General features: G+C 41.5%; 1 protein-coding gene across 1 annotated transcript; it reads right to left on the bottom strand.

Annotated features, from left to right (window-relative positions):
* Positions 1 to 2,031: 2,031 nt before the first annotated feature.
* LOC307083443 (A-type voltage-gated potassium channel KCND3-like) lies at positions 2,032 to 58,169 on the bottom strand (the record flags this gene model as incomplete). The annotated part of the gene is made up of 6 exons (XM_079747330.1): positions 2,032 to 2,266; positions 2,735 to 3,021; positions 5,096 to 5,188; positions 13,306 to 13,407; positions 16,350 to 16,518; positions 57,070 to 58,169. 6 exons carry the CDS (start codon positions 58,167 to 58,169, stop codon positions 2,032 to 2,034), a joined length of 1,986 nt encoding a protein of 661 aa, XP_079603456.1.
* Positions 58,170 to 65,133: the final 6,964 nt, after the last annotated feature.

Raw genomic sequence — 65,133 nt, forward strand, 5'->3', positions numbered from 1 at the left:
AAAAGATCACATGGTATATTTTTCAGAAAACCTACAAAAGATAATTATTACTGTGATTAACAAAATAAGACAAATAAACATTGGGAATACCCATAGTCCATTGGACAACTATTTCAAAAAGACTAAGTCCATAGATTACGACAACCTAAAGGTTCTAGATTGGGCCACTCTAAAATGATGAGTGGGTTTTAGGCTAAAACCCACCCATCATTATAACGTTCAATTCAAATGATCGAATTTAACGTTCAATTATTTGATTCAGAGACCATTTTCAATGTTATATTCCTCACTCATATTCCTTAAAGGGGAAAGCATCTAGCAAAATACTTTGGATGTATTCAGCCTTAGATAAACATAACCGATAGACCACAAAACATTCTGAGCTTTAACAGCAGCTGATGGAATAATATTTTGACATTTTTAAAATGAATATACTGTAAGACAACATGAAAACAACTCAAATGACTAAATCAACCGAAGGAAATAAATGACCTACTCCTAGAGCTAGATCATTTGTGACAAGCCACTGCTGGCCGAGGTTCCACAACGTTCCATATAGTACACACTGAGATCATCAACATATCTCATATATAGCTTACTTAATATGTAAAAGTAAAAAATTTGCATCACAGGTCAAAAATGAACTCATTATGCTTCCACTGTATTCATGGTGAACCGATGTTTTCTGTCTGGATGGCTGGAACCATAAAAAATACCTTTGTGCAATTTCAAAGATACTGCAAGTGGCACAAATTTCCGTATACTTCTGAAGAAATATCTAGTCCACCAATGGGTTACAACCCAACCTTTGAAAACCACTACAGAGATCAGATGTGATTCAGATAATCTGTAACCAGTCAAATAATCACATCTTTTCTCTTTAGTTACAAGTTACAAACAATTTTCTTATTGGACTGCATGGAAACTGAATTCCATGTTCGTTGCTTTGTCATATCCAAAAAAAGGCAAAAAAGTTAACAAAAAAACAAAATGCAACATCACTGAATACACAAGAAAGAAAGAAATACAAATTAAATTCATATTTCACTTTAACGGCCTTAAACACAAGGCCATTCGAGACGGCATAATTACTCACTACTCCGCACACGACAAAAAGCAGTTATAACAAATACTAATAATTGTACTTCATGAAATGGTTTGTGTTTTCACATTTCTTGAATCTTCACAGATTAGTCTCTTTAAAGTTGTCTTGCAGTGAGCCAGGGAAGGTCACAAACTGTCCTGTCTTCCTAATCGTAAAAGACAACTAACGAAACAAGTCATCCTTATTACTTCACAGTCATTTCAAAGGTGGACTGTTGCCTTATTATGTTTGGTTTTTTTTACTGCAGTCTATACTTCTAAAAAGTCTAGTTAAGTCAAGTTTAGTTTGCACTCGCATACAAAAATTGTGCGTACACACACCCACACCCACACACACACACACACACACACACACACACACACACGCACACACACACACAGTTTACGTATTTGTGCATATGATACTGAAAATAAATGTACACTTACATTATGCATTTTTTTTCAAGTTGTTGAGTTGAGACAAAGAAGACATTAAAAAACAACACATATGAAGTCAATCCTTTGTGTCTATCCATCCTCAAAGGAATACACAGTCTAGAGTGTATTATGCCCACTCCCTCTACTTCAGCATAATTTATGGCACAGCATGTGTCTCTCTGTCACATTTTAAAGGAATACCATGATTGCACCGGCACTGGCAAATTCTCAAGATCTCCCTTTTCAACTGAAGAAGAAAATGTGGAAAAATCCAGATATTCCTTCTACATCTACCTGTGGCTTACAGAATATGACAAGTTCACACCCCTAATGCTTTCTTTCTCTGTGCCGCTTCCTCTTCCACCGCCGCAGCGACCGGCTGGTGGCTGACGGCACACAGAGACACAGGACCCTGTTGGGCCAATGCTAATGATATCTTAGGCTTCACCCTCACTCCCACCCCACCCTGGTCTCTGCCTCCCCCTGGGTGAGAGTGATCGAGTGGGGGAGTCACAGGGCGGAGACCTTCACTATGTGGGAGCTGCTCATGGTCTGGATGCTGGGTGGGGCCTGAGGGGGGATGGGAGGAGGGGGTGGCCGGCGCTGGTGGGGGGCCCCGTGGAGGCCGTCTCCCTCCGGGGTCAGAGCCGGAGGCGCCTGGAGGCTGATGATCGCCGTGGTGACCTGGCCCCGCCGGCAGTTGACCCGGCCGCCGTCCTCGGCCTTCTGGTTCAGACTGCTGCGGCTAGAGGGAGGGACGGATGGACAGACAGAAGGAGGGAGGGAGGGAGGGATGGAAGACGGAGGGAGGGATGGATGGACAGACACCAAGGGTCCTCAGTTCCAAGGTCAAACTAAATATGTCGGGGCTGCCCCACAACTAAAGATTTTCTCCTCACATTTTAAATGTAATTATTTCAATATCTTTTTTCTGATTGGCCAAATGATGGCCAGACCGTGACTGCTGGTATGAGCAGACTCAAGACGCCCTACAACTTCCTGAAAAGACTCTTCATAACGAAAAATTAATTAATAAATAGTTGAATTCAAAATGTAGCTTTTCAGAATAGACAGGTACCAAAACAGTGCCCTCAAGTGGCAATGTTTGGTACTGTTAAAGCTATCTCGAATAGTGACTTGGGGAAAACACTTTGTCACAGCGACGTTAACAGTAAAGCAACCCCGAGCCAGGCTGATGTTCCCCACGTCCCACCTGGTCTTGTGTGACGCGGGGTCCACACACTGTATATGAATGGCACTGAGCTCCTGTAGGGGCCCGCGCTGTGGGTGGTGGGGGCGGAAGGGTGACTGGGAGCCCGGGCTGGGGCCCGGCTCTGGCTCCGGGAGGGCGGTGTTCTTCCTCCGGGCCCTGCAGCCGCAGCAGGTGGAGGTGGACTCTCCGTGGCTGGAGGAAGGGGAGGGGCTTGGCGAGGTGTAGCTCTGCAGCGCCGTCTCCAGGTTGTTCTGCTCGAACGCCTGCTCATCCACAAACTCATGGGCCTGGGGGGAGGGAGGTTAAGAGAGAGAGAGAGAGAGAGAGAGAGAGAGAGGACTATATGAGGATGATGTAGAGACAGACCAGATGCAGTAACCAAGAGGAGAAGCCCTCTTATAGGACGTATGTGAGCTGTTCCGGAGAAAAAAAGGTCAACATGCTCATGCTGAATGTCCTCCAGGTCGAAGCCTTTCACATGTGACACTTAGGAACAATTATTGAGTGCACGATTACTATAAACCAGTTTTCTCCAAATCCTATTTAAATACTTCAAAGTGATTGTTTTATTTCAATATGTTTTTGGCCTTAACTATCTAGAATTGTTGGAGAGAGGGAGAGAGAGAGAGAGAGAGAGAGAGAGAGAGAGAGAGAGAGAGAGAAAGAGAGAGAGAATAGAATATGAAACAAACAAAGTAATTGGTCATTTTGCTGTGCAGAAGTTGTAATAGGATCAGTGGGGTTAGTAGCCAGTTGCTTTGCCCACATCATACACAGACTGCTTTTCCACACAGGGCAATATGTCCACCTAGGGATGTGGTCTGGATCACTGGATCACAACGGGAGCTAAATCTGATCTTGGACTGCCCAAAGCTGACTGTGCGGAAGACAGCAGAAGCATCTGACCTGGGATCAGTTTGTACTTATAGAGCTCTAGTCATAGAGAATACACCTGCAAACATATCACATCCTTTCAGAAGATGAAAGTAAAAAGTTAAACAGTAGATTTATAATGTTCCCAATTCACTAACTCTGCAGAATTCCATGAGGAAAGAATATGAAATGAGGGAAATACTATTTTTGGTTGTCGCTGGGACAAATCCTTGAAATGCATTTTCAAGTCAAAATTATTATAAATAGGGGTGCACATAAGTGGTAGACAAGTAGGCATGCTCGCCCATAATCAGGGATGAGTAACGTCACTTTTGTCACTAACACGCCTTTGCATAACTAACCGTCAGGTCATCAAAACACAACTACACTTGTATCTTGGCACCACTTAATGGAGAGGACTGCTCTGGAAGATGTCCAAAAATCTAAATACATTGAACAGCTACTTTGGTGTTTTGCCACCTGCAAAGAAAAGGCAATAGGAGCTGGAGCAGAAGAAAATATTTTTTTTCCGAAAAGCGGCTCCAAGATGTGCCGTGGACCGAAACGAATGACGAGCGCACTGGAATGTGGTGCAAAATATGCCGCTCGCATCCACATCTAGTAAACAAAACAGGTGTGTTTCTTTACAGGTTCAAAGAATTGCAACCACCCACGGTTCGACAAACATGAAGAGAGCAAGGAGCACGTGAATGTGGCACAAGCGCTTGCTAATAAACAACGCTACGTGTTGGGTGAGTACCAAACACCTTCTCTTGGTACTCACCTGAGTAACTCACAAAAAAAGTTGTTTGCACAACTGATCATAAACATGGCAGAGAATGATGACCATGTACGGTTTTAAAGCATGAAGAAAAATCAGCATAAGTCAAGCAAATAAAGATATCCAGGACACCAGAAACACATAAACCCTGATCATTTCTGTTAGAAGAGGGGACAGAATGGTCAACTAATTTAAACTTTGAAGCCCACAGCACACAGAGTGCAAATATCATCTCATACTTGTAATGCAACCCAAAAGAGAAATATTATCTAAGTGGCTTGAACAGAGTGCGATAGTGTGACTCTATTTTGTAGCTCACTCTGTTGAGGACTCAAGTCTATTTTGGACACGGAAATTTTAAAAACATTATTTTGCGTTTGTCCTGACAAGCTTGTGTGCTTGAAGGACAAACGTTACATATGCAAAACAAAGTAGTTGTCACAATGACTTGATAACACGGGAAAGTCCCTGGTACACCATCGTGTCATCTTCTTATTTCTATATTCATGCAAAATACATATTTCTTCATCTGTTGAAAATGTAACAATTTTTTATGGTTTCATCCTCCTCTAAACTGTGTCTGAATCCATAATTCTCATTTAGGGATGGATTCACATTTGTGCTCCACACACATATGCGTGTGGAGCAGCATGTGTGGCATAAGGGATGGGGATATGAGCTGAACGATGGTGTGGGCATGTACTCACTGTGGTTTTCTCCAGACAGTACAGCAGGTGGTAGTGTTGACTCTCCAACAGAGACACGCTTTTACTCAGCTTCTGCTCATCCGCCTCTGTGCCCTGGGCGGCCACACACACACACACACACACACACACACACACACACACACACACACACACACACACACACACACACACACAGACACACACACACACACGCACACGCACACGCACACGCACACGCACACGCACACACGCACACACACACACACACACACACACACGTTTAGCTAAGAAGCAGATCAGCATGGCCATAGGGTAACTTTTACTCCGGCCTTTGCTTTGAAGGTCACTCTTATTATATTTGACCTCCCACAGAGAGAGATCTGGATCGAGTCTTACTGGATCCATCAGAACTACTTTACTGCAGGACTCCTGAGCAGAGAGCGACAGCATGACGCCTCCTCCCAGGTTGTTACCATGAAATACTGGGTCATGTTTGTTGTTGACTTCCCTTTCATGGTTCACTCTTCTTGTTTGTTTGTTTGCATGTAAATGAAATACAGGCCAATAAGTCATTGCTTTTTGCAAATATGAATTCAGCTCAACTGAACGCTCATTCCCTCTATCTTGCCTGCAGTGCTAATGACTACACTTCACCGAGACCAACAGCATGTATAGTGACTGTCTGCCTTAACATGGCAGCCACACAATGAGTGTGGCTCTGCTTTTGACAGATACAAGTGAACTAGGCAACCTTACACACAGTAATGCTTCTGTTGTTATCTGTTGTTGGGTGGCTGTTCTGGAATGCCCAATCATCTCTGCTGTTATTTATCAAAGTGTGGAAGTACACTTTTATCATTTCTCCTTTCAAGGAAGAAAAGGACTTGTTCAAAAATGTTGATATTGAATTAGATAAATAATGGTGATATTTAATGACTCAGATAAGGGAAACAAATGAATGCTGCAATTTCATGCTCAAATAAAGAGAATGATAAGTGGTGTAGACCAGCAAGAGAAATTGTTACAATTTCTTATTTATTTATCTGACTGCCAAGCATCTCTTTGAGGTCCTTTTTTGCCAATGTGACAATTGTCCCTGGTCGACAACAGCTCCAAAAATATCACCATCGTCGGACAGACCTTAGTGCCCCAACCCATCCCCCCCCCCCCCCCAAACGCCACATGGCAGGTTGACCGGCCCCTGGGACACGTTGTTTGAATTCCAGACACACCATTTCCCACACAAAACCCCCAAAAGTAAAAAGCCACAGGCTTGTTATGGCTCTATGTCTCCATTCACGATGACAGGCTGCCCCCTCAGAGCGCTTCTGATGCAGCAGTGATGTTTGCTTGGAGACCAGGGGACGGGTGTCTCTCGATGTCAGAGGCTGATTTGCTGGTCTCATTTGACGCCTGACCCTGACATTTCTGTGTTGACCATCAGCCCCGGCGGCAGCTATCAGGTCACTGTTTGGAGTCAAAACTATCTTCTTTCTTTTGATTCTCCGGGAGGGCTACATGAAACTATAGGATCGGCTAGCCTGGAAGCCCAACATAGACAGGCATCACACCTAATGTTGATGTAGCTGTACTTTATGCATAATTGGCCGCCATGCTGTCTGATTGTTTGTCGTTTTATTATTGGCCACCATGATAACTGATTGTCTGTCTTTATGTCTATCTGCCAGTATCTGCGTAGCTATCAAAATTTAGTAGCCCCGCTCCATAAACGCACTCATCCATCCGAGGCAGAGGATACCTGTCAAGTTTTGTTACTGAACTCAGTCTACCATAACCCTTACAGAAATTAAAGGAACGGTCTGGTCTATCATCCAAAAACAGTGACTCTACAGAATTGAACTGGGCTAACATGTACTCAACCTCAGCACACAAAACTTCACGGTAATCTGGGTTGACGCGATCTACAATTTGTTTAATTGGCGTGACATCAACCTCAATGCCTTGCTCAATTTGGTAGGTTTAGCTCTCAGAGAACAGGGTGCGATACGAATCAATGAGACATATGATCTCAGCCTTTTCCGCTTCTTTCAGTTGTGAAAGATGCATGAAGGCGGGCCGGCATTTCAGAATGTACGTATGAAGAATGAAGGAGAGACAACAGCTGACTTCTCCATCACATGGAGGAGAGGAGCAAGACAGCACTGGCCTTCAGAATATCTAAAAGGCACATCCTCATTTTCTTTTTGTGATCCAGTTGATTCAGGTGATAAGAAGGTCAAAATAACCACACCAATTCTTTATGGTATAAGGGCCTGAGAAGCGAGCATACAATGGTGACCCCTCAACAAGGAGCAGAACCAAGACTTTAACACCCACATCGCATGTGTGTCTCATTCACAGGCACAGTGTAGCCTGTGTTAAAAAATGCTAATATATTCCAACAGGTTCAGTGTAAAGGAGGAGGTGTCGGTCTGTAACATTTGTTTCCTAGGCAAACTCAAAGGGCCTCTCGCATGATGTCCAAACACACGATTTTTGGGGTTAAAACCGTGAGATTCCTGAACCAGCTCTCGGACTCATATAGCACGAGAGGGACCTTTTCATCCCCATCCCTTTTAAACTCAAGGTAGTAAGCTCACAAAATATACTTCAGAGTCTGGTTAAATCTCTCGACAGCACCTTGAGACTCAGGGGGACATGCACCACAGGGGCAATGAGTGATGCCCAACTGTTGTAGCACTTGCTTTAAGGCTTTTGACATACAGTTAGAGTCCTGATCTGTTGTAATTGTTTGAGCGAGTCCAAAAGTCAAGAATTGCACAAAACCCTTCACAATACTGGGAACTATTACTATTCCCCTAAGTGGGAGGGCTTCAGGGAAATGAGTGAGACCACAAACGATGGTTAAAACGGTTACCAACACAATCCACTAAAACCATGCTGAAAGGTTGCAGGGGAGCAAGCGGCAAGCTTTGGTTAGGCTGTACTGTCAGCTGGCAAACAGGACACCTTGTGGCCAGTAGACTATTTGAAATATACTGTGAAGTGTCTTACCAATCCTGACAAGAGCTAGTATCTCTTGTCACAGTGCGACAGTAAGGACCATTTTAGTTACACTAGGACCCTTATCCTGGCCAGAAGTGGCATGAGTTGCCCATCTTGCCCTAAAGCACCACCTTTGACAAAGTAACACCTTTCTTTCATCAAACTCCTCCTCTGGCACCTTTTGGTAAAGGGAGGGTGTCATGGTTATATTAAATTGTAATTTTAATATAAAATGATATACAAATGACATAACTCTTGTTTATATTATCACTAATCATTTGAAAATGCATTTGTATCCACTCTCCTTGCACCTAGAGCAATTTTCTTAGACATGGCTCGTGCAACAGCCATGCTGGGAACACATTAAAGTAACTCTCTAAAAACCTCTTATGTTCACCTATTGCTTAACAGCATCACTATCATGCAAGGACACAAAACTGTTTGAAATAATCTTGTCTAGGAGGTCCTTCCAATAGAGCCAAGGCGTGAACTGGCACTCGTAAACACTCGTGAAACCAACAAGTTCCCTGTCTCTCATTTTCTTCAACGTCGGACACTGAAAAAGGCCCTCGAACTGAAAAATACACTTCAAACTACGTTAGCGACAAACTAGGTGAGTCATAGGATCAGCTTTCTGTTCGATTTTATCGTTGGGCCCAGGGAAGAGTGATGGTGACCACTTCTAACCACCTTGTGAATGTGGTCTATGGGTCAGCAAGAGCTTATCAGCAAGAATGGCCACTTTCTCCAGAGGGAGATCTTGATTTTCAATAATGTAAATCGCCACTCTTTCTGGCATACATTCTTTGACAGCTTGACAAAGAACCAAGGTCAAACACATACCTGTTCCCTTGCAAATTCACATGGTTTGAAACTCAACCCAACACTTTAAACAGAATGGCATTCCTTTTACTTGAAAGGCCTCCCTCTGTATGTAGATTATCCCCCGGTCCAGCTCTTATTTCTTCTTTTCTTCTTTATGCATCTCCACATTTTTTTTCACCCAAGATCACTTATAGGTGATTTGGGCGGGGTGGGAGGGGAGGCTGTTACAGACGGTGTTGTGGTTCTGGCAGCGTCTACGGCGGAGGTGACCAGATTGCTGTAATTCTCTGCAGTGGTGATCAGATCCACCTTTATACATTTTCCAAGATGGTCCATGAATTCTTGTACATCTAACACATATTTCGCCACCATGACTTTGTCTTTCAGCTAGTAATAGAAATAACGTTACTTGGTGTTGTTTTGTGAGGTGAATTCTAATGTATTTTGTTTTTCCCTTTTCCCGTTTAGTCAATTTTTTCAGGGTGTGATGTAGTTTAAACACCCTACTAATTAAAGTAATCAGTTGTTTACGAGACACTTTTTTTTTATTTAAACCAAAGCTCTGTTTGATTTAAAGTTGTTAATTTTCTTTTCGGAATGGTCGAAGATTTCTTTTGCGCTGTTGGTTACTAGATGTGAAAAGGTATGGTAGGTATATGAAAAGAGTGCAATTACCTCTCGGAGAGGACCAATTGTGAACAACCCTAATTGGCCTGACTCGCACAGGGAAACACATTTATCTTTTTTTCTCATGGGTAACGAAACAACACACACATTCTTCTTCTTCAAGTTTAAACTCCGTCCTCCTCCCACACCAACTCAATAGCAATAGCACGGGGCGGACTGACGCAAACGACAGGAACATAATTTAATGGTAGGGCTCTGGCAGCCGATTCAACAACGAGGAGAGAGAGAGAGAGAGAGAGAGAGAGAGAGAGAGAGAGGGAGAGAGAGAGAGAGAGAGAGGGAGAGAGAGAGACAGGGACAGAGAGGGAGAGAGAGAGACAGGGACAGAGAGTGAGACGGAGAGGCAAGACAAAAAGAGAGAGCGAGAGAGAAAGTGAGTAAAAACAAGGAGAGAGAGAGAGCGAGAGAGAGAGAGAGAGAGATAGAGGGACAGAGAAAGAAAGAGAGGGACAGAGAGAGGTTGAGAGAAAGAGAGAGTGAGAGAGAGAGAGAGAGAGAGCGAGAGAGAGAGTGAGAGTGAGACAGAGAGGGAGCAAGACAGAGAGACAGAGAAAAAGTGAGAGACAGAGAGAGAGTGAGACAGAGAGGGAGCAAGACAGAGACAGGGCGCGAGAGAGAGCAAAAGTGAAAGCGAGAGAGCATGCGGCTTTCTTTGCACCGATAGATATTTATATGATAATTCTAAAACCACTCAACCCCCTCACACATGAGATTTCCCACTGTACTCCATCACATTTGGGATGGAGTTACTGGAAGCAGGCCCACTGACGCACGAGGTCCATGCATGTTTATTTATATATGGATCAAGAATGGATATATCACCTTATACAAACCACACAAGGTTGTATAAACAGTATGGAACCAGGACATGTTTTCAAAACATATAGTATATGAACAACGTAGGGGTGGGAGCAAAGTGGTTTACCATTTGCTACACTTGGTATTACTAAACATGATTTATTCATTCATCCTAATAATAATAACAAAGTGAGACATGATGACAAGCTACCAAAGTATGACCAGATTAAAACTTTATTTGCCGCAAAATTGTATGACTAAATGAATGAAAGTGTTAGCACGACCCAAGCCTCATCTATTACAGAAAAGTAAAATAATGGCATACCCTTAAATAATGAAGTAGCCCAAAACACTTTGAGATCATTATAAATCCTCTATTGATGACAACGCACCCCAGGGGCTATTTTCAGATTTGTCCTTTATCGTTATTTATAATTTGTCACTGGCTGTCGTGTCAGGCTTCCCACGGTCAGCATTTATCTTCCAGGATTGAAGTTAAAGCTGTGTTTAAAGTATTAAAGTTAGCTAGACATTGGGCAGTATGATATTCTACACAAGCCACATGGGCGATCAAACGGCCACAATATTAAACAGCTTGTGACTCGGCTGGGAGAGCTAGCCTGGCAACGCTAACTCTAGCTTAGCTAGAAGTGCATTCTAACACCCAACTGCAGTTCTTTCAGTGCTGTTCCACTACGCCATGCTTTCAGGCGAAAAACTGCAAGTCCCAAATGCCTCGGCCATGTCTGGGCACCCGGCTGCCAGAACAGACCAATCAGCTTGGAAAACACTGACCGGCAGGCCCATTCCTCTTCGAACAAGGCCGTACTTCAACAACATTATGCAGTCTAATGGGCCTGCAATAAAATGTGTGTCCTCTTACTAAATTATGGATTTCTCATAAGCAGTGATTGAGACACAACCCTTGGGTTTTTGTGATATGGGAATGAAATTAATATCTTATACTAATGTTTGATGCTCCAGTGATTTTAAGACACACTCTTCTATTAAACCCCATTATAACTACTGCAGCAATGTCTTAGCTTGATGTAGTGTCCTCTAGAGAAATTCAGCTTAGCCACTGCAAGGTGAAATAAAACGGGGAATTAGGACCGTTGTACATCACTAATTGAAGTTTTTAACGATGTGAAAGTGTTTTAGCTGGATTATAACTTCAAGAGAAATACTTTCCTTGCCCGTTCTTCATTATGCATTTTATTTTATTTTTTTTTTTTTACAGTTTTTGCAAACAGGATCCCAAAATCCTAAAGCAAAGCTGAACACTTCCAGTAGGAATGACAGTGAGGGCCAAAGGTCAGTCCCTAGATGAGCTATCAGCATGGTGAAAGGCCGGGCATCTTTAGACAAGTCTTTAAATGGAGGCCAAAAAAGAAAAGCATTCCAAGGGTTAGAGCAATCTGTGCTGATAAAGCACAGAATAAGGTTTACTCTAGCCCCTCCACCATTACCTGTCGGTCCAGCCTAATACGGGGGGTAAGATTGACCGCCTCTCTTGACCTTCTAGAACGTAACAACTTTTACCCTTGCTGGTCAGAACATATTTAACACCACTATCGTACAAACTCTGATTTACCGACCCCCAAAATATATTCGATGGCTATATCATCCATTGTGAATATTAACATTCCAACCATTGACTGGGTGAACACTAAATTCTGATTGCCTAGAGGGGTGTTGATGCACTTTCAATAACTGCATTGCTTTGACGTAGTTGTAATATAACAGAGCGGCTAGAGGGTCATCACCGCTCTATAAACTAATGTGAAACATTTCCTCAACCTCACATCAGCATCCTGTGAGCTTTATAACCCTGTTAACTCTCAACATTAGTGTTCTAACCGTGTGGGTATTTTCACACCGGTGGATGATATTCTGAAAACTCTGCGGTTATCAGTAACACTGTATAATAAAATATATACAGTATATCATTTTAAAAAGGAATTTCACAGTGCATATCTTTACCTGTCTGACTCTGAGCTAACGGAGACCACTGCTGTAGGATCACATCAACTGAAAGTTCTTTCCTCATAATTTCTAAAGCACATGACTTTGTTAACATAAATGTGTTATTTTAAAAACACAAAAAGCGAAACTACAATATCACTTATGAGTTATGCATGGACGTCAGTGCATTTGGATCCAACCATCAATGATCCTACAATCTGTTGCAATCCTACTGTGTTACGCCAGAGACTGAATGTAGCCTTAGAGTTTACAAAGACACACATCTTCCATAGAATGGAATACAAGGAAGGAGGATTGGATATTACAGAAAGTGTGGATTCAATTGCACGGCAAAAAATTGCCATGCAATCCTGGAAGTTATGTCTCCCATCAAAAAGTAGTCTGGCTGGCGGGACTCAGACGGGACTAAGTTTAGAGTTTTTTTCCGTTGATTAGTCCTTAAAAAGATACCTGAGCAGCAAGTTGACATTTTCTTTCTATAAGATTTCATGTTTGAACTGATTGTGTTCCAGGTCATTAGTCAGACTAATTGTGTTTCGAAGAAGCCAGCAAATAGTGCAAGCTAAAAGTTAACATCTTGGGACAGAATGGCCACAAAATGGGCATCAACACCCTTATAATGAAATAGTGGACATGTTCTAAGCAGGATAATGGGCTGTGCGGCCGGTCACTGATGAAGAATGCACTCTATGGTAGCTTACCCTCCTCCACTCCACCTCCAGGGATTCATAGCCAATGCGTCACGCATTATTCTTCGATTACCCTACATCTTGTTGTGGACCATCGATTTTGATATATATATAAACATAGATTTTTCTTCTGTCTTATATCATTGTCTGTATTATGATGTTGCCTTTGTTTTCCCTTGTGTGTAGTTGTAATCCTGAAAACACCAGAGTCCCATGAAAGAGGAGCGGGGGTTCTCTCACCGTGAGCTCCAGCAGCTCGTCCAGCAACCCGCTGCGCTTGCTCTGCAGGAAGGCGTTGGTGCTGCCCGTCTTGGCGATGCGTATCCTGGCCAGCCGGGCTTTCTGTTAGCAGAGCAGGGGGGGAGAAGACCGGGTTCAGTGGGGGAGGGAGTGCGCGGTGGCAGGAGACAGACACGCAGACGTTGAGACGTACGGACAAGAGGTAGAACGACAGAGGTAGGTGGTTATTAATAGTAATTAATACTTCATCGTACAGTGTTCACATATGGGAGTGCAGGTAGATAGATAGAGAGATGGGTGGATAGCTGGATTGATAGATAATATTGGTAAAAGTAATAGTCAAATACATTCATTCATTCATTTCAAAAACAACGTTGTAATAATCAATATATTGTAAATGAATGAATGAATGTATTTGACTATTGGCTGATTACAGTAAAACATTTAAATGTCGGAGTAAAGAATGTGAGATGAAGTGAGGAACCACAAACATGCAATCTAAGGCTAAGAGGCTAATGCAAAGAATGGCTGATTATGCATCTAATAATCCTGAAGTTTGTATGTAATGAGGACTACAACTTCAAATACTACTACCACCACAGTGACATAAAATAATAATTTGAATAATATTTAATCATAAATATAAAAACGACCTAATCTGAAAAGCACTTTGAATTGACTGTGGTATTATCTCTCCCTCTAAATATGTAGACTCAGGAAATTGCTGTGTCAATTCACAAAATCCAAACCCCAGAAAAGGATTTCACTGTGGATTGGATACTTTAAGGACACCCGCAATTGTAGCCTCTACTGTTTCCAAAACAGAAACCATTCCTCAGGACAAATAGAGGGCATCTTTGTAATTCATTGCCCTAAAGGTACATTAGAGTTTTACTAGTTTCTCAACCCAGTGTTCCTCCCACACAAACAGCCCTTTTGTATCATTCCACATTACTCCGGCTCGCCGTCCACCCGGCCGCTGACGGCTTTGGAGACCGCGACACCACGCAGACACCGAGCCAACCCCAGATCGCTTTCCTCTTCTCGACCTGCCTTTTCATTTCCTTCACCTCAATTTCAATTTCTTTGTCTCCCTCCCCCCCGCCCCCCTATCCGTCAGCGTCCACTATGCCTCCCCCTCTTTCATTCTCCCCCATATTTTAGCCAATGCCCGTCCCTCTCCCTTTCAATATGTTCCCCATGATCTCGCTCTCTTTCCTCCCCTCTCTCGTCTCTCATCCCTTTCTCTTCCCCCCGTGCCTTCAGTTTTCCCCCGGTCCATTCCCCCGTCTCTCTCCGTGTTTCTCCACTTGACCTGGCCCCATTACCGGCGTGACCTTATCCTGTCCAGGGCCTCAGCACCACTCTCCACCGCGCCGACAAATAGACTGCACATCAGCGTCGCTGAAATAGCATCGGAAACAGCCACCGGTTTCTTTGGCTTTCCTGGAAGGATGCTTTTCTCTTTCCACAAGTCACCAAGCGGAGCCAACCGTGGTCTACACACTCACGCGCACACACACACACGCGCGCACACACACACACACACACACACACACACACACACACACACACACACACACAAACACATATATACTTACACACACACACACACACACACACACACACACACACACACACACACACGTAAACACAAACACACATGCACACACACACACGGATGTGCTATTTTTGTGAGGCGTTAATCTACAGGCACTTGCATGGAGGTGTCGGGATATTGGAGATGAGACGTGAAGTAAAAGGGGGCGCATGAACAGGGCCAACCTGAAACCACTAAAACATACCATTTGTACATTTTCATGCTTACGTTCAGATTGTTTTAATCAGGTCGAATTGCATCATTCCCTTCCAAATAGAGAGTACGAGCCACTATAAATATATATATAAATAACAATTTGAGATAGATATTTGAGTACACTGTCACCCTAATTGGACTACGTCTTTAGGGAAGTTTACTCTGGATGCTGAATTTGAACACATCAAAAACTTGCCATGTAAACAAGTAAACAGGCCTGCCTTTGAAATTAAACAAGTTTTACACCGCTTTAAAACTTGAGGGCAACGTCAGGACTAAGCCAGCCACATATCTCCTCCACCAATCAGCAGCTCTGTCTAATGGCTGCTCTCAGCGCTCAGGAGAAAGGTCAAGCACTAGCACGTCCAAGTTAACTACCGCAGGTGTGTGTTTGTCTGTGTGTAAATACGTTTAGGAAGTGGACACGGTATAATGAGGGTTTCAAGGGTAATGATGCTCTATGCCGAGGTGACACACGACTACTTTTCCTTTGGGGGTCAGGTGCATCCATTCATCCTGTCCTGCTCCTTTTTTTTACCGCTCATGAATAGGAAGTGGGGGAGCACACCATTAAGTACTCTTTTAAACCTGCCGTCATTAGTCTAATAATGTCAGAATATATAAAGCGGGCCAGTCTCTGGGTGCTGACCCCTGACCAAGCGCCTCGCTCTAACAACTTCCACCTCCCGTTTAGTCTCCTCAGACGGCAGGCCGCCTCAGGTCATGTGAGGCTATGCTGGTGATCTTACTGCAAGAGCAAGCAGGCAGAAACTGATGGGTTTGTAAAGAAATATATAAGTTTAACACATGCCCAATTCACAGTCACTACTCAGAGAGTTGAGTAGACACAAACACACACACGCACACATACACACAAACACACACACACAAATACATGCACTGGCCTGCATTACACACACACAGACACACACACATCCATTGGCCTACATAACACACACACACACCCACACGCACGCACACACACACACACACACACACACACACACACACACACACACACACACACACACACACACACACACACACACACAAACACAAACACACACACACACACACACACACACACACACACACACACACATATCTCACATACACGTCCAGTCTGTTAGCAAATATGCTCAGACGCTGTGGCTGCACCGTGAAACAAACGGGCACAGAGAGAAGTCTTCCTTTTTCTCCGCGGCGTCGGATGACTAAAGGTGTTCACCTGTACCTTCTGAGCACGGCGCTTGTCTGCTCTCTGGTTCTGGTGATAGATGCGACTAAAGTTGGAGACGATGACAGGAACAGGCAGGGCGATTACCAGCACCCCACTCAGCGAACAGATGGAGCCAAATATCTTCCCTGCGATTGTCTTCGGAACCATGTCTCCATAACTACCGGGAAAGAGAGAGGGAGAAAGGGGGAAGAGACAGAGAGAGAGAAAGCAGTAAATCAGTGTGTGGAAATTGACAAAAAAAGATGTGCATGCCAGTGAAAAGAGGCAAGTGACGAAAGGGAAGAAAACAGGGACGATTAGATAGAGAAAGAAATTGTGAGGACCAGATGCTGCACTGTTTTACATATATACAATGCCAGCAGAGCTGTGCATGTGCACCCCTAAATCAAACAATCAGGAATGTAACACACTGCCCCCCCTGTCCTTCTCCCAGCACTATATCCAGAACCATCTCTGACACTCTATTTTCTTCACATCCAGCTTCTCTCCTCAAGAGACTCCCTTTGAGTCCTCCAAGGCTATGGACTTTCCACCAGGAAAGCTACAATAGCCCTTCCAAAAAAGGGATGTGAATGTTGTGGGTTTTAACATGTGGCAGAGAGAGAGAGGGTCACCCCTATCTTTCTCTGCACAATGGGGAGAACAAAGCCGTGCTCGCAGGAATAACGCCAAGAAGAGCTGACTCTTGGCCCAGGGGTGATTCTCGACTCCCGGGCATAAATGATTGGTTTTAAGGCATACTGGTTTGGCGTGAGCACCTAACCATGGTGCAATCCCTTAACGGTGGTAAAAGAGGTGTCATGGGCAGCTAGTTGCCTTTCTGTATTGATTTGAACATTTGTATGGATGGAAAGTTTGAGGTGCTGTAGTTAAGAGAGCAGAAAAGAGTGGAAGAGAGCAAGAATTTGCCGATTTGTTTTCATGCCATTTCTCAGATAATAGCTCTTTAATCTTACCTTCAGCACCACTCATTTTCTAAGGTAGGATCATCAACTGTGTTTGACCTCCTGCGTGTATTAGTGGTGCAGGTTTGAAAGGGTTGCATATTTGTCGAAAATAATCAGAAAGATAATAGAAAAAAATCCCATGACTTAACTTTCGTCCTTCATAACTTCATAACTATACAAATCTGACTTATTATGTGAATGTCAAAAATGTTGACAAGATTTTCCGGGTGCCTCTAAAGACACAATGCTTTCACAATGCGACAAAGGAAATACTTTGCTACATTTTTATTAGAATTGTTAGGAAATTGCAATTAATTAAATCAATTTTTGCCCTTGACAGGTTGGATCAGGTTTACTTTTTATCACACTTTACTCTGGGGTCCCGAGGACAAGGAATTCTTCCATGAGAGGATGTTGGTGGTCGACTGTTGGCCCAGAAGAGGCGTTGATGTGCTGCTGAGCTGGCACTGATGATGGGCTCCTATATGGGGTCCTGATGGTGATGTGGAGTGTGAAGCTACAGCCGGTGCCCAGAGGATGGGCTCCTATATGGGGTCCTGATGGTGATGTGGAGTGTGAAGCTACAGCCGGTGCCCAGAGGATGGGCTCCTATATGGGGTCCTGATGTTGATTTGGAGTGTGAAGCGACAGCCGGTTCCCAGAGGATGACGGCGGACAGGATGCCCTTCGTCTCCATCTAACACTCCAAAGAAATGGAGGTACACTCCAAAGAGAGGAAGATATACTGTGATCACAATAATTGGTTTTAGATGATGGTCATTTAGATAATAGCATGCGATCTGGTTTGATTGAGAGGAGCAAATCAGACTGGAAATGCAGCTTTCTGCCTTCTCACGTTCGATTTTTTATGAAGACATCACACCATCAATCCATCTCACAAGGGTAAACATATTTGACGTACAGCAGTAGCACCAAAGAAAATGTAATGGCAATTACGTTTTTGATCTTGTATATCTTTTGTATTGAGCAGAAAATGCAGGCAGTTTGCAGCCACAATTACAACTGAATGAATCGTGGATCATCAAGGGATCCTCTGCCCCTCCATTAACTTGTCACATACGCTAGAGTTTGTCAATATGTAAATTGACATATAAAGCATTATTTTGTTTCAGTTTAGAAATGGAATGAAAGGCCACTCCAGTAAAGTACAGATGCTTATCTAATACGATACAGATGATATCGTCAGAGATACAACGTATCAAAATACTGTGTTGCTGTGAGTAACACCCATAAACTTTAAAGTCGCCAAGCAGGGTGTCGATGAGAACGAACTCAGCAGCGGAACAGAGACAAGCGTGGAGAGGTAACTAATCAGTGAGGACGGATCTAGAGTTTAATCTTTTCACCCAAAAGGTGTGGTGCCTTGAGGGTTGTAGCTAGAATCCCAAACACTACACAAGCAGACGAGAGTTCACCGCTGATTGGCTACACGGTCTTGCTTCCAATCCGACATTCACTTCCTCTCTGCTAAGTCTCCACTCTCAAGAGAGTCTCGGCCCCCCGTTGATCGTTAGACCCCGTGCCTCACGCTGCTTCGACATCGGAGCCTACGGGCTTTCCGGAATGATACATAATAATAATAAATGAATAAATATGCTCATACATGCAGAGGTATATTATGCATTTCTTTCTTTCTTTATTCATTCATTTATTCCAATGATAGTCACCTGTTCCCTCTACTTTGAACTGACAGGTGTACCTCCTTCTCTCGTATTAAGTACAGGAGCTGCAGGATTTGGTGGCCCTTCTGCTCACCCTGAATACACGTCTGTGTGGTAGGGACGTCAAAGTGATGTGTTAAATATTTTCCTCCTTAGGGCAAGAGATTCCAGCATGAGGAACAAATTAAAAAATCAAAAAGTTGGAAACTAAAACACCCTCATCAATGGAGAAGAACAAAATTATGAAGTGCCTCATTTACTAAGATCAGAATTAACATTTAGGCTCTCAGGTGAGAATGCCCTAAAGACAAGTAATACAGTCCTATTAGGAAAAGCCTGTTATGTTTTTGAATGGGTGAATTATTGCTTGAAAATGAAATTAAACTAATTTACAGGTGTATTCTGCTCAGAGATCTTCTACATGAAAGGCACCATTGAAGTAACACAGCTAGGAAATGAAAGGCTTGAGTGGCGAATCAGAAGGAGGGCTTCTTGTTACTTGTTTTGTCTGTGACTGCCAGACCAGAAACGTAGAAGGATGATTTCACAGTTCGCCGTCTACTCTTTTTGTCAGACAATAGGGGTGACATGCTCTGAGCAGAGCCTCTCTGACCGATTCTGCTGAACCAAACCTCATTATACATAGATGAGTACTGCCGCCCAGACCACAGGACTAGCTGTTAGTCATAAAACTCTAAAGGTTCAGGAATCAAAATCTGCATTCTACTGCCTTCTGAATTTTGAACATCGGACTGAAGTAACTACTGAATGATGGATAATTTAACAGCATGCTTTCATGCTCTTGTGTGTGTGTGTTTAATTTCTATGCGATGACCAATCAGATAATGGTCACATGCCCATCTGTCAGGTAATGAGTAGCAACATGAACAAAACAACAAGCTATACAAATCATGTGGGCAGCATGGCCATCCCATGAGTGTTGGGTGACTGATGCAAACCTCAAGCAGCACAAAGAATATCTAGTTGTTCTGTTTTCCAAGAACTAAATGACAGATATAATGTCCCATTCTGCATCACACAGACATGTAACTATGCACGTGCGCACACACACACTACATTTTTCTGGAATAACAGAATGTACACTGCTTTATGATCTGGTTGACGCACCACAATTACAATTACATTTAGCAGACGCTTTTATCCAAAGCGACTTACATCGGTTAATACACACATTGACACACCGACAGCAGAGTCAACCATGTTCCAGCTCATCGGTTAGGGTTAAGTGTCTTGCTCAGGGACACATCAACACTCAGCTAGTAGGGGCTGGGGATCGAACTAGCACTACCTCTTGAGCTAAGCACTATTGTTCTGAAACTCCCTCCCTAAAGCACAGTTTAGTCTTATCACTTTTACATTTAGGAAAGGCTTTCAACGGGATCGGCAAAGCATGTGCAATGGGAGACAAGCCTTTCAAGCCTTTTAGTGCTTCAATACAAACATGACTGAACAATTAATGAATGACTAATCGCTTCTAAACCAGGTGACCATGAGGGTAAATGGAAAAACTGAGTTTTGAGAGGATCTTAAGAGCTGCTGCCATTGGATATGTATAATTCCTCCAACATGAGCTGTACATATAAGGTGCTTTGGTATCATACTATAGAGATGCTTTGGTATCATACTATAAATTGTTTTTTCTTAACACAAGAATATATAAGGAGAATAATTTGTTGCAAAGCAATATTAATAACAGAAAATAAGCTATGTTTAATTTCGATATTTACTTTGGATTAAGAAACAGACTTTCAATACATAGGTTTCATCGTATTAACCTGTGCATTCCGCACTCTGTTGAAGTGTTGTTTAAAACACTTGGAAGAAGCAGCCAGCCAAACAACACAGCTGATGGAGTATTTAAACTGTTAATTGGTGTTAAGAGGCTTTAATTACTCACTTACTTTTTCTTTCCCTGTGTGCATCATATTAAGTCCAAATCCTTGGGGGGCTTGGAAGAAATCAATCGGCCAGTTCAATCATTCAGCCTTGTGCTTTATCACTTTTTCCATTTTCTGGTATGTCTTCGTTATTAAAGGGAAAAACTGTGTTGTCTTTCTTTTCATTTTCACAACATGTTCCTTTGTCTGTTTTAAGGAGCTCTCCCTGAATGTGCTCTGATAGGCATCATATGAAAAAGATTGCATTGGACATGGTGCACCAACAAAAACACTGTGAAACCCAAAGCAATCAATTTGGCTCAATAATTCCTCTTCACAAGCACGGGCAGGAACAGATGTGTTCAAAGTTAAATACAATCAACCTCTGTTTCTATCTTGTGGTAGCAGGGAAGTCAAAGAAAAGTGGAGTTTCGCTGTAATTTTGATATCAATACATGAATAGATATGGTCTCATACAACGTATATCGTATATGAGAGAATGTGTTCAATCGACTTTTCTCAAAAGATTCATCAAAATTCATAATTTGTAACAAACATTGTTATACATACATGAATACTTAAAAAAGATTAAGATATTGAGATCATTGATTATAATATCATTTATAATGCACAATTGTATTATTTTCAAACAATTTCACTAGCCTCTTGAGGTCCTGCAGATATTCACGTTTTCTCAATGAAAATCCATCTGACCTCGGCTAGGAAGTTATCAATTTACACATATAGCCGCTGCTTTACGTTGCTAAAAAAACACAGCCAATCAGAGTAGACAGATTGCTAAACATTCTTTGGGCACGGCCATTATGTTTTTAGGTGGGCAGAGGCACTTTGTTCGTCATGTTCTGAAACTCCCTCCCTTGAGCACAGTTTGGTCCTATCACTTTTACATTTAGGAAAGGCTTTCAACGGGTTCGGTAAAGCATGTGCAATGGGAGACAAGCCTTTCACAGCCTTCTACCCATGTATTTTAGTGCTTCAATACAAACATGACTGAATAATTAATGAATGACTAACCGCTTCTAAACCAGGTGACCATGAGGGTAAATGGAAAAACTGAGTTTTGAGAGGATCTAAAGAGCTGCTGCCATTGGATATGTATAATTCCTCCAACATGATCTGTGCACATAAGGTTTACCCAGCCAAAAAGGAGTGACTTGCATTCAAATGCTCAACTATATTGCAATACAACTAAGGAGATGCTTTGGTCCACTCCGATGCATCAAAGAGTGAATACAAGGGCCGGTGAAAACGGAGCGAGTCGGGGTGAGGCTTTGGGCTCTAAGACACATGCAGCGACAGTCCCTGGGGATAGAAAGGAGAAAATTCCACTTTCTTGATAATGTCAGTTGGTTAGCCCTGCTGAGTAAGGCAAGGACACATGTTAATCTGAAGCCGGTCTGCAAAAGGCAAATACATTACACACCCACCCACCAGTGTGAAGCAATGCAGGTTCTAGCTTTGAATAAACCCCGACATCAACAAGGGTATGGAATATGCATGCCACATGACAACGTTGGAATGCTGGGTATTCATCGAACAGTGAGTCGGACAACCTGTGAGCATGTATGGTATTTCTATTCACCGTAATATTCAAGCAGGAGAATTACATTGATTATTTGCCACGTATGGCCACTTAAGTGGTGAGATGTGAAGGGGCTTTTTCAGAGAATAACTAACTCCCAACTCAACACCTTGGAACAAAGCTCGTTCTGTGTGCCATTGTGGAATCCATTGTGGACTCCATGCCGGCTCTTGACTTGTTTCCCAATAGTTCTGAAAAACATTTACCCCAATAGTGTTACGCCGTTCAAAATGCAAGGCTGAAGCCCCATTGTCACACGAGAGGTCTATTGAAAGAAAAACATATTAAAATAAATGTTTTTGTGTTGCTTTTTGAAAGTTGTGACAGTCCAAATGTAGAACATACAACACAGCAGAGTTGGGTGGGGTATTTATGGATGAAAACTGTCTGTGTGCTTTGGTACTTTGTGTGCACTTTGTGGTGTACAGCATCAATTTTGCACTCCCTTGCATATTTTATCTGTCCAAATCGTAACTCATTGTTCTCTGCCTCTGTTCCATTAGTGAGGGCCGCATCGGTTCCTTGAAAGGCTCTCTTTACGTCCCCATCACACTGGTTTCATTGACAATCCTGCATGGCCCATCATCGGGGGTAATGGAGCATGATATGCCAAGGATGTGATGAAAATTTATATTTGTCTTTTTTTCTTTTTCCCTCCTCTGAAGTTTTTCACTCTGCCACCGAAAAGTAGAACAGTCTGTGCCTCGGAGAAGTGCTGGGGCAGCAGAACTATCAGGGACAATGAGTATTGGTGCTGAGCAAGGCATCGAGGATTAAAACTGGCCCTTTCACTGTCATAAAGACGGAGAATAAGATTACATTGAACTGCCGCGAGTATAGTTAATCTTAAAGTGGTTTCAGGCATTACAATTATACATTGTTCCAGTGGATTGCATTCATTTCAGAAGGACACTTTTATATTGTTTGGGAAGGTTAGGGCAGTGTCAGGCAGCCGGCTTTTCCATATTGAAAGCCGGGACGCAGTTTGATTAATTGTATCACATTTATTATGAAAACTGTATTTTTTTAATGGTCTTTTTATATCACCGGTCGATGTGGTCCTTCTATCATAAAGAAGTTATGGATGGATTTTTTTAAGTTTAAGGTGACAGATTATACCACCAGATGTGACTCATCTATCTGTCATACATCTAGGTGGACATGCCCACTTGTGATGTCAGAAGAGGCAGATTTTCAAAACAGCTTGTAACGGCTAATCACACATACACCTGGTGGTATAATATTTGACCTTTAAGTTTATTGCTCAGCTACTAAGTTGAAAAGGGCATCAAATAGTCTGGCTGAATTGGTTTTCTGAATCCCTAAGGCGTGCATCTAACAATGTCGTTCCCAGAGAGAGGAAACTCATCCCTAAAGCCTGCATATATCTGGCAATGTAGTAGAAACCCATCCCTAAAGCCTGAATACATCTGACAATGCACTTCCCAATGGGAGAAAACCTACTTTTAGATGAAACACCTATTGAGGGCTCAGTTTCAGAGGTAGGATTTAAATAAGTGGCACATGGCACTGAAACCAACAAAGACGGTGCATCCTCCAGATTATCCCAATTTATCACAAATTCAAATTTTTAACTTTTTTTTTTTAAAACTTTTAAAATTGCTTTTATCTTTTAGCATCCTAACTGTTATGCCAGTATACTGTCCACAAACCAAAGACAACTACGTGACACATGCTCAACTGTAACCCCTTACCGCAGAAACATGCTTTTACAACCATCCCTTTTGGCCTCTCTGTACTGTACAGTGGCACCATCACCATTCATTACCACAGCTTCCCCTTGCTGTTACTGACATTCACAGTGAACTTTCCGAGGAGAGACCTTTCCTACTTCTTGCGGGACTAATGTTGGACAAGGCCAGCTGTAACGGCTGCATAATCCTGCCAATGATTGAACCCGCAATCCATATGTTTCTAGCTTCTGGGTACAACACCTCTCACAACGCCGGCTCACTATTGCCAAGGATAGGGACTGTATAGTAGCATCTGCAGAGGAGAACGCCCCTTCTGGATCAATGGAGCTTCAGCATCCCCCCTCCCCACCCCCTGTCCCTCGCCCCTGATAAGATGGAGAATTAAATAATTAGCGTTGAATCAGGAGGACCTGCTTTGTAGCTGGGTCAGAGGAACAGGGGGAAAAGGAAATGTTAGCAATTAATAAGCGAGAAGTGTAGCATTGTCGCCCTTAATGGGCAGACATGGCAGCAGCGTGATGGATGGCGGCTTCGCTTCGCCACCGGGGTTATGGTAATGAAGCAAATCCAGAGTGACACAGTGTGGTTGAACTTTGTTTAGGGACCAGGCACCAGCTGAAACTGCTCCTCCTTCAGGATACAGAATGTTTTAATAATCATTACAGGCCTGCTGATCTATCACTTTAATGTAATATTGTTGGGCCTTGTTCAGCTTACCCCATCATTATGAACGTGTTCTTATCAACCACAGCGGTAAGAATTGATTATGCAGAAGTTTCAAGGTGTTTTTAAGCCAACAGATCATATTTACAGTTTTGACTGGAGGACATTTTAAAACAACTCTATTCTATTCATTATCACTAGATGACACTGTGCTAAAATTGTTATTCCGAGTTAACCTCACTCACTCTAGTGAACTGGAAAAGTTACTAGTCACGTCAAAAATACTTATTCTCTAAGGTTAACTGATAAGATTTGGAGTCTTATTAGAATAGGAAATAGATTTTTTACTTGAAATATATCTAATATTAACAAGGTTCTCCGTATCACTAGTAATTGCTTCACAAAATAATTGGTGCCTATAAAAATTATAAGCCAGAGGATGAGGAAAAGGGTTTGTTAACCAAGTAACCTTGATTAAAACATTGTGTTTTTAAAAGGCTTCTCTGCATAAGGAAAACACACTCTTATAGTATTATCTCCGATGAGACCTCAACAACATTAGGTTACTTTCAGGGAGGACGCTCAATTAGGAAAGTAGAATGACAAGACCTCCCAATTTGATGAGTTTAAGAAGTAGAATTGAGAGTGGTGCAGACCAATATATCCTATATATCCGCTACGGAAGATAAAGCAGACGATAGCCAGCAGAGACAAAGGGACCTGAGCACTCCATTGGAGGCATAGGTTGTACTCACCCTGCGGGACACCGCTGTTACGCTCGTAAAGCAGCAGCAGCTCTCCTACAGTTCAGTTATTCTCACCCCTCACACCGGTGCATGTCTGAAGCACCAGAGGATACACCTAATCATCCAAACAAAAAAACAGCACCACTGGCTCAAGAGGTACAGCAGGCGACTCAAGGACTGCCTGGTTGAAGGGACTTTAAGCAAGGCGTTCGACTGTACTTAATCCGCTTTATGTACCGGTCGGCCATGCAGGAGAGAATCAGTGCGAGTGAGTGAATGCAAGGCGGCGGCCAATACATACAGGCAATTGTTATAAGAGACCCACATTTACAATGTAAATGTAGTATCGCAGAGCAAAACACTTTAGCTTTGCGATAAACCTTAGCTTTTTATTCAATCAACTGCTTCAAATAATGAAATATGATTTGACCGCTACATCTCAGCACCGCTGCAGTGAGGGGTCCAGGAGTTCAAGCCCCAGTCGCTCCTTTTACCCGCTGACCATCTAATTACATCTCGGCCCCCTTGGCTCTCTCCTTCCTGTTCCCTCTTTTAAGCCCAACCTCCATTCAGCTTTGTCTTCACGTGGCTCTTCGCTGGGAGAATGAGATGAGACCAGAAATGAAAAGCTTTCTTTGGTATCCCATGCTGGCCCTGCCGACTGCTAAGTAGGTTACCGGAGAAAGTAGGCTGTCGAGGGGGCCCGGGAGACTGGAGGAGCTGCTATTGTATCACTCAAGAGGGGTGCCCATTCCACTTCAGGACAGCACATTAAGTGACAAGGGAAGGGAAGATAGAGAGATGTGGTGTGACATGTGTGTGACGCAGCAGATTTGGCTGGAATAGGCCTCCAATGTCAATGGGTTTATCCCCAGCAGGGCTGTGATAGTAGAAAAGCAACGTCTCGCTATGAGTTTGTCTACATAATGGGGCAGTCTCGGTGCAAAACTAGACACAGCAGATCAGGGACTATCAGGTGCCCCTTATGCCCCTGGGGTTGTTTTGTGCTACTGTTTTCCCAAAATGTGTTTTCATCCGTTTATCAGCCAAGATACTGTGAACAACAGTAAACAACACCATTATGTTGTTTAGAAATGGAACTTTGAAGGAGCATCTTGTCATTGTCATCTTCTCAGTCAAGCAGAAAATGTGCTTGTTTTTGCAAGTTGGCATTAGGGAAAAACACTCCTCAATTCAAACAGAGCAGTGTATAATGTAAAATGGCGATGGCAGAAATATGCATATGAGGCGATAATGCAAGGATTTCCAACACTTTTGGCGGAGAGTGTTGAGCTGTCCTTGGAAAGAACATGCAACACACCATTGATCGTGACTTTTTTGATGAATAATTAAATGCGTTTGTGTGCTCACATTGGCTAGAAAAGTGCTTATTATATATTTATAATTGTGTAGTGTTATTATGTTTTATTGTTGGATCAATCTCAAGAGAAAACATATTAAGTCAAAGAGGCACAAGAGATGGAACCTTAGTGCATGACACAATAACAGCTTTCAGACTTGCACACTCAAGCAGTGGAAAGGAAGACTAATTCAATTCTCCTGGATCCCTCCCACCCCCTCGATGGCTGTTTTGAGCTGCTTCCATCAGGCAGAAGATACAGAGTGCCTCTAGCCAAAAAATTGCTCTATACAAAATCCTTCATACCCAAGGCAATACACACACACAACTAGGGATGGGTCAGAATATCAGATTATTCGATTATTTTTTTTCCGGAGGGTCAAAGTCGATTTTTAACATTTGGGCTGTTAACATTTTTGCCCATTCAAATAAACAAGAATTAACGGACAGAACTAATGTTGGACACTTCGAACGGCATCATCCCGCTTGTACCATGGTCACTTGCCAAAGAAAATAAATTAATACCATTAATTTATATTTTCATGCATTTTACAATCCAAATATAAAGTTTTCCACAAGCCATAACTTTGTTTCCCTGGTAACATCTCCCTGGTTAGTCAAACCCTGAGGGTTTGACTAATTCCTGGAACAATCATTACCCTCCCGTAAGGTTCTTATGCAACGGAAACGTTGTTCACTCTTCCAGTTAATAGGACAGACCTTAGCTAGGACTTGGCAACGGGAGGTAGTCTAGTCCGCTCAGCTATGAGCCAGAGAGCTAACGTTATGCATTGTACATATTTATAATTCGAAATTCGTCCAAGCCTTTATACCACAGATACTATAGGGTCTAGAGCATATAACCGCATTGTCTGATTACAGTTTAATTCATTTTTCACAATTTACCAGCTCTCATTTTGAAGACCGAATCAACGCGCCATTCGTTTCAATGGTAATCGTGATGATCTATACTTTCAAAATAAAGTGTACATATTTATAATTTTAAATTCGTCCCAGCCTTTATACCACAGATACTATAGGGTCTATAGCATATAACCGCGTTTTCTGATTACAGTTTAATGCATTTTTCACAATTTACCAGCTCTCGTTTTGAAGGCTGAACAGACAATTTGACTGGAACTACTTAGTGATGTCTTGCCGATTATCCATGGCTGCCTTTGTGAACGGTGGTACACATCGAATAATCTATTATTCGTTCATACCACCCACTGATTATTCGACCATGAAAAAGTTGAGTTATTCACATCCCTACACACAACATATTTCTTACACAAGCACCACATACACACAATTAGAGAACAGACTGCCTTCAATCAAAGACAATTTTCTAATATGGCAACATGTTGGACAAATAAAGCTTTTGAACCTTTGAACCTTTGAACCATTATAAAACCAATTCATATGGTCACCAAGCCAGTCCTGCCCTAACTGAGAGAGGGGTGTCATAAATACCACAAAATAAATGATATGTGATTTGTTCCTCAAGGTCATTCAAATATTTCACCATGGCATTATTGCGGTAAAGTAAATAAATTAATAATGAATGAATACATTTATAATAACAATACACACATTAGTTATATAATGTTTTGGTCGTTGGCAGAATTGCCCATCATTTTGATGGGCATTTGGGACAGTTTGTGAGATTCAACGAGAACAAAAAGTTACTTTCTTCCTCTCTGTGGGATATTAAAGAGTGTTAAATGGGCAAGGTTTTTCATTTAAGGCAGAAGCCATTATCTCCCAGGCTCCCAATCAAAGAACAAGAGCTGCATTCATTAAAGCCGAAGGTTGCTAATTTATTTATTTTAGGAGAGGAGGTTTTGGAACTTTGTTTACACTCTATGCTTTAGCCTGAAAGCTGAAATAATTCTTCCACAAGGTGAAATACAATTATTTATTTTTTCCATCATTATGCTATGAAATACATATGAGGATTGGGGAATATCTTTTGTAGTTCATTTTCTTTCAAGAAATTTGTCAAAAGGTCTTTATTTGATATGTGCAGTTGCCCATAAAAGTGTTTACGCCCTATTTAATATTGCTCTCAGAATATTGTTCCCACAAAAACCCTGCAACAAACAGAGTACGATATAAAGATTCATGGGTAAAAAGCCACCTGGTGCCTTCATTATGTAAACCAAAGCAGTGCACTGTGAAAACATTTTATCAATCCCAACTTTGCCTAAACCCCGATTAAGGATGAAACTGTTTCCGGTTTAATGATAAACCATTGTATCATAGCAAATGGCAGTTTGCCATTTGCTATGATACAATGGTTTATCATTAAACCGTTTCCGGTTTAACGATAAACCATTACAGTTTCTTATCGGTTTGGGAAGTTAGAAACAACAAAACTCTTACGATACAAATACAACACACGTCATGTAATCAAAAGCAATTTATATTCCCGTAACGCAGTGCAAGTAAACCTTGGCTTGCAGGGCCAACTGCTATAAAGCTGAGCCTCGTGATCAATAGGTCTAAATATAAAGGATAGCGTTAATTATAGCTCTATGATTGTAGTTCATCAATATGGGTGCAATAAGAGGATTTTGTGCTGTGATACGTGAATAGACTGTTAAGTATACCTACCTTTGCAATTCCCTACAACCTGATTGTGATTTATTTAACTGATTCTTTCACAGGCTAGAGCCAAACATATTTAACCTTGGTGCGAATATAATTCATGAAGCTTTTTCAACATTATTTTAATTGATTTAATTGATTGAAAGAAATAGCATCAAACATCACGTTCGATGTAAAAGGAGAATGAGATAGAAGATGCGATGGTTTGGCCACACCACATCCGAGCGCCGTACAGGCCTGCAGTATTTTTTACTTTGTGCGTTCTGTGTGTGGGCCTACAGGTTAATGTGTAGTGTATTTTGTATGGAAGTTATTAAAAATTATATTTTTTCCGTGGTAAGACTAGGGGTCGATGCGCCTCACAAGGAAAGAAAGGTAATAAAGAGTAGGTGGATGGAGGGCAATAGTGTACATCATATAAATATATGTTTTCATTTAACTAAAAAAGAAAAATAAAACACAATGAAGATGACAATAACATACCTAAATATTAAGACGAGTAAACTATTGAGGTAGAGTTAACTGAGGCAGTTCCTCTCAGTCTGAGACAGGAATGCCACTGATGCTCTCACTTGTTGTTTGACATTGTATTCATGCAGGCACTGACAACCTTTTTGAACAAAGACACAGACGCAGTGAAGTTAGGGAGAATGTGCAACACAGATTTAGTTCGCTTTTTAAATTCCTGTTGCCCTAAACACACCTCAGGCTCACACAGTATAGGTATCAAACAAAAAGCACTTTCCAATGAACGTTTTTTTTTTTGTTTGTTCTATATTCTGGCCCATGGCCTAAAAGCCTGGGGTAAAAAATGAGCTTGTGTCTGAACTTGCATGCGGCCACTGGCGTACGGGCTCAGCCCATATCCAGGGGAGCCGAAAGCTACAACCATGAAGACCAGCCGACCAACGAACGTCCCTCCATCTTAAATCTGCGTCGCTTTATGATCGATCCACAACCGGCCGCTCTCCCCACCGACCCCACCATCACCAACATCAGCGTCGTCCCTGCTGTTGTTTCTCGCTTCTGATGATGATGTCGCTCCAAGCCGTTTACGTTAAGGTAATTCCGAAGCCGTTTACCATCTGTTTGCACTTGTCGCTCCGTGTTTTGGTCTTTAAAACAAACATCGTTTACTGTGCTGTTTCCCTGGGCAAACAGCTGCGTGGCAGAGATAGGTTTTAAATATTAGGTGGCAGAGCTTCCCCGGGCTTCACTGCAGTCTCAGAATAAATTAGATTTGACATTTCCCATGAGGTGGTAATATGAGGGGTCTGTGTGCCGAACTTCATTGCCGTTTATTTTCTTATTTTATTAGCACACAGGGTGATTCTTTTTTGTGTTCTGCCCATTTCAAATCTGTGCTGGACAAGTCTTTTTGTGCAGTGTGTTGTAACGACAAGCTCTGGACTGACAGGTAAGGAAGGGTGGTTAAGTGATTGACACACAAGTCTTTTTGTGCAGTGTGTTGTAACGACAAGCTCTGGACTGACAGGTAAGGAAGGGTGGTTAAGTGATTGACACACAAGCATACATCTTGTTTTGGTATTGTTTTCAGATATTTTATTGTTTATTATCGTTCAAACTTATTTTCCTTTTTCTTTTATTCCCAAAATTTTCTATTTACGTTTGAAAACAGCATGTTATAATATGGAAATATGGAATTTTATTTGTTCGCAGATTGATATGTGAATATTATTGCAAAGGGTCAAAAATATATATACTTCTTTCCCTCAAGGGATGTGACCTAAAGATGAGTGTGTGTACTTGGTTTTACTTTAATGCAACTGAATAATGTCCTTTTATTAAAAAAAATGTAGTAGTTTAGGGCTGGTCCATAAAGAAATTAAGTATGAATAAAATGATAATATCTGTATTGTTATGAATATATAGGTGTTTCACGATATGCTTATGATGAGAAAACCCCATTCCTTACATTCAAACAGACCATCAGTACAGTTGCTAATTTAAAGTATGATATGACAAATAAGAAAAATGTTCCTCTTAAACCCATAATACTTCAATCAATATTGGGAAAAATGTGAGGTTGTACCTTCTCCTTGTCTTTATTCGTTCCCCCTTCTATGTAGGCTACAACCATACGCCATATCGCAACACCTTTCACAGTAACACAGCACAAAATTTTGACAATTCTGTTATTATCGTATAAAATTGTCGTTCAGCCTTACGGAAACCACTCTGACATGTGAGGCCGCTACGAGGATGGACGCAAAAATCTCTCCATGTAGTTCCCTCCTTCGCTCTCATCTCTACTGAAGCAGTAATACAACTCTCGTCCCTGCCTTTCACACACATGACGCAAGAGGAAACCAATGTCTTTAAACAAGCCCAGTGCCAGACCTTGTCTGGACACTTTTAACCCCTTCGCAACTTATAAAAACCCTGCATAGGTCCAAAGCAATGGGTACAGCTACACTTTAATACCATTAGCCTCATAGCATATTTGCCAGTAAATTCATATTTTAAGGTTCATCTTGTATTTAGTGTCAAAAATGCCTAAATAGATGCCTAATAGATGACTTAGGCAGATATTGATTATGGAATGAGAAAAGCATTCTGATTGGCTTATGATACAGCCAATGATGCACAGTGAATCAGCAGCGTTAACAGAGTAAAGTTAGGTTAGATATCACATTTTGGGCAAAATATCGCTTCGGCAATTATGCTATGAGGCTAACAAATAATACATATTATGTACATGATTCTATAGAGGCCGATCACGTTATCAACAGGGAGCTCACACCTCCATGGGGATAAATAATGTATCATCTCGGCTGGCTGTAGCTAACATGTTAGAGGCTAAGAGAAGCATTCCGTCCATTCCTTTATGGATTTACCGTCACAGGATGGAAAAGTTTTTCAGCTTGACCCCGACATTGTTGAAAAGTCAAAGGATGTTAATTTTGCAATTTTTTTTAAATGCATGTTGCGAGAGGATATTCCATAGAACTTTAACCGTCTAGTGGTCGACCTTAAACACTTTTCATTTCTTCCACTATGATTTCCCATGGCAGTAAGAAGGAAGCTAGAAAGAGGGCAAACCTGACTTACAAGTTATATTACTTTTGGTCACTCTACAGTAAATGTCACAAACAGTCAGACATCGGGCTACCGCAGGTCATTGGCTATCAAAGCCCCTGAGATCTTTTCCATTGAGTCCAATGATTCAGACTTTGGCTGTAAACAGCCCTTCCATTCTTCTAACTTAGAAAATATGCACAGAATCGGGGAGACGGGAATCATATTAGGCCTGAGAATTCATTGCTTCGGTTTACTGAGAAGAGGTGGACGATCAAAGAGACGATGAAATGGGAATAGGTGATGAAAATGTTTCAAAGATGTTCCGCAGACACTACTTGCAAACTAACAAACTTAAAAACAACAACAAATAAATCAACACAAGAAAATTGCTGTGTTATTCATAAAAAGCTCTTATTGATTCACTAAATTCCCAGGTTGAGGGTTGTTTTGAAGGAAGAGAAACATACAGGATGTCCTAATGTTTTTCCCAGCTCTCTGTGGGAGAAAATGCAGCCAGTCCCCCCTCTATCTCACACCTGCCTTTGAGGACTGACCTTTGGCCCTTTGAAGTGCAACCTCAAACTTTAGCGTAAAGGAAAGATGAACAGAGATAACGTTCCTCTCGTTCTACAACGACATTCTCGTCGGTTCTACAAAGCACCACCACTGCAATACACGCTTATGTCAATCTGTTTATCAAAAAAAAAAACACATTCAAACTTTCGTTCAGTTTGATAGCCAATTATACAGAAGGCCATTTTGTGTGACCTTGGAGCATAGTGCTAACATCTGGAAAGAGAAGAAAGCAGAAGCCTTTTTAATGCTCTAGGCTTTTAGAAAGGTATAATCACTCTCAATTATATTTCCGGAATAAAACCAAAGCAAAGTTCTATTGAGCCCCGGTGGATTGATAAAATGCTAGGGGAAGGCCACTGAGCAATAATCCAGTTAACCTGTCATCCTAGTGCCCTCACTGTGTTTCACCTGGAAGGTCTCTCTGCAAATGTACAAATCAATGGTATTTTTTTGTTTATCTGAGGCTCACTACAGCGTCCACTCGGCTGTTTGTTTGTAAACTGCAATCAGATGGAGTGAGGAGAGGGGCACGGCATACAGTAGAAAGTGTCACCCCCTACAGAGCATGCAGTCTTTCCATTGGTGAGAGGAAAAAACGTAAAACAGCAATCAGCGAGAAGCAAATACTTCAACAACTGAACAGAGTGCAGCAAAGTGTAAAACAAAACGAGTGAGGCGCCATTGAAGTCGGAATATGGAAAGGTTCAGTATCCATGGACCTTGGATCTATGAGCCTATGCACCACTGAGATGAGGAAGACCCCTTTGGGGAAATAATCATTTTCTTGTATTCTGACCTAGCACCAACCCTTCTCCATCTATGCTATTTCTTATTTCTAAGTCAAGCTCCACATAATTGAATAAGTCATTCAGAGGCACCAGGTATAATACAAACATATTCTCAATTGATTGCACTCTAGTACTTTAAGACAATACTTTATTGGGAAATATAAGGTAGTTCATCATAAAACATTGAAATATTGTCCCTAGAGCCGTTGCCATGCTTTTTTAAAAATGACTACCTAGACATAGACCTGTTAAACTGTGAGCCATAGTGCAAAACCATAACCTGGCTGAAAGCAGAGGTAAAGGAGACACATTGTATATATACTACCTAAATCAAATGCTGTTTCTATTTGCTGCATTCAATGCAATACTAAGCCCTTAGTTTGACTAGATAATCTTGGAGTAGCTGGATAGATTCAGCTGCTGATATTTTGAATAAATTAACGTAGGTCAGTTAAATCAATGAAAATATTGTGGGACACACAGCAGAAGGTTAATTGGATACTAATCAGTTATGATTGTAACAAAGCCTTGGCTTAAATATAAATGAACAAATTGAGAGCTTTCATTAGAAAAGAATTACCTCACTTATTCTATTTGAAGTGCCAAGACAGAAGCTTCTAAGAAATCCTTTCACTAATCACAATCTTTGCCCTGACATAATTGTTATCTTAATTAATTAATTCATATCCATAATACATCAACCATTTTGAGAGAAATGTGGTTCAGATGTTGAATTTGAAAGCAAACGGCATTCTAGACGCGTTGGATTATCAAGTAAGGGCATAGATAAAAGCCAAGTCACACCAGGTCCTAATGCAGTTGGACTCTATGGGAAATATTTATAGTCTCTCTGAGGAATGGTGCAATGGGAAAATGTATTTATTTAACCCTGCCACCAACCTCATTGTTCAAACGCAGACGCTGTGAGACTTCTTTTTTTAGCTCTGCAATATAATTAGCATATGATTCCAACCCATGCTGAAAAAAGCAAAGCGCTTATTTGGAAGACTCAGCCCTCCTGAAACGTTATTTATCTTCCATCTGAGAAACAGGTCTTTATTACATTATTGAGTGTTGCATTAAATAGAGCTACAAACACTGACACCAGGTATAATTCCATAAACCTTGTCCTCCGAGCAAACAAAGGAACTCCACCCAACAGCAGAATACTTACATTAAAGCACGAGGCAGCTTATTATTCCAGCAAGTTAATCTTCTGATGTATATCTAGGATTTGTCTTTGCAGATAAAAATCGTACACAGACCGGCTGCCTGCGAGACAAGCCAGTATTGTGCCGAGTGGGCCAAGGAACAGAAGAAACATGCAAAGAAGAAAAAGTATTAATATCCTCCAGTTATATTACTCAAAACATGGTGATGATGTTGACTCTGAGGAGGGTTTCAACAAAACAGTGAACTATCTTTGATTTGAGAAATGTACTGAGAGACTGTATTGGTTTACAGCCATTCTGGTCCTGAACTTCTGAAGTGTTTACATGGCTGGACTGGCTCTATGCTGTGGCCATAAGTCTGTCTCAGACAATGTCCACAAGCAGGTCTGTCCTTCTGCAGGTCTTAATGTCAAGAGGATTTGCTCTGCAACACAACCCGACTAATTCCAACTCTTTTCCAATATAACCCTTGGTAGTAAACTACCAAGGGTTATCTGCCTCTGTTGCCCCTGGGGAAGGTTCCGAAGATAAAAGGGGGAATGATGGACATTGTGGTGGAGATTGTGGTGATCTAGTGGTCGGTGGTTCTGATGGAGAACTTGATGATGGAGAGATGGATCCGGGGTCCAGACACCGTTTGACGTTGATACAGCGTTTTAAAATAAGTCAAGATGCTTGTGATGAAAGCATTGGAAAAAAACCCCACCCATTTACATGGAATGGCTGGCCGGCTGACATACCTATTTTATCTACAGTAACACCGGGCTGTGAAATCGAGGGGGTATTATGTTTCCATACAACTGGTGGGTTATGTTTATTTGCATTATTGCCTTGAAGGCAGTGTCCAATGTCATATAGGTGACTTCAATATGGGTTGTTCACCTGCGATTGCCTGCCCGCTTGTTTTCTATAAGCATTATGTTTCTGGGCCAATGACCCATCAAGTCTTGATTCCTAAGTGATGATATATTTCCATAGCAATTGGATCTATTTTGGCAAGGGCGAATATTTGTAGGATCGTCGGTAAGAAAGAAAAAAAACAAAGACACACACACACACACACACAAAGAGAGAAAGAAAGTCTAAGCCCGATAAATAGAGGAATAAGAGATAATTCCATGTGTGGTATATGTGCAGGTGGAGGGTGATGGTGATGTTGGTGACTGGATTAAACAGGAGACGTTTGGAAGGTCTGGACCATCTGGACCATTGGTTGCCCTTAAATGGTGATCTTGTGTCTTCCTTGTCCAGCATGTCAACAGTTTTAAAGCCCTGACCGATCTTGAGTCTCTGTCGTGTGCAAACACAAGCATTTGTTCTTAAAGCTGCACGAATGGATTTTCTGACTTAAAGGGGGAAAAATGAAATGAATAACACTTCCTCTATCACTAAAGAAGCAATGAGGAGGGTAGATATGATAAAGACAGATTTCTACCACCTGCTTGTTTGAAATCAACACTTTCATAATTATTTGTATGGGATGAGAAAACAAGTGTGTCTTCCTCTCACCCTCTTGCAGGCAAGAGCAGCCTTCTCAAGTTTTAAAGTAATGTTGTCTATCCAGTGCACCGTCATTCCGAAGTAACTTTTGTTGTTGGCGGACCAAATGTCCGCGGTGGTGGACACATGATCCAGGGAGGACTCGAAAATTATTTTGAGCTTCGATTCCATTAACACTTGTTCAGGTAATGGGAAAATGTTTTCCTGTCGGATGTTGGCTTGCGAGTCGCGGGTATTTTATCTAGTATTTTTCTAAATCTGGGCGATTCAATAGTCGACAGGGGAAGCATGTCTTCTACAATGAACCCTGCAACCTGCCGGTCTTTCTGTGTCACCTGCTTCTGCGTTCCAACACTTGAACACTCCTTGCACAAGCAGCTACGTCATTCAAATCGATCGCTATGGCAACATGCCGAGGCAAGCAGGCGCTGCAGACACACAGGCAGCAAGCATGCACGCACCACAACAGAACAGAACTTTACACGCAGGCAAACACGGCTTGGGTAACGCAGGAAAGCGCGTTACTATAGTCTAGTAAAGTAGTGTAGTTACCGATATTTTAAATGTAATGCGTTTTTACTTTACTTCGTTACCCAAAAAGTAATATCGTACTTTGTAACGCGTTACCCCCAACACTGTTTGGGGGGTTGTAGTTTCTTCTGCAGTGTGGCCTCTAGCGCGTTCAGTTCATTTGTTATGGTGTCGTGATTATCGGACGATAAAAAGTGGCTCATATGAAAATACTCTGGGTGGAGATGGAAAGCATAAAAGTGTGTTTGGTTTCCGAAAGAAGCTTTGTTTTGCGCTAGAAGCATTTTCTTTGGTGATAAGGAGGAGTATGTTCTTGACCTTCCCCTCCCTGTTCCTTGGTATAACATACAGTAAAATGGACACCATAGGGGACTCAGAGTGTCTCTAGATTTATTTTAAAACACTCCGCTATTCTCCACTTTTAAAAGAAGACTGAAGACTTTTATGTTTGCCTTAGCCTTCTGCTAAATCTTAAATACATTGCACTCTCTAAAATGCTTTTTTAACTTTGCCTTTATTTTCTATCTATTTTCTATTTTATTACTAAAATGCTTTTTAATTTGCCTTTATTTTACTGTTAGGGTTTGAGATCTGAGTTCAGCCTGGATTAGAGTCTAAGAGTCTGGCTTGGAGTCCCAGAGAAAGGACCAAGTTCGGGTTGGAGTCCCGACGTGGGTATCAGAGAGATATGATCTGATACCAGAGAGACTGTTAATACATTTTCTTTTACTTTGCCAATGTTTTTCTTTTACTTATCTATTATTTTATTTTATTGGATGACAATGTTTCAATGTTTCTACACAACGTTTCACTTTGAGACGTTGTGTATGAAAAGCTATATAAATAAAGTTGCCTTGCCTTGCCTAGATTACTACGAAAATAGTTATTTTCTTCAGTCCCAAAAGCCTGAGTATGAGCACCTCATTGTATCTATCATTGGCAGGCTTGCCAGAAATAACAACTAATTCTCAATTTCACAGAAAGGACAGAAAGCATTGCCTTGTTAACTCTGAATCCAAAATATTTTCCTTATCAAGAAATATTTGCGACAATGTCTAGAGTGGTTACCTTTATATATCTTTGTACTTAAATTGCAGCAACACACATATGCTTGAGTGGGCCTCAAAGACAAACATATGTTGGGTTGTTATGCAAACCTGTGGGCATGAATCAGCCACACGTAAATATGAAATGTCTACTAATTTAAATCCTATACACCCAGCAACATTCTTTCAGAAGGGTTCACTGTGTATCCAAAGGCCCCACCAAAGAACGGATTGTCAATTTTGAAAGTTAACAAGCTTAACCATAAAGGAAAAACTGCTTTACAAGCACCAGACAATAGTCTGGTGCTTGTAATTTTCTGGAAGAAAACAAGACCTTTTGTGACAGCTGAATAGAAGCATGCATTGCATTTTTCTACAGAGGAAAGAAATGATTAGTCACTATGGTAATCATCCTTACTCCCTCAATAACACATTTCACACAAAATAGTTTGTCACTGTCAACAGATAATGTCTCAGATAGACTTGGTAGCATTGTGCTTTTTACCTATGAGGGAAATAGTTGTACCTGCGAGATATCTATATTTTCTTTTATATTTTTCCCGTTCATGATTGTTTCAAATGACCATGATCAGAATGATTTATTGAAACTTAAAAATAACTGGAATTATCCAGAGAAAGAAAAGTTTCAGTTTTTGTTCTCTACTGCAAGACCCCATGTTGCTTGGTGTTCAATCAATGTTCATTGTTTTATTGATAGGATTTAGCCAACAATACAAAATGCTATTTATGTGTCGCAGCAGTGTCTTTCATGAAAGCAGATCTTTCTAAAATCCTTTTAACTGTCTACTCACAAAAAGCCTTATGTTTCTGCCTAAAAACAAGTCGATATATACAAGTAGGAACTTCAATTAATTGAAGTTCTTTCTTCTGGTCTATTTGACCATCAAGCTAAAGCTACTGCTTTCACAATACATAATCCTTTCATTTGAGTAAAAACTATTGAATAAAAGGTCATTTTCAGTGTGAGGGAATAATGATTTATAATGGTGCGACAGAGGAGCTCAGTACCTGACAAAAGTGGCACTGACAGTTTCCTTGCAATAAAAAACCGCAACCTTCAAAGTATCGATTGTATTGAGAGATTCAAGATGCTAGTCATTTTTAATTAATTGTAACTGACAAGAACGGAGGTTTAATTTTTCTTGGGAGAAATCCTAAGGTGATATTTAATTATGAAGGGCAAAACTGATTATGAGGCAGTGTTATTCTCTATATCGAGCCAACAACTAAAACTCTTTGTCGTGCAAACTTGAAATGTTTAAAGGTAAAGTGAAGGCCCAATAGTCAGCATGATTGACGTTATCGAAGCTCAATCAGTAGAATCCTAAGTTAGACTACATATTATCCACACAAGGTAGGCATGAGTTACCCTATCACAGTGTTTGAGTGGAATGGATTATTATTAATTTCTTTAGTTGAATGGAAACTTGCTTCAGAGCAAATTAATAATGAATAAACAATAGAGAGCAATTATAATCTTAAATCAACATAAAAGGGACAAATGTGTGATCCATCTAGCAGCACTGGTATCAAGCATGGACCTATAAAGAAAAGGACAGCAGATTAAAACATGGTGTCCATTCATTCCTATGAAAACTGCTCAATGGCGCAGGGTGACACCAAGGAGAGATTTGCTTTCGCATCATGGGAACCTAGCCACGCTCTAGTGCATGACGTTCCGGATGTAGAAATATTCTCGTTCTCTAGCATTGTAAGCATTGTAGCATCATAAGCGAGAGGTCTGAGTGAGCACAGTGGCATTGTTTACCGACCATGGCAGTATAAGTTACTAACCCCCCCAATGATTCTCCATATGTGATCTTTAAATTACACTCCTCCTGCCATATGGGCAACAATTATTTAATTTTCTAAATTAATTATATTATTATTTTAGATTAGGTTGTCTCTTTTTGACCTGATAAAGAAAAATACCTTGAATTTAAACAACAATCCTAATTACCACTCGTTTTTTACTATCTTTTTCTGTTTCTGAAACGGGAATCAAATGACCAAATATATACGCATAAATGGTGAATCGCAAGCAGAGGAACGTGAGTTATTGAGTGCACGCGTCCAACAGCTGAACCAGTCTACAAATCTCTTGGCAACTTTAACATATAAAAAGTCACCACAGTGCCTAAAAACCTTCAACTTCATTCATGTAAAGCAAAAGGAAAAACCTCGGACACGAGAAGTTAACGGAGCCGTGCACTGATCCCTCTTGGATGCCGCGAAAAAAATAAATAAAATGGCTAATCAAACGCTTGAGATTGCGTTTTGAAAAGAGAAAACGTACATTTTATTAGTACATGGTATAAAGATAATTATGAGCCTTTGATTGATATCCAGACATTTTTGCGGAGACACATTCCTGTTCCCCACTTGTATTGGAGTGAACAGAGATATCTATTTCTGGGCCCCATGAATCGAGGGACCCGTCCACAGCCCGCTAAAACAACTGCAACACCAGGCTTGGCCGCTGAGCACTGGTGGATTGCGGAAGTATGCACTGCTCCTGGGGGAAAATAGCATGCAAAGCACAAGATTTCATGTTGAAGAAAACATTATACTCGTATATCTTTGGCACTTAATGAGGCACTCAGCAAGACTCAGTATACAACACTATGGGAAGAATAACTTTAAGTGAGTTTTTCGTCTAAATTATTTGGAATTGTGATTTCAAGCTATTAAATACAAAAAACTGTTCAAATTGCTAATCTAGTACACCAATTTGTAACATTTGTGATTGGATTATTAGCCATATTTTATTTATGTGCGGTTTGATTGGGGCTGTGAATTAGGTTACGATGGAAATTTAAGAAGGTAATATTCTACAGTACAACAGAAACTCTGGTTGTAGGCTATAAATGATAACAGTTACGTTTGGGGAAGTAATATATATGTAAATATGGATTTTAATGTTCGGAGCCCGCCCAGCTACTGACCTCAGAGCTGCGGCGTGGCGGTAGCATATCCTCTCTCTGCATCGCCGGTACTTTGAGGTCAAAAAATGAACGGGACGTGCGCTTGTTCACAAAGAGCAGAACATTCACAAAAACATAACGAAGAAACATGTTTTTGGGTTCACTCTCACTTTAATGATATCCACCATTATCTCCAGTCAGAGTTGATCGTGCAGTTGAAGAAAGCTCCTCCTGAGATTACAGTTCCACCAAAGACGCTCAGGTTTATGTAATTGAATTCTGCCCGGTCGTACTGATTCATCGTTATGGGATCAGCTAAATTTAGCTGGAGGTTTTGAAGCTCTCACGTAACCTCAAATAAAAAAAAGATGTCAAGGATTTCCAGGATGAAGGAAGAAAATGTTGCTGAGACTGAGGGAAGGACGAGAGATATTTCCAGGCTTCAAAGGAGGAGAGCGCTTACGGGTCACAGATCAGAAGAGGTGAGCCTGATTCGGGACGCGCATGGCACCAATTCAAAGCCATTTTCACACATCCTGTTCTCCATATCATACACCAATTAACTTGCTCAGGTAGTGAGCCCACACAGTGTTATAAAGTTATAAAGTCGCATCATGGTAGAATGTAACATGACATGGACACATTGTTAAATGCTTATATGTTCCTTACTACACTGTAGGCCAATGCCACCTATAAATGTTATGCTGCGAACAGGTCTCCGTAAAGAGGTGCTGAATTTCAATGAAACTGGCTTGGTTAAAGAAATGTTTTTTTACAGGGAATTGTGCTTTTGTTAGACTAGAGAGTGGAATGAACCTAGTAACTTTTGGCTTGGAGTTGGAAAACACCAGGCACTCCAATATCCTCCACCGTTTCAAAAGTTATAATCAATACAATAAATAATACTGGTCTAATATTTAACACATCCGTGGTATAATTCCAACATTGGGAAATTGACAGGGTGAAATTATTCAGGTTATTTATTCCAGTCTCTTGCAGATAATGGCAAGGCCATTCCTTTTGTTGCTGTTGCTGTTCTGCAAGAGCTGGAGAGGCAACAATGATTGCCTCTCCAGCTTATTATTTATCAAAACCCTGATTAAATGTTTTTCCCTAAGTACCTAGAATGCAATGATGATATTTTTTTGAGACATAATTGGCTGATATTTTCATGATAATGTCTTTGTGATATATGTTCTTTTGTATCCAAACAAACCATTTGGATAGTCTAAACCACAGAATGTTTCCGAATTGGTGTGCTTTGATATTCCAGTTCTGAGTTTATTTATTGAACAATTTGTTACTCTATTAATATCTATCTTATAATCAATTAACCAGCTGCAAGGTATTGCTGAAGAAAAAAATAAATATCTCGATTTTCGGTAATCATCACAAACAAAGCTATTGTAGGAACACCTTTTCCTCTATAACAACCCACAGGCCAGAAATCACCTTAACAGGGTCTTGCATAGTAAGCATCACCATCAATTTGTGTATTGATTCCTAAATAAGGCGTTCATGATAAAACTTGAACCGACTTAACGCCGACGATTCACAATTATATCTCCCTCTGAGATCCAGGGAGTGTCCAGGGAGTGCCTTCAGACCCTAGAGTGTCTCAAGGAGATAAATGACTGGATGGGGGATAATTTCCTCCAACTTAACAATAGCAAAACAGAAGTTATCATCTTTAGCCCCTCCAAATTAAAAAAAAACATCTTCACTGACCTAGGTAGTCTAACCCCATTTATAAAACAATCTGCTAGAAATCTTGGCGTCATTTTTGATTCGGAGCTATGCTTTAACAAGCAAATCTCCTTCGTTGTGAAGAACAGCTTCTACCAGCTCAGAACCATCTCTAAAATAAAGCACTCCCTATCATACCACAATCTGGAAATAGTTATCCATGCTTTCATAACATCACGGCTGGATTACTGTAACTCCCTCTACCTTGGTCTCCCTCAGTCCCTCATATCACGCCTCCAAATAGTTCAAAATGCAGCAGCAAGTCTGTTGACTGGGTCAAAAGTGGGAGCATATCACACCCGTTCTTGTTCCCTTCACTGGCTGCCTGTACAACAAAGGATCATTTTCAAAGGATCATCATAAGACTGTTCTTATAGTGTTCAAAGCCCTCAATGGTCAGGCCCCATCTCATATATCAGACCTTTTACACCCCCACTCAGCCCCTAGGTCCCTAAGAGCCTCTAATAAGGGTCTTCTCCACATCCCCCGCTCCAGGTAACCGGGCCTTCGCAGTAGCTGCGCCGCGCTGGTGGAACCAACTGCCACCCGACGTACGTGATGTCCCCTCCATTCATGCCTTTAAATCAAGGCTCAAAACCCATCTGTACAACCTTGCTTTCCCTCCCCATTAGCTATCCGACCTCTGCACTACTGCCTTTGTTTGTGTGTGGATGTCCGGGTTTTATGTCTTTTATTTTTATTTTATTCTAATGTTGTTGTTGTTATTTTGCCTTCATGTTTGCCTACTGAATGCACTATGTACAGCACTTTGGTCAGTGCAAACTGTGCTTTTATAAATACGTTTTACTTACTGACTTTTTACTTTTACTGAACCTATTTATAGTTGCTGTGTTTGAACTGCGTGAGCCTTTGCAGAGCAAAAATGTCATCATGGTCCTGGCACACGGTTTAAACTGCGAAGAAGGCACAAACTGAACATCCAACCAATTTTACAGCCTAACGGCGACTATAAATACAATGCATGGATTGTCTGAAAAAAACATAACTGAAGTACAAACTCAATTTTATAACCATTTCATAAAATGATTGGTTGAAACTATGACATGATTCCTGACAGAAATAACATTACATGTAATATGAAATCAAACTGTGGCCGGTCTGAGTGGAGACAGAGGCCTCCCGTCTGTCTGATTACCAACCTCTTATCTGATCATGACAAATCCGCACTGATAAAGAGAATGCAGAAACGCTTGACTGATGACATATTTTTTATCCATATGAATGATGGGTTATAGGGCACAGAATGAATGCAGAACCATTCAATTGAGCATAACAGCGCACCATTGGAGAGAATCATTTACACAAGCAAGATTGGTATGATGTTTTTGGATCATCTTTAATGGCTTCAAAATGCTGCCAAACTTTAGACGTTTTCTTTCCTGACATTGTGTATTCTTCTAGACTAATGGTCGAGAATGTGCTCTTCTTCGAAAAGAAAATGAATGGAAGGTGCCACTGCTTTTAAACCCAACCAAACAAGCAAACAAACAACAAGGACATGTATCGAAAGCAAAACAAAACACCGGATTTGACCAACCTCCGACCTCAAGAATAAACATTGTGTTACTTGAGGGCATTTTCTTCTGAAAGTTAAGCAATGCTGTGGTATAACTCATTATGCATCCTCATTCAACAATCAAATGTTCTTCTTTTACAGACGCACAATTAACCGACACAACCATCAAAGCATTAAAGACGATGCTGTCTTAATGTCTTACTATCGAAGATTCAAGGTCACCCCTACTCAAAAGAGTCATAAAAAGGGAGTTCAGCTGTATCAGTTTGCATAACCATGGTGGAGCATACATTACATATATCAGGTTTAAATCTAATAAAAGATGTAACAAGCAGAATATGTGCGAGATTTTAAAGCTTATTTTATCAATGCCAAAAATCATGCCTGGAGGCCTCAGTGCAAGAAGAAAGCTTCTAGTGGCTTTTACAGGCTTAGAGGTAAAACAAATGTGGGTTAACTGACAGAAGTCATGGATCAACACGTAGATTCAAATAGGATCTTGGACAGAGGTGCGATTGCACTACTTCAATTCCACAGAGAAGGTAGACATAATTAGACTCAATCAAAAAAGAACATCTTCATCAGTGGCTTATGTCAAAAGTCGCTAAGGAATGCTTAAAAAATGGTGATGCAGTCTCAGTAAGTCTAACGAGATTTCACTATAACCAAACAACACCAGATAAAAGCACTATGCCAGGTGAGCCATTCAGACAACTGGCTACAAAAATCTCAGTTTGAATTTCAATAATTTGATTGCTTATGGTTATCATTGGTCATAAAGGTATGTTTTTTATCATAAAAGCATAACGAACATTGAACAAAACCCTTATTCTCTGTTATATACTAAAGCTATTTAATAGGGCTAGAGCTAAAACTGAACTAAACACATGATATTTTCAGACTGAGTGAGGCTGACTATAGACATGTGAAAGACATGTTCCCCATGTTCATTGTGAGACAGATTGTTGGGTGTCAGATGGTTGGGTGGCTAATTGTGGGAGATTTTTATAGATTTTCTGGTCATGATTACGTGTTTATCCCAGGATAAATAAAATACTCCATCATGTACATCTGCTACTGTTTATTGGCTTCCATTGGTATTCAAATTGATCCGGGGAAATGGGACACCATAGGTGCATTAGTCATCTCCAGGGTAATTAATCAGCCAATCCCCAGCTGTCGCTCTGCGTCCATCACTCTGTTGGTACACTTTGTCATTTAGTTTTAAAAAAACTCTGTCTGTATTACAGGCTTGTTTGGCTGGAAACAGATGGCACAGCTTGAGTTCTACAGTCAATATGCAATTTATACTTCCAGTGGGTTTGCTATTATCTACTATAGTTTCTTTGACTATGCTCAATAACATTTTCATAGATTGCTTTCCATTTTGTGGGCTAATGGCACTAGGGAATTATGTTGAGAGGCGACAATTAGGATTTAACAAAGAAAACCACAAGAGCGTGTGAATGAAAGAGTTTAAGTGCATTTCACAGAGGATTATTTACTTCATTGGTTTAACTTTAGACAATGTATGAGGCAAACAAAGTGTGACAGGAAGAAAAGTGAAACCGGCAGACAGTGAAATTATTTTTTAATTTCATTAACATTATGCAAAAAAGTTTATGGAGAGTCTGTTAAAATAACGTGACCGCTTCTAACGTTGTTTTTTTATGTTGAATTTCAGCCAAATTCAATTCTGAACCTTGGATTTGGCCTTCATGGAAACAATTCCAGCCCAACAAGGAGCGAGTACACACAGACCAACAAAATAAACTGCGCACACACCAGAAGCTAAATCCTAACTTCCCGAGGAGGGCTGTTGAAAAACCTTTGCTCTGGGAGGGCGGTGAGATCCAGCCACTTCACTTTCATCCATGTGGGCAACGTGCATGCAGGGCTGGGAAGCTCTGGCCCCCTTGTTGGAGACACAGCCGTGGGGAACAGACGGACAGGGGGCAGAACTGCCCTCCGGCTAAAATGTCATCAGTCTGCTGCTTTGCACCTTATTCAATCATTTTCATTTGCTATTTTTATTATTCATGTCTTTTTCATTCATTTCAAGAGCCCCTAGCCAGTCACAACAGTTTGTTGTTAGGAAGCCAAAAGGAATTGTGAATGGGAGGCCGGTTTATTGCTAGGTCAAGTGCACGTTTGCACTCATGTACACTAACATACTCCCACACACACACACACACACACACACACACACACACACACACACACACACACACACACACGCGCACACACACACACACACACACACACACACACACACACACACACACACACACACATCAACAATCTCCAATTAGCCTGCAACAGGGGGAAACACCATACCCAGTTGCGTAGATAAGTATCATACCAAGTACCAAGAAGTACCAAACCAATTCCCATTATAAAATACCATAAAGTAGTACCATACCAAATACCATAAAAAAGTACTATACCAAGTACAATAGAGGGTTAATGTGTAAACTTAACACAGAGTGAGCATGGCGGGGACTTAATCCATGTTCTGTGGGGCTGCAAGGGAACTGCCAAGGACCTCTCTTACTTCTTTCCACTTCTCCCATGTTTTCTCAAATTGTTTTATTCATGAAACTGTTTTAATTAATTTGTCACTCTGCCACTAACATAAATGCTAATTCAGGACACCCCTGCTAGCGTGGTAGAATTCACAGTTGGAAAGGAACATTTAGTCATTTTAATCTGTACTTTAACATCCCTTGTTCTGTCAGAACAATGAAAAATAGATTTTGGAAATTGTAAATAAAAGCAAAGGACACTTTGGATGACACATTTCTCATGATTTAAATGGTTTGGCTATTTTGAAAATCATGTTAAGATCACTGAAACAATCCTTAAATTATACAAAATAATGACCTAAATGTTAAATGTCAGTTTAATGTATAATGCTCTGGTCTGACAGGAGATGGAACTAAACGATTATTGATTCAGCAATTTCTCCTTTTTATTAATCCTAGCAAACTAATATTCAGTTTCAGATAAATACCTTTAAAAATAACTATTTCCTCTTCACAATCATTAAAGTAAGGCACTTAAACATTACAGTACGGCACTTTTGACAACTAGACTAGTTCCAACAATATCTTTGAAAGTGTCAAATAAATTTGACCAACTGAGAGCCAAACCTACAACTGGCAAATCAAACTAATGGCAATGAAAATGTTCTTTGAGGAGAACTATGGTAACATAAGTGCCTTATAATTGCACAAGCTTTGGGCAGTTTGGTGGGTGAGGATGGCACATTGTGACACCTCAATTTCTCAGTTCAATAACTCCTCATAAAACACTGTGATATATATATATATAATTTTGTTATATGTGTCTATGTTGGTTCTTTAATATTATTTTGTTAATGTCAACATGTTCAAGAAAAAATAAAATAAATAAAATTGTATATATAAATACGTATACACACATATAAATTAATATATATATATACATATATATAGCATATATAAAATACTTTATGCAGCATACTTATAACATACATAATACACACACACACACACACACACACACACACACACACACACACACACACACACACACACACACCAATACATTATATAATTATATAATAATCACAATAACTATATTACATTAATAATTATATAATAGTAACAATTATATAATTAATAGAAATTCAATATTACTTATATAAAAGTAAGTTATATATGCTCTCCATTAAAGTACTTTTAAAATAAAAGGAACAAAAGACTTAAGGTTAAGACATTGAGTTGTAATGCTGTCACAAGAGCCTTCATCCATGAGAAGCCAGTAATTGGTATCCAGGCTTGCACCGGACTTTAACTAAGACCCTATGATCTCTTGATGATCATTGGGTCTTGGTATCAAGGTTGTCTGAATGAACCTGACGTTAACTAAGACCCTAAGATCTTTTGATGATCATTGGGTCTTGGTATCAAGGCAGTCCGACTGTACCTGACTTTAACTACGACCCAATGATCTCTGGATGATCTTAGAATATGTTATACTAAATGTAGTACTTCATAAGTCTATGCCATAAGTATCCTTATATAATTGTTCTTATAATCCATACCAACAACAAAAACAACTAAAATAGAAGTGGCTACAACTGATCATTAAATGTCACAGTAATATTGTGTTACATACCGTATATATATTATGTTGACATTTACAACATTGGTGTGACAATTGGTGAAACGGTCAATTAAAAGCAATGGAGATCCCAGTGTGGTCCTCTAGCCAGAAAAACAACTATCCAAAATATGGATAGTTACACAAAATATATGTGTGTGACACAAAATATATGTGTGTGACCGTGTGTTGACACACTGCAATGACACCATGATGAGGAACCACAGCTCATCACGCCATGTTTCGCGGCTTGTCATAAAGATTACTTTGGCAAATATCATCAATTCTTAAATTAGACAGAAGAGCACATTCTCCTTAACATATGCTAGAGGAATTCATTATTTATTTATATAAATACACTTTACTTTGTCCATTTGCTTAACTGTGGCTGCATATAAATTGCTATTTAAAGCTGAGTAACAGAAGAAAAGGAGGCTGCTACTGTATCTCAGAGCAGCTTTTAACGCTATAATAGGAACCATAAATAAACAGTCTGGCATTATTTATAATGTCAGGTGGGCGTATATATACCCATGGCAATACTGAAGGTGTTCACACACACGCACGCACGCACACACACACACACACACACACACACACACACACACACACACACACACACACACACACACACACACAACACACACACACACACACACACACATACACACACACACACACACACTCTTCACATCAACACAGACCGGGTGGCAAACACAAGTGCAGGCTGATAAGCAGAAGTGTATACAAACAGAACAAAAGCTCACAAACAAAAACACCTGAATAGTGTGTGGAAGCAAAGAAGCATACACAAATGTGTTCCAAACACACATGCTGGCAAACACAAATGGTTGGTACTGATCATTTAACCCATCTAGAAGCAGGTAGGCAAATAATGAATGGAAACAAAGCAGACCACACACACACACACACACACACACACACACACACACACACACACACACACACACACACAATGAGCCCACACATTGATAATCCAAACACTCTGGCCAGAGTTCACACAGGTTAGGGCTTCATCACGGCTGCGAGCACGAGTTTTGGACTCTGTGCATGTTACTGTGTGCAATGTGTGTTTGTGTTTGTGTGTGTGTTCCTTTTCACATTTAAACCTACCTCCCGTTTTCTCATTCCTAGCATGAGGCTGAGTTTGCAGAAACAGCCAGTTGTTGATTACTCAGTTTTGTGTTTGTGTGTGTCACGCACACACTTAACTGAGTAATTGACAACATAAAAGGTTATTATTATTATTTGTGTACATTTGAGCCCCACCCAGTCAGTAGGGATTTTCAGAATAAAAAAAGATACTGTTTTCTGTTCATGTGTTTGACACAAACTAGCATAGCAGGGCTGGCTGGTCGATGTGAGTGGGCAGGGTCTTGAGAGTGTAGACCACGAGCTAATTGAAGGTTACAACTTAAACAGATTATATGCAAGGAAGCTTGATTATTAAATGGTTACAGTGAATATGTTTTAATTGCGGTAAATAGACATCTCATCACAGCAAATATCAATATGAGGCTGAGTTTGAATTGTACAGCTTAATTGGACAAATCGGGCATGTCAATTGCATAATACATGATACTTAGATGTTGTTTTTACCGTATGCTGTATGCATCCATAATGACTGGCATAAGGACAGGCAGTGTCCGCGAACGACCCCCGGATAAGCAGTTCTGAGGATGAGGATGAGGACAGGTGGTGGTGAGCCCTTCCTCAGCAGTGGGCGGCTCAATCACAGTCAATTGACTTTTCCAAACAATGGACACTAATCTGGTGAAGGGGACAGTATTGGCACTACATTTCCATGAATGTGTCAGCATATAATAATATCCTAATAGCGAGCTATAACTGTAAACCCGAAAGAATAACAGCCAGGATAATCGAGGCAGAACGCCTTCATACCGTCCTATCCCTAATTTTAAGGTATCAAATGAATGTGCGACAAGAAGATGAAAGAAAGCAGGGTTAACTGAGGCGGCGAGAACGTTGAAAGGCTGCTGGCCTGTAACAAGGCAGGGATGAGGCCGCCTCTGACTGCTACCGTGCGCTGCAAAAGTGTGAGCATATCGCTTGCGATTAAGTCAGTATCATGGTTTTTGCACTCCCGGGGACCTGTGTGTGTTCTGCGAGGTAAGCTACTGCATCCCGAGACTTGTACGCAGCCTGGTGTCACCGTTTTTGCAGATACCCCTCCTTTGGCACAGACACTACACGGCCGGTTATTAGTACATGTATTTTACCTTGCCGTGTCTAGCGGAGCAAAGCCTTTTGCGGACTGTATAGCGAGATAAGGGCAGGGCTTCTAAAAATAGCCCTCTCGATCAGAGGAGGACAGCACGCCACACGCTGCATCCTTCAAGGTGCTTTGTTCTTTTTTGTTGAGCGTTGATACACTTAGTTTTTTCCCAGATAAAGGGATGGAAGTGCGCCTGTCATGCGCCATTACCAGATAACTCAAATTCTGGGTCAGAATTATATGATAATCTCACTTATGTTGTTAGAAATAGGAGAATATATAATTATGCAGCTCAAAAGAGGATGTGAATGGAAGGTTGTGAATAAATTGTCAACTGTATTGAATTTTGGTTTTAGGACCTTGCTTGTATCTGATTTTGAGGTCAGTGAGATTCTTGTTGAAACTTTCCCAAAAACCAATCACTTAAGACCACACCATCCGACCACATCCATAAAAACACAAAATCTAATCCAATTTAAGCCCAAATGTCAGACTCAAGACTTTCATAAGTGGGTATGAATCCCCTACTATCTGACTACATCCTGTGTCAGGTGAAATCAGGCCAAAGAACGATACATCAAGGTTGATGTCGCCTACGATTGATTGCCGTGGCTTGAGATACAACTTTGAAGCCTATGAGCTAATTTAAGGGAATCTGGAGATAGAAAGCGTAAAGAAAGGATAAATGATGCAGCAAAAAATATATGTTATGTTGAATAGTATATCGGAATGCAATTGCTGCAGTAAAGAGTGTGTGCGTTTGTATGTGTGTTTGTGTGTGTGTCTGTGTGTATGTGTGTTGAGAACAGTTGTCAATGTATTTGCATATATGCACACAATAAGGACATTAATTAGTCTTCTCATTTAACTTGAGAGACAGAGACAGACAGCGAGCGAGTGCAAAAGTGAGAGAGAGAGAGAGAGAGAGAGAGTGAGAGAGAGAGAGAGAGAGAGAGAGAGAGAGAGAGAGAGAGTGAGCAAAGAGTGAGCGAGTGCCAATATAGACGGGGTCATTAGGCTTTCTCGACACTGCAATCCTCCTTAAGTATAATTCTTCCTAAATGAGTTTAGGTGTTAAATGAACCTCGGTTGGAGCTAAATTAAATTCCACAGCTATCATTAGAAAGGTTCCATTAAAAAGGCCTGTGTTGGGAAATTAGCTCGCTCCTTGGCCAGATAACAGAAGGAATATTACTAATTTTCTACAAAGTGAGGCTGGCTCTGACCCTTGGGGTCCCGTGAGCAACAAAATGTCCCATTAATTCTCTCTGAAAGCAGGTTGCCATTGAAGAATGTTTGGGCTGCACCACCACCACCAGGTCTGGGGTGGATGGAAACTTCCCGCTGCTTATAAAACATGCAGCACTGCATCCAAATTCTTATTCAAGGTGTTGCTGAATTATTAACCAAATTATGCGCTGTACTCCGCTCACAAATTGACACACAGCCCGTAACATCATCTGCGTCACTCAAGCCTCTCGCATTCAGAACAAAATAAAGTAATTAAGAAACAGTATGATTTATCATGACATTTGAAAATAGGAAGATAAGCCATATATCAAAACACATATACAGTATGTGCATATATTGAATCACAATAAATACACACAAAATACTTAATAAATGAGTCTTCAGAATAACATTTATAATGTATAAAATATAAATCATGTTAATGAGCCCTCCCTGAATTACTCAGGTTGGGAGGGTGTCTGTTCTTCTGCGTACATGGAATCAAGGAATGATAATCGCTTTCCGACAGTTTGAAATTTGAATGGTGGATGATAGGCATTTGACCTATAGATCATTTATTCTTAAATGGATTTGAGGAACACACACACCACAAATTGGCCTAGTCTCTGGGTATGACCTTCTGTAATAATATGATGGTGTGTGTACGCATGCGTGCATACATGTGTGCATGCATGTGCGTGTGTGTGTGTATTTATAAATGACTGTTGCATGTTGCATGTAAAACATAGAGAAAATCATAGAACATATTATATGATATATTGTGAAACAACATTAGGAAGTAGTGAGGTTTGGGACAGATTTCACTTCCTCCCTCTCCCACATTCATTCTCAAGGCCTATAAGCATATTCAAACAAGTGGCCAATGACACACTCATACAGCAATGATACCGCCAATGATACTCACTCTCAGTCCCTAAAAGTGCCTGAGAGACATGGAAAACACAGAAGCACGCCAAGCCAAGAATCTGCTAACTGAATGTCTCTCTAAAGGAGGAGCAGTTTATATATATATATAGCCACTGATTAAGGCAGAGACGGGAACATGACCTACATCCATAACAGCATTTCCTCTCACTTTCTGCCAAGCAGGACAATGTCCAGGATCAGGACTCCACAACTGGGAGGGTGACTGCCTCTAGTTATAGCACAGTCAGCACTCTTTGTTAATACTCCCCCCCCCCCCCCTATTGGTTTGATCATTTCTTAAAGAGGGGATGATTGGGAAAAGCTGTGGCATTCATTTGCATACTTAAATATTGCTATTTAGATTAGCAGCTTTTTTGTCTGCCAGTCTACTCATGCATATTGAAGTTGATGTTTGCAAGATTTTAGCGTTGTAAAGGGAGAAATAGAGAATGAAGGAAATAAAGAAATAGAAATAATATATATATAGAGAGAGAGACCGGAAAAGGACAGCAGAGAGCAAGATTTTAAAATCCAACAACCAATAAAATTCCCACTCCCTCTCTGCTCCTTCCATACATTTCTCTTACGTTGAGAAGCAATACACTCACAGAACTCTGATTGACAGGCAAGATGGATTTCCCTGAAATAATCCAAGCGGATATGCCCAGGAGTGGTCCAAAATCGAAGTGGTCTCATACAGAGACAGGCCCAGTCCACTTGAAACAGATATTCTCACAGACCATTTCACTAACATTTATCAGATGACACTCAAATAATAGCTCCTAAATCTTAAATACAAGATATTCTGAGGAACAACAATGACTTCTCCTGCTAGCCCTGCCATGTATCATGAGTCCCATGACAACTTATACGAAAATCCACTCAATCCACTCCACTCAGAGTCACAGATGATGATTAGACGATGACGACGAAGAGGAAAAACACAGTGAGACAGATAGCAGGAGTCAGGGGATGGGGGGCTATAGCAGAAAGAGGGCTTACTCCTTTCCCATCAACCTAGTTGATTAGGTTCTGCCACTGCCTGATGGTCAGAGGAAACCAAGCTCCTGATCATGCCAGCCAGCCAGTCCGCCCCTGGCTACTGACTACCCTCGACCATCACAACATGTGCCCTGGGTTCCAGCCCATTACCCAGCCCAGCCCCGCGGCCCTGTCTGCGCTCCCACAGAGGGACACATGGAGGCCAGGTCACAGAGCTGATGCAAGAGTTACGACAATCTGTGCATGATGCATGTGTGTGTGTGCTTGCGCCTGTGTCTGTGTACGTGCGTGTGTGCAAGTGTTATGCATGCTTATGAGCGCAAGGACAACTCCTCTAGTGTGTGATGTGTCCGAGCCCTTCATTGTTTTGAGTATCACACACGCACATACGCACACTTTTTTAATTACTATGAGGTTTTTGACTCCCAAATAACAGCACTGGAAAAAAGAACATTTCAGGCAATGATGTTTTGAGATCTAAAGTGTGCAAAACAAAGGAACAAATAATGCAAACATCGTAATTACACTTGCTTACTCTTGTGGCACTTCAGTGGTTTTGACAAATAGGCCGGAGGTCCATGAGTGCCTATCCCAGGGCAAGAGTAACTATCACAAAAGAGTGTTTTGCAATAATGGGGCTGAACATTGTAATGAGTGATGTTGCTTAAGACACCTTGGCGTTATACTATAAGTGTCCAGGAAGCCTCAGCCAATCTAGGACTCGATCATCAAGATCAACCGCTGCTCATACGTAGCTTCACACACCTACACACACCTACACACACCTACACACACCGGGTGTTATACTATATGTGTCCACAGCACAATGCTCTCTGGGCCGGAAGGTTATGCTTCTCAGACACTTATAACATAAAGCCACGTTGTGTGTAGATGTGTGGAGCACCGTGATGTGGATGATACAACATCGCTCATTATAATGCTTGTACACAACGACGGTACTAAAAAAGTATAACAAATGGGTCGTAGCCATGGGTATAGATCGCTCTTTGAACACCCCTCGCTCTTGGGCTGTTTGACGTTTTGGGCTACTGTAGAAACATTGCGATGCAACATGGCCGACCTCTTCGAAGAAGATCCGCTCCCTATGTAGAAATAAAGTGCTTGTTCTAAGGTGACGAAAACACAAGGATTCTTATTTCCATGGGATTATAAACTAATTTAAACACAGTTATTATAATATATTACATTTTTGCCAACTACATTCCACTATAGGCAACTCCATTCTACACATTGCACCTTTTAGATTCTCCAGACAATAAATGTAATAACTGTTATGATTCCCTAACAAGACCCAGACCACTGAGGTTGCTAAGGGTACCGTTTTTAGTAGTGGGATAGTTACATTCCTTGGCGAGTTTAAGGTACTGTATGCTTCCTCTTAAGGACCCTACTCGCTGTAGACTTGCAGTTAATAATAAGCCCCCGCGTTCCGGAAACTGACAACGGTGAACTTGCGCTGTGAGAGAAGGTTGAGGGTCTAAACGTGTTAAAGACCAGTGTGAGCTGCAGTGTCTCAGTGGTCTCTCCCAGCCCAGTCTTCTTATATATCATTGAAGAACATACAGTCAAAGATTATCTTAGGCAGACAGACAATGGTCTGCATAAAGAGCAGGGAGGATACAAAAGGGGAAAAGACAATATGAATGTATTCCAAACCCAGCATTCTTCCAAACAAAAACAACAAAAAAAATTAACAAAAAAAACGCATGGTGAATATTCATTGATGTAAACATTCATGTAAACATTTTGACCATGCCTGTTGGTGGTACAACCTGATAATTCAGGTCCATTCAATTAAGAAGGTACACAACTTTAAGGCCAGTATGGTGCACTGTCAAGTAAGAAACCCCCAGACAAATAATAAAGGCGTCCCCCAATGCAGTGTCATTCCCTGGTTTTCAAGAACCTGAGTCGGGTGGATTTGAAATAACTTTTTACGAGGGGACATAAATCACTTCCATTCGGGATGTCGTCTCAGGAAGTTAGGACCAGAGTGGGACTATAAAGCCCTTGTGAGGTACATGTTCTTGTATGGACGGTGCCTCGCTAATGTCTTTCACAAAAATACGACAAAACAGTGCAGCTTCATGCTTTGGAAGCTTGAGGCAGTGCACTTTGATTATTCCGTTTCTCAAGGCAATTCAAAGGGGACCTACTGTAGCTCTCACACAGACAGTGGGACAAAGATGCAATATTTACTCTTGTGCTGTCATCTGTCAAACATGAAGTCCCAAATGTTTCATTTGGTAATTTGTAAGGCATAATGTCACATTGGCTGCAAGTCAAAACAACCAGGATGCTTTGTTTACCAGGAAGCTTTGTTTAAGTGACTGCATTCATGTACTTTGAGGAGGTGAAAGTTGCACTCAATGAATAATGAAAAATAACCAATGGCACAGTCAGCTCACACGCAACACTCAATGTATACAAACAAATCATGGGATTTCTGATCACTTGCATGCATTATCACCTTTCAGATGACTCAAGCCCAACCCCTCATTAACAAACACGTCCTTATTTGTCTTGTTTAAAGTAAGGCAAACAAAGGGGTTGATACCGCTACGTGAATGCAACACTACCCAGCAATGGCATGACTCATTATGACAGGCTAAATTAAGCTGCAGGCCCGTTTTATATATTGTTTGGGACAGGCAGGGCTTATGTGGGTTCCAAATCCTGGTTTGGTTCCCTGGAGAGTCCATTTATATAAAGGAACAACCCAACAATCACAAACATTTTAGTCACAACCCGGCTAGATAAGGTGTTCAGTTATGCAAAAATGTTGCATAAAGACACAAAGCAGAATAGAAGGGAGAAGCAGGAGGGTGTTACAAAAGAAAAAGTGTGTGTGTGTGTGTGTGTGTGTGTGTGTGTGTGTGTGTGTGTGTGTGTGTGTGTGCGTGTGTGTAAACTTGCGTGTGCACGTGCTTGCTTGCTCGTGTACTTGCGTGCATGCGTTTTATCTAGCATCGGGTGGGGGGAGGGGGGGGGGGGGGGGGCGAATTTGCATCCACTCACCCTAACGTCGTCATAGTTACGATGGTGTACCAGAAGGAGGCGGGGATGGAGGTGAACTTGGTGGACGACGAGCCCTTCTCGGCGTAGAACATGACCGTGGCGAAGATGATGATGGCCATGGTGAGCGAGAAGAGCAGGAAGCCCAGCTCCGAGGCGCAGCTCTTCAGCGTGTAGCCCAGGATGCGCAGGCCCTGCGAGTGGCGGGAGAACTTGAAGATGCGGAAGACGCGGAACACCCTGAGGGTGACGAAGGCGCCGCTCACGTCCTCGTTGTCCGTCATCACCAGGCCGATGTAGTAGGGCAGGATGGCCACCACGTCGATGATGCTCATCACCGAGCGCATGAAGTGGTAGCGGCTGGGCGCCGCGAACAGCCGCATCAGGTACTCCACGGTGAAGATCATCACGCACGCCGTGTCCATGCAGAAGAAGGCCACCGTGAAGCGCTCGCCGCACGGCACCTCCTTCTGGTGGGTGGAGGTGCCGCAGGGCACCGTCTCCACCACGTTGGTGAGCACCGAGATGGCGATGAAGAAGCCCGTGACGTAGTAGAAGACCAGCGCCATGGTGGAGGTGTGGGGGTTCTCGAAGGCCCGCCACATGGTCTCGCGGGCGGTCATGTTGGGCAGCTTGAGGTCCTTGTTCTCCTCCTGGTCGTCCTGGAGACGCTCGGCGTTCTCCCGCTTGCGGTCCTTGTACTCTTCGTAGCAGCAGTCGCCGATGATCTCGGGGATGATGCCGAAGAAGGCCAGCTCCTCGTCGTAGGCCGAGATGCACTCGTAGCGCGGGTAGTGCAGCTTCCCCGTGCGGTAAAAGTTCAGGATGCTCCGGAAGGAGTCGGGGTCGCGGTCGAAGAAGTACTCCTTGGTCTCCTCGTTGAAGAAGAACTCCTTCTCGGAGCTGCCCAGCAGGGAGTCCGGGTAGCGGTCCAGCGTGGTCCTCCAGGTCTGGAAGCGCCGGCCGCTGACGTTGAGGACGATGAGCTCGTCCTTCCTCTTGCTGTGGTCCCTCGGCGCCACAGGCATGGGGCCGTTGGCCACGGGCATCCAGCCAATGGCTGCCGCCCTGGCGAAGGGAAGCCATGCGGACACACCTGCCATGTCGGAGGAGACTCTCGCAGGAGGTCTTCCGCTCCCTCCGTCACACGCCTCTCGCTTTGAGATCCACTTTCATCTGAACAAATTGAGACGTTCAAAGAGGGAATTTGTGAAAAGAAGCCTTGAAAGAATTAACAAACAGAGCAAACTGGATTAACTGCTATGAGCTACTGTACTAGCTACCAGCTGCATCATTGATTAATTAAGTCCTCTTTTATCTTCTTCCCAATTTGCACTGCCACTTTATTCTGCACACTGTCGAATAAAGGGAGACGTTTCAGTGCAATGTCATTCGGCACTGAGGGAAAAGCTAATTTATGGCAACGGCAACACGAGTGCAAGGCAACCAGCCAGACACTGCACTGCTGAAGTCAACGTGAGATAATAAAACATAGGCAAAAAGCATAACTGCAAAACATATTTGGTTATTTTAACTGAATAACTGTCAGACTCTCAGAAATGAGTCACTATAAATAAAGAAGTACCTAAAAAAACAAAAGGGAAGATTTGCTGACTGCGGTAGCAGTTAGGTTTATGATCTGCCTTCTGCATGTTATTATTTAAGTCACTTGGGGTGGCCGTATATCGGCAATGACAGTTATTTAGGCTTACAGCTGCAGATTCGGCAACAGTAGGCTACGATATAGTATGCGTGTGTATGTGTGCGTGTATGTGCGAGTGTGCGTGTGTGTGTATGTGTGTGTTCCATCTATCCTTCATGCGCTTCACAGTGGGCGATGTATTATTTGCCTGCAGAGCGCAGTGCATACCGCCATGGATTGAAACCTGTTGAATAGTAACAATGTCGTTTCAAGAATTACCCAAACTCCGACCACGGACTATGATAAACGCTTGAGTTCGAGGCTACCGATAACATTTCTAAATTGCGAACACATTAATTACGGATGTCACAGCAAAATACGAACGACTTACATTTTAGAGTTTAAATGCAATTAAATAAATAGACTCACCGATATTGTGTCCTGACTCAAGGAGAAAGGGTGACAGGAATCCTAGGATGGGTCCACATTACCAGAGCGCGGGTCCTCTGGAGATGCATTTGGACTGAATAGTCCACCCGAGTGTCGCCTGTACCTTTGTCCTGAACCCCGCGACGGCGCTGCTCGTCCAATTAAATACGGATCGAAAAATCAGAAATCGATCTCCACTAAGGTGAAACTGGCTCGCTAAGAGCGCGAAACGCACTTTCGATTTTCTGCCGTTTCCGCAAGAATATTAAAAAGGTAGTGTTGGTGTTGGGAAGGAGCTCTAGTGCGCTCCTTCTCACCCAGAAAGTACTAGCGTCTCCTCCTGTGTCAGCCCGTCTCATTATGCCGCCAAGAGCCCTCCACCCACCACCACCACCACCGCCACCAGCACCTCTGCTTCCCCATCACAAAGGTTATGAACGCTTCCCTGTTAGCTCATTTGAACGCAGTTTTTTTCTTTCTTTTTGCATGCATACAGGATTAAGTTGCCTGACTACACACTAGTGTGCCTCATTCATAGCTTGTGTCAGAACAAGACTTAGAAATACAGCTACACATGTCCTATAATATATGGTATATACAGTTGGCACATATAAGTTGCTGTTGATAATATAATATCACAAAATACCTACTACTAGGCCTATTCATAATAAAAGTAAGAAGAAGAACTTCAATGCACGTAAAATACAATAAATAATTACAATGGTGATGATTATGATAATTGTTGTTCGAGATACAATGGGATCTTAATAGGCCTAATACTTATTCTATATTCTGAATAGCACAAGGCTGTCATCCCAAATTCGGTATGGGGTGTCCTCCATTGTGGTTTGTTCATACTAACATTCCACTTCAGAGCCCCGTGACCGATGCGTACAGATAGCAACGAAGACTATATAGCCTCGTAGGGAGGCTATACTGTGACTCTCATCAATAGAGCATCACCTCACCTGTACTTCAATCTCAGTCAGTATACACTGGCAGTACACCACCTCCACCTCCCGCTGGGTGTGCCTGATGAAGACCTTTGAGTGTGTGGCCTTGGAGGGGAGAGAGAGAGCCAGGACATGGAGAGAGAAAGGATGAAGGTAAGGACACTGGAGTGAGAGAAATATGGAGTGGAATAGGAAACAAGGGAGACGGTGGGGGAAAGGGTTTAGGGATGAAAGAGACTAGTTTTAAGTCGATGCTGATGGAATTCCTGTAAATTAATACAAAATGTTAGAGAAATGGACTGACAGCACTTTTTTAAGTTTACAATCAAAGTGGGTTTTCTCATGATTGGGAACAGGTAAAGGAGGTTAATGCTAGAGAGAAAGAACATAAAGGGAAGACCACACTTTTTAACCGTGGTGATGATTAATAATAATTCAAATCTATTACATTTTCATTTAAGGGTAAGTTAGCGAAGGGTTTCATCATTGTATTTCTAACTGCACCTCTGGCCATCTGACGATACTTCTACATTTGTTGGTTATTCAAATAAACGTTTTTTACAATTTCACCTTTTGGTACATTTGCACTATTATTATTATTTTTACCATTCTACAACCCTTTTGAAAATGTAGCAAACAGATATCATAATGTATGATCGGAATTTCCAGTCTTCTGGGAATGTTGTCAAAATAATGCCAGAATATTGGTGAGGTAAAGGATTCATTTGACTTCATTCCATAGTAATTCAGTACATTTTTATGAGATCAAAACTCATTCCAACCTCACATTTGGTAGCAAAGTCACAGACGACCCCATATTGTTATTTTTGTATTGTATTTGTATGTCGGTGTATAGTATTTATAGTATTTAAAAACGGTCACTCACTCTCTGGCTCTTGGGGTACTGAAGACACAAATAGGATTCGGAAACATTATTCATTGGATTTAAAGTCTGCCTCTCCACTGACTGGCCCCTGGCTGTGGCTGGCATCTACATGGGTCAAAGCCAAACGGTCACCAACACCGCTGGTTCTGATTGATTGACCTCCAGCCTGGGAACAAGTCAATGAAGAAACAACACTGAAGGCTATGCTTCAGCTTCCCACAGCTATTCATAGGAGCTTGTTTCCCATTTCCTCCAAGCCTTTTTCAGATGCTGCTGCTGCCCCTGCCATGCAGCCCTGTATTGCCAATTGATCATTTCAATGTAATAAGCTGTAAGTTAGGGTAATTTCCCCTAGCCAGCATCAGAGGAAATAGTTCTAACTCTGTGCACGCTTCAAAACTCAGCCATCTGTAAATATGGGAAGCCCTAAAAGGTGTACAAATTTCAAAAGTTATTGACAAAGTAGTTTGCTTTTGGTATAAACTGAATGCTACCAAGCTGCAGCGGTTGCGGTCTCTCTATCCATCATCCATCCATCTATTGACAAATCATCCAACAGTTCACCCATCCGTTTATCCATCTATCTTTTCATCCATCATTTTATTCTGCCATCCCCAGCCTCTGGTTTAAGGAGATTGCATTATTTTGTTGATAACTGTGTTGCAATGAACACAGTTTGGCTTTGTTTCTGCATTGAATGAAATCTGTCTGCAAACAAAAATAAACAATCCATCGGCCAAACTCATGGAGAATATTAAGATCTGATCTCAATCCCTATATGATAAGAGTGGTTCCCGTTCATCAATTGGTTATCCACTTGCAAAATGTGTAATATCTATTGGTAGTCTATTGAGTGACTCACTCAGAGATAAAGGAGATGGTTTCCCGGCATTAAGTTGTCAGCCTGCGCATCCCCATTTACCAAAAGATTTAAAGGCAACAAAGGATGAAAACAGATGAGCAACAGTTAACTCTTATTGTTCTAAAAGCAAAGCACAGCTTCTGCCATCCGCAATCAAACAGCCAAGACAGACGCAAATCTAGAGATAGAAAACAGAGAAAGCCTGGGTGCAGAGGAGCCACAAAGAGGTCAAGGATCTGCCGGTAAAAGACAGCATTGTAAGAGCAGAGATGCAGACTTCTCCTAAAAGGTGTCTGTTACAGAATATGAACTCCTGCAGGAGCAGTAGGGTAAACAGAGTATAAATCACAGCGAGGACTATCTAAACACACAGAGATATAGTCCAGGGACCCTAAAGCTCGGCGGCAGCACATGACGGAAAAAACTGTATTATTTTTTCAAAGTGGTTGTCTGAGAGAGATATACAGTACACAAATGCACATACACACAGACACACATGAGACATTGCGTGTAGAATTATGTTGAATCTTTTGTCTCACTCACAAAAGATGACAGTTGATCCGTGAAACTTACTTACTTTCAGACTGGCCGAATCAGCAAATCAAGCAGAAAAGCGAACGAGGAACTCGGTTGAATACAGCCTTGAAGAGACCTGACCAAGGTTGCTTTTTCTTCTGTGGTATTGTACTAATAATAACCACTTCTGTGGTATTATATTAATAATATATGTGTAGGGGCCATAGGCTCTACACATCAAAAAGTTTAAAAAAAAGTTTTTTTAGAAGTAGATTTCAGAATAAAAAATTTAAACTGGAGCCATTTCACCTATTCAAGTATGAGACTGTTGACATTTTTTAAAACAAAGAAATATTTAAAAGAGAGAAAACCTAATGCAATTTCTTTAAAGTAGCCTCATTGAAGTGCATTCGACAAAAACACTGTGACGGGTTAAACTGTATTCTCCCCCTTCACCTCACTAAAACCCGTCCCATTTATCCAATGTCTTGGATCTGGCGGGAGCACAGAAAGCCTCCTTCCCCACAGCAATTTCCAGTAGCTCATTCTAAAGGGACCCCAGGGTAGTTTCAGTCAATTGTGCAGTTATAATTCTTTCATCATATTCTTCAACTGCCTCTGGGTCTTCTGCCAGTCAGACATGGCCCTATAATCTGCCAGAGGGGGCCTCAGGTGAGTGTGACCTTTGACCCCCCGCCCAGGCCACTGGATGACTCCATCACTGGATTATGAGAAGATTCTTGCCCTAACTAGGATCAACAGAGCGCACCCAGAGTGCCGTATCTCTGGGGAACATGATAGCTCTAAAAGGTGCCATAACAATAAAACACCAACAGCGAGTCAGGGTACCAGACCTGTTTGTGGTGGTTGGCTGTTCTGGAATTCTGTGTTGGCTAATATTCTACAGCTGGGTGTGGTTACGGTGCTGCAGTGGACAAACACCTGAAAACCTAGCAACACAGTAAAAAAATCTGCAGCAAGGTCCATGCTACACGCGACCTAAGTGTCTGCCACACTCCACCTGGGTGACTTTTATTGGACTCCCACAAACAAGGACGCAGGATTGTTGTGTTGGAAAACCGGTTTATTGTAAGGTTTGCAGACAATGATGCATGACCCAGTGCTCCATGTTGCCACGCAGGAGCTCTCCTTGAGTGTGGTGATGGCGGTATTGACCTTTGAACGTTGATTGCTCAATGTACAACAGGTGTGCAGTCTCACCACAGCACCACAGTGCAACCAGTCTGACTCGGGCCAGGTGAGGCTGCTTAAACAAGCCATCATCTACACATTCTCCACAAATCTCAATTCAGGTTGATAATGAGAACCGCTGAGTTGGGATTGTTTTTCAGTTTGTGTAATTGAAGTCAAAGTAGCAACATGTTCTGGTGCATTTATGTTTGAAGTCTAGAAAAGGAAAATACAAAATGCTGCATTATCTGCAAAGCATGTGTTGATTCAGTGGAATCATATCACAATCATATGGTGTAAAACGATGTATATTATAGTAAATAAAACTCAATGATGTCAGCATAAAAATAAAATGCTTTTCAAATAGGATGTTTATCATACTTCATTGAGAGTGGTCGTTGAGAACTATACAATAGTTGAGAACTGTTATGATAGTTTAATGCTAAATGACATGATGATAAATATCTGCATTATAAATGTCTTAACAATTGTACATTTTCAAAGGCCAGAGGGCGATGAGATTGATCATGGTGTAATTCAAATTAGACTGGATATTGAGAATGATTTGTTATTGTTTACAGATTTAGCTTCACATTATGCAGGTCTGCATTCTACACACGCAGGCATACACACACAACTCTGTCGCCCCACACACTCCTAATGGATGAACACACACCTCTCTCACAGATTACTATCTCACACACTCCTCTCACACGAGCACACATTTCTCTCTCTCTCTCACACACACACACACACACACACACACACACACACACACACACACACACACCCACACGAGCACACATACACGCACACGTCTCTCCCACACACTCCTCTCACACGAGCACACATTTCTCTCTCTCTCTCTCTCACACACACACACACACACACACACACACACACACACACACACACACACACCTCACATACTTCTCTTCCCCTCACACGTGTCTCTCTCACGCACTCTCCCTCACACACATCCCTCTGTCTTGCATGTACGCACACACACAAACACACACACACACACATAGACACACTTCTCTCGCAAAGATAAACACGAAAACATGAGTGCACAGCAAACCCAACATTACCTAAATACAATGTCAGAGACAATAACAACTGATTTGATTTGGCCAGTGTTTGGATAGGAAGTAGAGACCATGTTGTTCATGAACAGCAGTGCCAAGTATTATTTTATTAATAACCTACGTAATGTTCATTGATGAGAATATAGTGCATTATCGATATTTGCTGAACTTAATAATTATTAAAATTGCCAGGATATTTCTTTGGAGAGTAAACTGACTATAGCCTATAAACTTAAAAAACAAAGATGTACCAGATGTAGCCCATTACTGTTCAATTAGGTATTATGTATTTTGCTTACTCTGACTTACACACTCCCGTAGACATGTTCAAAGATTCATCCTATTCCTATTCCTGATTTGTTGTCCTGAAGAAGTCTTGTGATGTGAGACCAACGGGGTAGTTGTATTTCCTCCCTAAATCAGCTAGTGTGTTCCACACCTTGCAGCGGTTTTTAAAGTCGGTCATTTGACAGTCGAAAGATGTGAGCTGCTTTCCTCAG

This window comes from Pollachius pollachius, assembly GCF_949987615.1.
Source record: "Pollachius pollachius genome assembly, chromosome: 12".
Classification (NCBI taxonomy): Eukaryota; Metazoa; Chordata; class Actinopteri; order Gadiformes; family Gadidae; genus Pollachius; species Pollachius pollachius.